Here is a 72,089-nt window from a genome sequence, read left to right on the forward strand (position 1 = left end):
TCTATTGGGTTGTCTCTCATACAGTTTTCAAAAATCATACCATTTAGTTCATATTTGCTTTTACTTTTGGTGTCTTCCATTTCTTTGGCTCTAGTGTCACACTCTCTGGTTATTGCTATTTTGTTTCTTCCAGTTTCGTTTGTTGATTATTTTTTTATAAAATTAGCAAGTATTTGTGCTTGTTTGTGAATTTTAGTTCCCAAAGGAACAAGGGAAGCAAACTCTTGAGTGGTAAAAGGCAAGAGTGTGTGAGTGCCAAAAGAGGGTAAGAGCCTGAAATTTGTGCGAAAGCACTTGAGCTAAACACTTGAGAGGGTGAGCTATTTCTACTAACTTCATTTTCTTGCATCCAATTCATGTCTCAATTCCAAGAGACAAGTGGTAGTAGTGGAGGTAATGAAGAAAAAAGGGAGTTTCTTGATGATCGAGTTTTTAAAGAATCCGTAGCACAAAGCTTTGAAAGGATGAATTTGCAAATGAATGACTTTAGAGATGAATTGGATGTATTGAGGGGAATGAGAAATGAGATGACCAGGTTTATGGAAGAGATGAGAAGGGACAGAGAAGATAGAAATAGGAGGAATGATGGGGGAGCAAATGTGGGAAATCAGAATAGAAATGAAGGTAGATTTCAAGCAAAACATAGGAATGAAGGGTATGAAGAAGCTGAATGGAATGATGATGAGTATGATGAAGCTTATGACTATGGCAACTACCATTATGGTGGAAGAGGGTATAGACCACCTAGGGGTAGAGGGCCTAGGGGAAGAAGGGGTGGCAGAAATTTTAGGTTCGGTGATCATTGGGATAGAGATGGGAATGAGGAGAGAGTTGATGGGAATTTAGCTAGTATAAAAATGCAAATTCCACCTTTTCATGGGAAGGATAATCCAGATGTTTATTTGGAGTGGGAGAGACAGGTGGAGTTGATTTTTGAGTGCCATCATTATTCTGAAGAGAAGAAAGTGAAGTTAGCAGCTGTAGAATTCAAAGAGTATGCAATTGTATGGTGGGATCAGTTGTTAAGTAGGAGGAGGAGAAATGGGCAACAAACCGTGGAAACATGGGACGAAATGAAGGGAATCTTGAGAAATAGGTTTATTCCACCTTACTACCATAGAGAGCTGCTTCAAAGGTTACAAAAACTCACTCAAGGTACTAAAAGTGTCGAAGAATACTACAAGGCCATGGAGATAGCTTTGATTAGAGCTGATGTTGAGGAGGATCGGGAAGCTACAATGGTTCACTTTTTGAATGGGTTAAATCCTGAAATTGCTAATATTGTGGAGCTGCAACCTTGTGTGCAGGTGGAGGATATGCTACAAATGGCACTGAAAGTGGAGAAACAACTAAAAAGGAAGAATGTGGCTAGATATGCACCAGCCAATCATTCGGCTCCTAGGAGTAATTGAAAGTCGAATTAGTCTACTCCTTCAAGGGTGGAGAAAGAAGTTCCCAAATTCAAGAAAGAAGAATGGAAAGGAAAGGAGAAAGTAGAGGAGAAGAACAAGGGAGTTCCTACTAGGACTAAAGAATTGAAGTGTTTTAAGTGTTTGAGAAATGGACATTATGCCTCACAATGTCCAAATAAAAGAGTGATGGTTGTTAGGGAAAATGGAGAGTTAGAAAGTGAAGAGGAAAGGGAGGAAGAATCTCATAATGTTGATGAGCATGAGGATGATTGCTACGATGAGGGAGATCAGCCACCTATGGATGGCAATATCCTTGTTACCATGCGCACACTTAGTGCACAAGTGAGTATGGAGTGTGGTGATGGAATGCAAAGGGAGAACATCTTCCATACTAGGTGCTTGGTGAATGACAAGTTGTGTAGTGTGATTGTAGATGGTGGGAGCTATTGTAATATGGCTAGTTCACTCTTGGTGGACAAGTTGGGTTTGCCGACTACTACACATCCAAAACCATATGGCTTGCAATGGTTGAATGATTGTGGGAAGTTGAGGGCTACAAAACAGGTGATGGTGCCATTCACCATTGGCAAGTATCATGATGAGGTACTTTGTGATGTTGTGCCTATGGTTGTTACGCATCTTTTGTTGGGCCGTCCATGGCAGTATGACAGAAGTGTTGTGCATGATGGTAGGAAGAACAGGTACACGGTCACTAAGGAAGGTCGAACATACTCATTGCTTCCTATGACACCAGCTCAAGTGCATGAAGATCAAATGAGGATTCTTAGATCCATTGAAGAAAAGAAAGAAACTTGGAGAGAAAAACTTAGAGAGGCCGAGCTGGATGAGAGTGAAAAGAAAGAGAAGAGAGAAGAAAAAGAGAGAAAAAGAGAAACAAAAGAAAAGAAAATGAAAGAAAATGAGAAAAAGGAAAGCTCGGGGCAAAAGGAGAGTGGAGAAAAAAGAATGAGTTTGTATGTGAAGGAAAGAGAAGTTAGAGAGGCTTTACATTCAGGAAGACCTCTTTGTGTACTTATGTACAAGGAGGTTAATTTATGTGTTACTGACCTTGATTCACATTTGCCTAGTGATGCTTTGTCTCTTATATAGGAATATGAAGATGTCTTCCCGAATGAGTTGCCACCAGGATTGCCACCTATTAGAGGAATTGAGCACCAGATTGACTTAGTACCTGGAGCACAAATACTGAATAGACCAGCATACAGAACAAATCCTAAAGAAACAAAGGAGTTACAAAGGCAAGTGGAGGAGCTTATGGAGAAGGGCTATGTTAGGGAGAGCATGAGCCCATGTGCTGTACCTATGTTGCTAGTGCCTAAGAAGGATGGGAGTTATCGCATGTGTGTGGATTGCAGGGCCATCAATAAAATCACTGTAAAGTATAGACACCCAATCCCTCGCCTTGATGATATGCTTGATGAGTTGCATGGTGCAAGTGTATTTTCTAAGATAGATTTGAAAAGTGATTACCACTAAATAAGAACAAAAATTGGTGATGAGTGGAAAACTGCTTTCAAAACTAAATATGGGTTGTATGAATGGATGGTGATGCCATTTGGGCTCACAAATGCTCCTAGCACTATTATGCGTTTGATATGTGTTGAGGAATTTCATTGGAAAATTTGTTGTTGTGTATTTTGATGACATTTTGATTTACAGCAGTAACATAGACGAGCATTTGCATCACTTGAGACTTATTTTTGATGTGTTGAGAAATGAGAAATTGTATGCGAATGCGAAAAAGTGTTCATTTTGCTTGGATAAGGTTGTTTTTCTTAGTTTTGTTGTAAGTAGTAAAGGTGTACAGGTTGATGAAGAGAAAATCAAAGCCATTAGAGATTGGTCAATTCGTAAAAATGTGTCTGAGGTTAGGAGTTTCCATAGATTGGCTAGTTTCTATAGGCGATTTGTGCCTAATTTTAGTACAATTGCTGCTCCTTTGAATGAATTGGTGAAAAAGAATGTTGCATTTGAGTGGAAAAAGAAACATGAACATGCATTTTCTGAACTTAAAGATAGATTGTGTTCTGCACCCTTGTTGAGTTTGCCAGATTTTGATAAGACTTTTCAGATTGAATGTGACACAAGTGGTGTAGGAATTGGTGTTGTTCTCATGCAAGAGAAACGACCAATAGCATATTTTAGCGAGAAATTGCATGGAGCTGCCTTGAATTACTCTACTTATGATAAGGAGATGTATGCATTACTTAGGGCCTTGGAAACTTGGCAACATTATTTGTGGCCTAAAGAGTTTGTCATACATTCAGATCATGAATCATTGAAGCATATTAAGAGTCAAAATAAGTTGAGTAGAAGGCATGTTAAGTGGATTGAATTTTTGGAGTCATTTCCATATGTGATTAAATACAAGCAAGGAAAAGAGAATGTTGTAGCTGATGCACTTTCTAGGAGACATGCACTTTTGTCTACACTTGATGCTAAATTGCTTGGTTTTGAGTTCATGAAAGAATTGTATGTTGATGATACAGAGTTTTGTAATGTATATGCTGCTTGTGAGAAAAGTGCATTTCAGAAATTTTATAGGCATGATGGATACTTGTTTAAGGAGAATAAATTTTGTGTGCCTAAATGCTCTATGCGAGACTTGCTTGTTTTGGAGTCACATAGTGGTAGTTTGATGGGACATTTTGGTGTTGCTAAGACTTTAAACATATTGCAAGAACATTTCTTTTGGCCACATATGAGGAAAGATGTTGATTGAATGTGTTCTAGGTGTGTTGAATGTAAGAAAGCAAAGTCTAGAGTAATGCCAAATGGTCTTTACACACCCTTGCCTGTTCCTAAGGAACCTTGGACTGATATTTCTATGGATTTTATTTTGGGTTTGCCTAGGTCTAGGAGAGGTCATGATTCTATATTTGTGATTGTTGATAGATTTTCTAAGATGGCACACTTCATACCGTGTCACAAAACAGATGATGCCACATACATAGCTAATTTGTTCTTTAAGGAGATAGTCAGGTTACATGGTATACCTAGGACTATAGTGAGTGATAGAGATGTTAAGTTCCTAAGTCACTTTTGGAGGGTGTTGTGGGGTAAGTTAGGTACTAAACTGTTGTTCTCAACTACTTGTCATCCCCAGACTAATGACCAAACAGAAGTAGTGAATAGAAACTTAACTACTTTATTGTGTGTGATGGTTAAACAAAACTTGAAATCTTGGGAAGATTGCATTCCTTTTGTTGAGTTTGATTATAACAGAGTAGTGCATGCTTCTACCGGATTTTCACCATTTCAGATTGTGTATGGATTTAATCCATTGACACCATTAGACTTGTTGCCTTTACCTGTTGATCATATTAATAGTCTTGATGGTAAAAAGAAAGCAATTTGGTTAGGAAATTGCATGAGCAAGCTAGGTTACAAATTGAAAAGAAAAATGCATAATATGCTACTCATGCTAATAAAGGCCGAAAGCCTCTTATGTTTGAACGAGGTGACTTTATTTGGGTGCATTTAAGGAAAGACCGATTTCCAAACCTAAGAAAGTCAAAATTACAGCCAAAGTGTGATGGTCTATTCAAAGTGCTAGAAAGGATCAACAATAATGCATACAAGATTGATTTACCTGGTAAGTATGGTGTTAGCAATTCTTTTAACATTACTGATCTTTCCCCTTGCATTGATGCAGGACCAAATTCGAGGACGAATTCTTTCAAAGGAGGAGGGGATGATGAAGAAGCACCAGTGCCTATGCCATTATTTAGAGGACCCATCACTAGAGCCAGAGCTAGAGAGCTGCAAGCATTGGTGTTGGAGCATTGTGAGCACAAGGGGGATCAAAATTGCCGTGTTGGACTTTCTTGCATATTGTTGGAATCTAGGTGGATCGTTCTCACACAAGTTGGCATGGGAGACTTGACAAGTGGCGCCACATCAACGTGACTTTGCCACATCAGCATGACTTGGCACAAGACCATTCGGCCAAGTGGATTGGAGGAGCTTCTTATGCTTATTTGGATTTGCCATGTGCTGACACCTTTTATTGGTCCCCACTACATTAAAAAAAGGTTGCTGCCACCTTATGGTCCTCACTACATAAAGGGCTGCCATAAAGCAAGTGGTCCCAAATGGTCCCCCCCCCCTATGGAGACGCCCATCTAATTAAGGAGCCTTGTATTTTTATCTTTTTAGCCATGTTGGCACACTTTTAGGGTTTTGGCACACTTTTAGGGTTTTAGAGATACTATATATAACCCAAGATATTCAAATTGTATGGGGCAGCCTTCATTTTTTCTAGTTTTAGTGTGAGCATTAGGGAGAGAACTCCATTGCTGGAGCTTGAGTTTCTTCTATGTTACTTGAAAGAACTTTGATTCTAGCAGCATGAACCCCTTGTTAGTCTTATTTTGATGATCAATATGCTTTAGCTTGTTACTATTTGTATATAGACACTTGGGTTTTCAATATGAAATTCTGCCTTATTTGGATGATTAAAGATCTTGGTTCCAATCTTTAGATGTTGTGTTTCTTAGCATCCTAGGAGTGCTCATCACTAATGTTAGATTTAGTGGAACAAATTTTTGGTGGAAAAAAAAATTTTGTTACAATAAATTTATCACAATAATATATGAATTGTTGTATATTACTAACACAAAATTATGGTCATGGATATTTTACAACAAAATTATAGTTACTGCAAAAAAATAAAATTATTAACAGCCACAATTATTGTTGCAAATTTGCAATGATGACAATAATTGTTTACCTTATATTTTTCATGTACCATTAACAAAAATTGTTTATATCATTGTGGTATATTAGTTTATAGGCAGCAAAATTAATGTTAAGTAACGTTTGTATTTTTGAGATTTGATTCAAAACTTTTTGACTTGTTTATAGATACCCATAAGATCTAATCTTAATATTACTATTTCCACCAGCTCCTTTGAAATTTCATTTTGATACTTATATATGGGACATCAAATAGTGACCAAATTTGATAGTAGTGAAAAAAGAGCTAACCATTTAATTTGATCAAATAGATAAGAATTTCAATGTACCACATATATCAAAATGAAGCTTTCAAAGAGCTAATGCTGGTAAATTGCATTAGTTGAAAAATAAAGTTAAAGAATCAATTGACAAAAAAGAGTGTAAAATTACAATAATCATTTGATGTAAAAAAATTATATAAAAATTTAACCTTTAGAAATGTGGCCTATTCTGCAATATTAAAAGTTCTAAATTACATCATAAAAACATAGAAACATTTAGATTGATTTTGTTACTAAACCTTGTTAATTTCATTACTTCATAACCAATGAAGGCGTTAATGATGTTCCACTATTGACTTAGTCTTTTATTTAATGAAAGTCCTAGCTCACAATAATGCAGCCTACCCAAAAAAAAAAAAAATTTACATTATGAATTGAATAAAAATATTTTGAATTTTAATTCGTAACCTTAAAGATAAAGACATATAACCAATGAGTCGCTAGAAAACAGACAAAGAAACCACCCCAAAGCCGAAGTTGCATAGCATAAGTAAAGAATTGTATCCAAAAGCTGTGATTATAACAGGAATTTTTGTATATTATCTCTTAGATTAGTTGCAATAATAAAGCTTATCTCCAAGCTAGAGTAAGAAACTAAAGAAATTCAATATTCTAGAGAGAGGAAGGGAAAAAAATGGAAGGAAGCAAAGCCAAATCATCAAAAGCTGCCTTATCCCACCTCACACAACATTAATAATTACAAGATAAACGGGGAAAAGGACAACTTGGCACTATCAATTATTGTACTCTTTTAGAGCATGAGCTAAGAAGTAGGTTTTTGGTCGGAGCCAAAGAAAATGACATTCCAGAAATTCACAACCATTCACATAAATACCATCATATGAATACATACAGGCCACCTAACTTAAGATGGGCTCATCACCCATGGCCCACCTTCCTTCCCTTCCACAAATAAAAAGGAAGGTAGAAGAAGGCTCTTTGACAAGGAAAACATAGTGCTATTATTACAGCGTGCTCATATGGTTAAAAGTACACAGTAATGAAACAGATAAACAAGCTAACAAACTGTGCTTGATCTTGGTCTTGATTGTGAAAACAAGAAATGGCCATAAACATTTGCATCATGATCACTTCTTGAAAGGGATGGCTCTGATCACAACTTGGTGGTATAGAGCTGCAAGTGCTGCTCCAATGAATGGACCCACCCAGAAAATCCACTGAACATGCACCAGAAGGCAAACCCAATGTAGAAGTAAATAATGGGCCGTGCACTAGTAAAGAATTTGAGAAAGAAAGTATTGAGAAGTTTAATGACTTACGTGATCATCCCAGCCCTTGTCCTTGTTGAAGATGATTGCTGCACCAAGACTACGAGCTGGGTTGATACCAGTTCCTGTAATTGGGATGGTAGCCAAGTGCACCAAGAACACAGCGAACCCAATTGGCAAAGGTGCCAAAATCTGACCATAAATTTCCAACATGAACATTAAATTATTGTTTTACCATTTATTTTGATAGAGAGATTAATTCAAGAGGAAGGGCTATAGACTATAGCTTACAGGAACATGGGAGTCTCTGGCATTACGTTTGGCATCAGTAGCAGAGAAGACAGTGTAGACAAGAACAAAGGTGCCAACAATTTCAGCACCAAGCCCATCACCTTTGGTGTAACCTGGGTTCACACTATTGGCACCACCACCCAACAAAGTATACTGGTGACGCCCTTCAAATCCTTTCACTACACCAGCACCACATATGGCTCCAAGGCACTGCATCACCATGTAGTACAAAGCCCTTGTCAAGGACAGTTTCCTTGCCAAAAACAGCCCAAACGTCACCGCCGGGTTTATGTGACCTCCTGCACCACCAACAACATAGTATCTTGCTATTAGTTTCAAGAATGAAAAAAAGAAAGGAAAAAAAAGGTTTAAAGATGAAAATACAATTTCCGAACCTGAAATGCCAGCAGTACAATAGACAAGAGCGAAGATCATGCCACCAAAGGACCAAGCTATCCCCTGAATCCCAACAGTCGAACACTTGGTGGGTGCCTTAACTACACCCATGACAGTCAAAACAGAGATGTATAAGAACAAGAAAGTGGCTATGAACTCTGCAATACCAGCCCTGTAAAAGGACCAAGAAGTGAGCTCCGTTGGCTCGAACAGCGGCGCTGCTGGTGGTTCAGTGTAGTCCTTGTCATCTTGGCTCTGAGCTGACGTACCAATGGGCTGCGTCTCCCTATATTTGTTAGCTCCCAATCTAACATCTTCTTCCTTGCCCTCCATAGCTGTTTAGCTCCAAAAAGACCAAAGCCAATACACTGAAATTGATGATCAGACGCTTGTTAATGGCCGTTTGATTTTGATAAGTGGAGACTGATTATGTGGTGATGTGTTTTATAGGGGAAGAGGTGGGGCCTAGTCAGCGTATTTAATTGACAATTTTAAGTTATTTTATGACCGACCAATCAATTGTTTTTTTTTTTCCTTAATTGACCAATTTATTTGTATTAAAATTATTTATTTTTAATACAATTTTAATATTTTTATATTAATATAACATATTAAAAATTGTATTTAAAAGATTTAAATATTTTTCAATAAAATAAAATTCCTATTAATATAAAAATACTACCAATTAACTTGATTGAATTTTGTGATTTTTATTAAAAGGAACGAAAGTGGCCTAGGAAATGTTAGGTGAAAACGACATTGCATACTGTGTTTCACAGTTGGCAAAAAGGTGGCCACATGTTAGTATACATATATGACGATGTTGAAGAACCCACCGTCCATTTTTCAATAATGCAGATGGAGAAGTTGAAGAACAAGACACAGCAGGTGAAATGAAGATGAGGGTGTCGAATTAGATTTTTTTTTTTATAAGAAAGATAAATAAAAATGGTTTTTAATATTAAAATATTATCTAAATTTTTGCTTCAAATTAATTCATTGTTATTTTTGTAATTTTTAAAAAAAATAAAATTACAGTATGAAATAAGTTATTATAAGAAAATGAATTTTCATTTTTATTGATTAATTTTAGATTTTATTTCTTTTGAAATATTTTTTTTAAATATGAAATAAAATAAATTAAGTGCCCTCTAATTACAATAGTTAATTTCTTTTTTTTTTTAATGAAAAAAATATCCGAAAGAAAATTCCAGATTGAGTTATAGGCTTGGAGCTAGCTCCTAGGACCATCGTTGCCTGTTCTCGTCTCAGCAATCTGCTGCATCAAGTCACATGTGACTCGTGCTTATTAGTCGACACGTGGCTGACATAAATTGCACCGTTGTCTGAACCACAGAATTACTGCCACGTAAGTGCTTTATGACAAAATTGAGCACGTTTTCCCAAATGATTTAATTTCACTGCAATGGAATGATTGCACATGAAATATGCTTAATTGGGAATTAGTTAATTATTTACATATCAAAATATTTTATTATTTTATTTTTTAAAAAAGAAAAAATATTATTATTTTACTAATTATAAAACATATTTTTGCAATATTTTTATAAATTAAAATTTATTAATTATTTTAATGTCAGGAGCTTTTATGGTACAGCAATTCAGGAATAAATTATGGAGAAAGAAAATGGAATGACATCAGCAGCTTATCCCAACAAAGGCGCATTATGATTTACTTTTATATGGGGGGAAAGTTTTATTTAATTTATATTTTTAATCAAATTAATTATTTAATTTTATATTTTAAAAAAATATATATTATTTTATTATTATATCTTTAGTGGTTACATCAAATTTTATTATTTAATTATTATATTATGTTAAAATTTTTGGACATCACGTCAACTTTTCACTTAATCAATTGATTTTATTGCAAATCAAATTATAATTTTATTTGTAAATTTTAATAAAATTAATTAATAAATTTATATATTTAAAAAATTTTTTATTTAATTTTTTATTTTATAAAAATTAATTAATTCCCTTTGTATTTTAAAAAATAAAATATTTTGAATCACATACTATTTAATAAAAATGAAAATTTTATTATATAAAGACAATTTGAAGTTTTTTTTTTAAATTTTCAACTATTTTTATCTAATTTTCTAGACCTCACTTTTATATTTTTTTATTTGAAAATAATTTTCTTGAATCATTATTTTAATTATTTAGAGATTTAGGAGAATTGATTAATTTTTTATATATATAGTTTGTAATATTTTTTATTAAAAAATAAAAAATAAAGAGAAATGAGAGAAATAAACTTGAGGAGAGTAAATAAGTGAGTAAAAGAAAAATAAAAGGAGCAAACCAGAATAATTTGGGTATAAAAAGATGACTGAATGGACTAAAAGTTAAGAAATTAAATTATAAAAATTAATTAATATATTTTTTAAAATATAAAAATTAACTAATTAATATAACTTTTTAAAAATAAAAATTAACTAATTAATTTTATTAAAGCAAATAGATTAAATAGTAATTTAATTAGACTAACAATAAATTTATGTAAGAATTAAATAGTTTAATAAATTAAAAATTAAATAATTGAATAGTATATTTTTAAAAATATTAAAATAAAAAATTAATTTAATAAAATAGAGAAACTATACATTAAATTTTCTAAATTAAACTTTTAATGGTCTAACTTTTTAAAATATTACAAAGGATCACTAACACTATGTTTGGATATAAGGAAAAGGAGAAAGAAAAAAAAAATAAGGGAAAATAAATTGGGATTAGCACTTTTAGAAATGAAGGAAAAATAAAGACACGAGGGAAAATAACCCATATTTTTTTCTTGTTATTTTTTCTATAATTTTAAGAGAAAATGACAAAAGTATGAAATTATTATATTTTTATTTTTTCTCTTTATTTTTCTCCTTTTTATCCCAACAAGAGTACAGACAATAATAAAAGAAAAATATTTTTTATTTTTTACTCTTTATTTTCTTTCTCTTTGCTTGATGAATGAATGACGAGTATTTTAGTACCTATTTTTAAAAAGAATGGATACATACAGAATTGCTCAAACTATAGGTAAATTAAACTCATGAGCCATACTATAAAGTTGTGGGAGAGAGTTGTGGAGCATCGACTACGTCATGATACTTCTATCTCTCCTAATCAATTTGGCTTCATGCCCGATCGTTCAACCATAAAAGCGATATTTCTCATTAGAAGCTTGATAGAGAAATATAGAGATGTGAAAAAGATCTACACATGGTTTTTATTGATTTAGAGAAGGCTTATGATAGTGTTCCAAGAGATATCTTATAGAGAGTGTTATAACAAAAGAGAGTATATATTAGGTACATATAAGTATTGAAAGATATGTATGAAAGAGCAATTACTATTGTGCGCACAGTGAGAGGGGACACAAGAGATTTTTCAATCTTAGTTGGATTACACCAATGATCAGCTATTAGCCATTACTTTGTTACATTAGTTTTAGATGAATTGACAGAACATATACAAGAGAGTATCCCTTGGTGTATAATGTTTGTAGATGATATTGTTCTGATAGATGAGAGGCGAGAATGAGTCAATAGAAAGTTAGAGCTTTGGAGAAGTACTATAGCGTTAAAGGACTTTAAGTTAAGTAGAACAAAAATAAAATATATGCATTGCAAGTTCAGTGAAGGCCAAACTGGTGATAGGAAAGGAGTTAGTTTGGATTGAGTGGTATTGTCCCAAAATAATCACTTTAAATATCGCAGCTTAGTCCTTCAAGTAGATGGGGAATGTGAGGAGGATGTTAGTCATAATATTAAAGCCGGATGGTTGAAGTGGAGACGTGCTACGGGAGTTTTATATGATCACAAGATTCTCAATAAGTTGAAAGGAAAATTTTACTGTACAATTATACGACCGGCCATGTTATATGGTAGTGAGTGTTGGGTACTGAAGGTGTCGTATGCGTCTAAAATAAGAGTTGCAGATATGAGAATGTTAAGGTGGATGAGTGACCATACTAGATTAGATAAAGTCTGTAACGAGAGTATTAAAGAAAAGGTAGGAGTGATGCCAATTGAGGATAAGTTGAGAGAACGGAGATTGAGGTAAATTGGTTATGTGAAGCATAGACATACGGAGGCTCCAGTTACACAAGTATAGCACATTAGGTTTAAGGATAGAAAGAAAAGAAGTGATAGACCTAAACTGACTTGGAAGAGAGTATTACAATATGGCATAGAAATATTACACATTTTTTAAGATTTAACACAAAATCGTTTAGAGTGGAGAAAGCGAATCCATATACCCAATCTCAAATTTTTAAGATAAAAACTTAGTTGAATTGAGTTAAGTTGAGTATTTTCTTTCTCTTCTAAAAAATTTTTCAAAATGAGTGTAAAGCAAAAAAAAAAAAAAAAAAAAAAAAAAAAAAAATATATATATATATATATATATATATATATATATATATTTGTGAATTTTTTAATTTTTATGTGAATAATATAATATATGGCACCATAAGGGAAATGGCGGAGGAAATCATGCAGTCAAATAATTTTTATAAAATTATATTTTTTACGAAATAATCAAATTCTTAATATAAATATAAAATGTAAAATGAAAATAAATAAATAAATAAATAAAAGCTTTGTCTCAAAATCGAAGAGTCAAAAAAGTAAAGCACACGTTATTGTCTAATTAAATGGAAATCAGGGAATCTAAGAACTAAGGTGTAGTCAACATCTCACACATACAAAGATGGGAAAGGCAAAGCCTCCGAGCAACCAGTTTTTTCTTAACCGCTTGTTTGGATACGTGAAAAAGAGAGAGAAGAAAAATAAATTTAAAAATATATTTTTTTAAATAAAAAAAAGTAAAAGAAATTATCATATTTTTCTTTAATTATTTTTTTTTAATTTAAAAAAATTACTCTAAAAGGTATTTTTTTATTTTTTTTTATTTTTTATCTTATATTTTTTACTTAATCAAAATACAAGGGTAAAAAATAAAATGATAATTTTTTTTTCCTTTAATAATCAATCCAAATAGGGTGTAAATTTAAATTAATTTTTTTTCTAAATTTGAATTGTACTTTATTCTTAAATTTAAACCTTCACTTAAATCATTGATTATAGCACTCCCAGCAGATTATGTGGGGGCTGCTACAAAGGAGTTAAAACCCCTTTTTTTCCTTTCTTTGTGGATTGACTGTAACTTTATTGTATAGTATTGCATTGTATAATATAATTTTTATTATTCACATATTTTAAAAAATAATATAATATAATATAAAATAATATAATATTTTTTATTTTATTATATGGTATGGATAGTAAAATAAAAATAAAAATTATTAAAAATATTTATTTAAATAAAAATATTAATTTGTAAATAATATTATTATAATAATAATTAAAGTCATATTTTATTTTTTAAATTAATCACCATTAAAACTATATAATTATAATTTTACATATTGATGATTTAAAAAATTTTGATAAAATGATGTCAAACCATCATTTTATAATTTCAAACCAACATTTTGTATAAACAATATTCTTAAATACGTAAAATAATTATATCATATAATATGAAAGTATCTCAAACAATGATTCAAATTAAAAAAAATTGAGAGAGTAAAAATTTAAACTTATCACTTATCATACAAATAATATAATCATATAAATAATATATCTTTAATTATTGAATTAAATTAGACCCACTTATTCTTATTAATCTAATGTTTATATGACTTATATATATATATATAGAGAGAGAGAGAGAGAGATTCAATCGTTAAACAATTATTCTAATGACCAATTCAGGATGATTACAAAAGCTTAATTATAATTAAAAGTCCGCATGTGAGACAACAACTTTTGGTACTAACTACTAATCTAATGTGTCATTATCTTTTTTCTTTTTTAAATAGAAAATAAAAAATTAAAGGGCTGCTGTGACACAAGAACAATGAAGAAGTGAAATTTTATATGAAAAATGAGTAGCTAAATGGATGACACTTGTCCCATACACAATTTTTTCCAATTTAAACAAAAGAAACTATTAATTTAGACTAGTAATAGTGTGCTAAGCAACCGCCCATTGCATTAAGGCCATTTATTTTTTTGTTTGACATTTATATTTTGTCCAATGCTATTCTTGATGAGGTCTTTGATTATGACCCTCTCAACCAAATCTGTGTAGATTTAGCTAGGGTTTGATTCCGACTTATATCTAATTTAAAATTTAAATTAAAATCAAAATCAACCTAAGATTTTTAGGGGTGTGCAGTTTTCGGTTTAAACCGAAAAACCGAACCGAACCGATTAATTCGGTTCAATCGGTTCGGTTTTAAAATTTAATCGGTTCGGTTCGGTTTATAATTTTGATAATTTCGGTTAAATCGGTTCGGTTATTTTCATAAAAAAATAAAAAAAACCGAACCGAACCGAAATTATTAATATATATAGGAAATCAAAAAAATCGAATCAAATTGAATCGAACCGAATCGAAATCAAAGGAAACCGAACCGAACCTAAAGATTTTTGAGTTTTGATTTCTAATTTTTTTTGTTTTTTTGTTTTTATTATTTAGATTTAATGTTAAAAATATGAAATTTTATAAATTTCGGTTTGATCGGTTTAAAACAGAACCGAACCGAAATTTATCGGTTAGATTCGATTCGATTTTCTCCTATCAATCGGTTCGGTTCGGTTTTTAAAATTTTTGATTTTCGGTTTTCGATTTTATTGGTTCGGTTCGGTTCGGAACCGAACCGACCGTTTGCACACCCCTAAAGATTTTATCTCAAATTCCTTGAACCTTTGAATCTTTTATCTAAAATTAAATTTCAATAATTTTTATAAAAATACTTATAAATTAAGTGAAATATTACAGTACTCAGCCATAAAAGATCTCCTCTTGTGAGTCGATCTCAATTTACACACTAAACATATTGGATCGAAGCACCCAGTCTAGCCTCTAGCGTCTCCCTCAGTGCGGCTGCCTCTGCCATCCAAGCAGACTGAATCCCACGAATACACACCTGAAGTTGCCGCAACCCCACAACAAACGAGCCATGTTCATCTCGACGATTGCCTTTGAAATGACCTTAACGATTTGAAAATTACTCAAGCTGCTAATGTAAATTGATATGGTCAATGCTCAGTCTGATGTTCTAAGTGGGTTAATGGATTGGAGGAGTTGCTGCACCTTCGAACCAACCCAGCCCATTCAGTATAGTACTAAATGGGCTACTTAACCATCATCCAATTTGTATTCCAAACGAGGCCCATTTTTGTTTTTTCATAAAAGCCCATTTTGGGCCCTATGTTTTCTTTTTTCAAAAAAAAAAAAAGTTACATCATTTAATTACGTGGTAAGTCTTATTTAACGGTAAATATAAAAATATATATTTATATAGAGTTAAAACCTCTAATTTTTACAAGTTCTGTCTATTTAAATTTTATAATTTTTTTAATAATAATAATAATAATGTTACAGTAAAGAAGTAATTTTCTTTCACAAATAGTTATATAATATTTATAATAAAATCATTTCTTCAATTTAGTAAATTAAAAAATATTTTATCATATTACTAACAAATATAATTTAATTCTGCCTCAAAATTGTGGCATATTTTAATCATGAAAATATTGCAATAATATTGTATTTTTTATTAAGTAGAAATTTTTATCATTATTATTGAAACTATAGCCTTTTGAGAATTAAAATTCATGTACTATAATTAATATATTTAAAAAATTGTATGGAATTGTATTACTTAAATAAATATCATAATTGATTTATCTTTTAAATATTAAAAATTTTGATAATAAGGAAAAAAAACTTTTACTTAAAAAAGGAAAAAAATCTTATTAATTTTGCCAACTAAAATTTCATAAAAATTTAATCCAATTAATTTCTTTTTATAATTTTATATTTGAAAATAAAAATTTTAATTTTTTTATTTTAAAAATTCATTTTACTAATAAGTAAAAATTAAATATAATTATATTAGAATTAATTAAATTATTTTTTTTATAAATAATTTATTTAAAAAATTAAAATAATAATAAAAAAAGAAATCATGTAAAATATATTAATTATTAAAAAAAATAAGAAAAATAAGTCAACCACCGATAAAGATGGTGTTTGATCTAACTTATGAAAATTATATTATAAATACCTATTGTTTATAAGCTAATTTTAGCTTGTAAGCATTTAAAATTGTAAGTAATTATGTGTTTATAAGTGATCGATAAATAGATAAATAGTTGATGTCTTTGATAAAAAATAAGTTATAAACATATTTATTATTAAAATGTTATAAATAATATTAAATGAGATTTTTTATAAATTTTTAAAAATTAAATGAAGACAATATAATAAAATACTTTATTAAACCAATTTATAAATATAAAACTTATAAGCATCAAAATTAAAATTTGGGTCACTCAAGCTTTTTTTTTTATATATATAAATTTGACTTACAAATTCAAATATTATTATAAATATATTGTCACAACCCAACCTATGGGCCGGACCGGCATTAGGACCTGGGCCAACCTAAAGCCCCCGAGGCCCGTAGTAAGCATAACTATTCATTAATTCAACTCTAAGGCCCATTTGGGCCCAATATCAAGAAATCAAACGGACAGAGTCCGGCCATAAAATGGACTTTCCAACGGGGAGTTTTCGACTCACCCGACCTGTAAACATAATAAATACTCAATTGGGGAGCTCAGCTCACCCTCCACATACTCATATCCTCATAAAAATAAATGGGAGCTCAGCTCCCTCATCCAATCCATCAAACATGCATATCATTATACGTTTACAGGTCCAACATGATAATAATATTACAGACCATAATCAAATAAATACTTCTAACACATGCGAAAATTCTAGGAGTAAACAAAATTACACAAATATGGATAAACAACCTGCGAAGGATAAAAGCAGGTTAACCACAATAAAATCCTCCTGTAGCCTGAAAAAAATATTGAACAGGAGTGAGCGTTCGACTCAGAGAGTAAAATATCAATTCCAACCATAATCTCTATAACTATCTGAAACTAATGCACCCTGTAGAGTGAAATGCAACATCAACAACAATTTTCACATCATAACATCAAAAAGTAATTTGGAGCACTCACGCACCCTGTAACAACAATCATAACATATGGGAGCTGATCCCCTATACAGCTCTCTTAAATCCAACCTGGTGCCAGCGAAGAACTCAAGCCGGACTTTCGCTTAATAAACCAAATCGAGGGTCCCAGCGAAGAACTCAAGTCGTGACTACCCCTCGAAGGATCGGGTCCCAGCAAAGAACTCAAGCCGTGACTACCCGTCCTATTCATAGTCCACACCACATCACACGCACGCCAACGCACGCACACTGCTCCAAATTACCGCGACAACATTCATGGCACTTTAACAGTTATCAATGCAACATAAATCGTGCCTAGAGTTTAACTACATAATTATATGCATATAAGTGATGCATGGGCATGCTCGAACATATAATAATAGTGAAATTACAATTAAAATTAATATTTTACTCACAGACTTGACGGTGGTCACTGAGGCGGCTGGGCGGAGGAAGAGGGCTGTCCCGGCTCACCTGACAATTACATTACATTTATTTAATACAAATGACCCAATACAAATCAAGAAAAGACCAAATACGTCCTAAGTTGTGCCGAAAATCCGACAGAGTCTCCCCTATACCTAGGACCTACCCAACCTGCAAAAGGGCTCAAAACACACTTCTATATCCACAATCCATATATCCATAACTCAATCACATCACACAGCCCCTCTTGGGCCCATCAAATCAATCATCCATCACAATATGTAAAATTTCAATTTAGTCCTTATAATTGATCATTTTTGCAAAAACTGCTCAAATAAGCTCTAAAATTTATAAAACTCTGCCCCGCGGTCCTTAGAAATATTACTAAGCTATTGCAAAAAGAATCGTAATTTTCTAAGCTACCATGAATATTTTATGGATTTTTAATCCTATTTAAGTACTAAAAAATTACGAAAAAGCAAGGTTCGGGTTTACCTTTGCCGATTCCGACTTCGGGAACGCGCTCGGGACATCTGACAATGGTGGGGTAGCCAAAACCTCGATCCAATTCGGAGACTTTTTCAGTAGCTGGTCTGTCTGGACGGAAATTCACAGATCGGGACAACTGTCGAACTTCCGCGAATTGAAGATACCTACACGAAGCTCAATAATAATATATAAAAAATCAGGGGTGTTACATTCTTCCCCCCTTACAGAAAATTCGCCCTCGAATTTTACACAAGGCAGAATAAAGTACATGATCACACATTGAACAGATAAGGGTACTTGCTACGCATGTCCCGTTCTGACTCCCAGGTGCACTCTTCCACTGACTGACTCCTCCACAAAACCTTAACCATAGGGATCTGTTTTGATCTTAGCTGTCTCACTTGGTAGTCCACTATGGCTACAGGTTGCTCCTCAAAGGTCAAGTTCTCTTTTAGCTCTATTACATCCTGCCGTAGTACATGAGAAGGATCTGGAATGTATTTCCTGAGCATGGAGATGTGAAACACGGGATAAACGTGAGAAAGGTTGGGTGGTAGCTCCAACCGGTAGGCAACTGCTCCAACTCTATCCGTAACCTCAAAAGGTCCAATATACCGAGGTGCCAACTTGCCCTTCTTTCCAAATCTCATGACTCCCTTCATTGGAGAAACCTTCAGGAATACATAGTCGCCCACTGCAAACTCCACATCCCTCCGTCTGGGTCCGTGCATAACTCTTCTCGCCTCTTGAAAGCTGATCGTTCCCTGATTAAAGGAACTACCTCTGAAGTGTACTGCACTAGGTCTACATCATGCACCTTCGCTTCTCCCATTTCTGTCCAACACAGAGGAGACCTACACTTTCTTCCATATAGTGCCTCATAGGGTGCCATCCCTATGCTGGAGTGATAACTGTTGTTGTAGGCAAACTCCACCAAAGCTAGCTGCTCATCCCATCGACCTCCAAAATCCAAAACACTCATGCGAAGCATGTCTTCCAGTGTTTGGATTGTCCTTTCGGACTGTCCGCATGCGAGGGTGGAAAGCCGTACTGAAGTTCAACTGTGTGCCAAGTGCCTCCTGCAACTTTCTCCAAAACCGAGAAGTGAACTGGGGCCCTGTGTCAGATATTATGGAAGCTGGAACTCCATGCAATCTGATGATTTCTCGAATGTAGAGTCGGGCGTACTGTGCAACAAAATATGTAGTTTTTACAGGTAAGAAGTGAGCTGATTTGGTTAAGCGGTCTACAATTACCCATATCGAATCATACCCTCGCGTGGTACGAGGCAACCCAGTCACAAAATCCATAGTGATCATTTCCCACTTCCATTCTGGGATAGGGAGCTCTTGCAGCTTCCCTGACGGTCTCTGATGTTCAAACTTCACCTTCTGACAAGTCAAGCACTTGGACACAAAGTCTGCTATGTCTCTCTTCATGCCATTCCACCAGTAGCTATCTTTCACATCATGGTACATCTTGGTGGAACCTGGGTGGACATTGTACAGTGTATAGTGTGCCTCTCGCATGATTTCATCTCTGAGATTGTCCACACCGGGCACACATATCCTAGAACCTTGCACTAGGGCACCATCATTGGCAAATCCAAACTCACCAACTTCACCTTGCTGTACTCTTTCTATGATCTTCATTAATTGTTGGTCTCTGTACTGGGAAACTCTAACTCTGTCCTGCAAGTCTGGCCTCACTGAAGAATGAGCCAACAATACCCCCTCATCTGAAAGATCTAGGATTAAACCTTGATCCATCAACTCATGTACTTCCTGAATCAACGGTCTTTTCTCTGCTGAAATGTGCGCCAAACCGCGTAAGATTTTCTGCCTAAAGCATCTGCTACTACATTGGCCTTCCCAGGGTGGTACTGGATGGTGCAATCATAGTCTTCCAGAAGCTCCATCCATCTCCTCTGTCTCAAGTTTAAATCCCTCTGTTGGAAGATGTACTTCAAACTCTTATGGTCGGTGTATATTTCGCACACTTCACCATACAGGTAGTGTCTCCAGATTTTTAGTGCAAAGACTACAACCGCCATTTCCAAATCATGGGTGGGATAGTTACGCTCATGCCTCTTCACCGCCTTGAAGCATAAGCCACTACTTTTCCATTCCGCATCAAATCACACCCTAGGCCAACTCGAGGCGCCACAAAGACACCTGTATCCTTCACCGCTCATAGGTAGTGTTAACACAGGGGCAGTGGTTAGACACTCCTTATCCTCGTCATTATAACTGACTCTATCGAGCTCTCTTCCTGTCCTTTGCATCTTATCCACTTCCCTTTTCCTATTTTTGGTATTGTTGGTATCTTTTCAACCTGCTGTACTTATTCCTTAATTTTAGTCATATCTCATCCTTACACCTTTTCCTTCAAAGACGTCTATCACATCATCAACTTTAACTTTCTTTTTATTTCTTAGTCTTATCTTGATTACTAGTTCCATTACTTCGAAAATTCTAACCTTACGGCTTACTCCGCCAAAGACATTCTTCACCTTTTGTAACACTTATAATTAACCATAGAAAATTCGTTTTTGTAACCCCTTTCCCAACTTAACTATCAGAACATTATCATTCCCTACCAGCCTTAGTAGGAAATTGCTCATCCTGGATGGATATGAACCCCATAAACTATAAGTTCCATCTGAACTAACATGGCTGTAGGAAATATGTGTCATGCCTTAATTCCAAATAAGATACTTCACGTGTTCATTCTCCTTAATATAATCATATATACTGCCCATAGCTTTCTAAACTTCAACCTCAAATTACCCATCAGCAACAATTTCATCTATTGAATCTCATCCATAAATAGTACTTCCTCCAGCTCATAGTTTAAAACAGTTGCAAGCCTTAGTAGCTAACTCAATTTAACTCCTATCATTACTCTGTTCGTCATTTCATACTTAATACTAGGTATGCACTTACTATCATTCTCATATCAGGAAATTATGTATGAATTTGTGCCTACTAAACTCTCAATAAATAGGTCTCCTTGACTCAGTTTCTGTTCCTTATATAACCTTCTAGAACCAAAAGCACAAGCTAAACTTGAAAAGAAAGAAAATATCCTCTTATATTCAACTACACCCGATTGTCATATTATAACGTTTCACCTAAGTTTCTTGGTCTTCCTCTCCAAATTTCATCATCTCCTAGCATAATTATGCTCTACCTATAAGGTATCATCTGCATGAACCCTTTACCGTACCATTTTCCTTCTTGACATAATATTTTATAATTTATTAACTTTACTTATACTCGACCTATGATTCATATCTATCATCGTTTTTATTGTGCCCTTAACTTTTGTTGATTCCTGAAAGATTTCTCTCACTAATAAATTCTTCCAACACTAATTCCACCCTTATCTAGGGTCATTAATTTGATCCTTGAACTTTCTAGTAATTTATAACCATCCAGACTTATCACTTTTCGTTCTACCCCTACTATTGTCCTGTCATTATTGCTTCACTACAAAGTGATTCTGTTGATCACACTAAAAATGTTTGCCTGACATTCATAACGAACCTCTAACTACCTTCTCACTATCTCAAAAGTCTAACCTAAAACCTATGTGTCATTATCTATCATTCTTTTCCTCTCATCATACCTATTTGATCCCTTAGACTGACTTTTATTCAACTTACTGCTTACTAACTTCTCTTTCTCTACCTATTTAGGTAGTCCGCAATACCATCGCACACCTTCTAACATTTACTCATTATTATTGTATTCCATACCTCCATCACTTTTCTCACTAATGTGGTCCCATTTTGGGTTTTCCATCCTTGTCATTCTCCTTGCCAAGAATAACACTTAGCCTATCCTATATCTTAACTTTGTTCCTTTTATTATGCGCTCTTTAGGTTGTCATTTCATTTATTTCCTTTGTCTTACCCAAAATAGAACTTGACTATTCTATCCTGGTTCCATTCTTCTTCCTAACATAATAATTTGTACTTGCTAACTATATCTTTCAGAGTCTCTATCGCGTTATCATATGTCTGTGCTACTCAGATTTGGTCCTTTGACCACTCTAGCTAGTACTTCCACTAGCATTTAGATTATATTGCATCTGCAATCAATTGCCCAAACTTTCATTCTGCACTTTCTTTATCCATTGGCCTTCTGTGATTTATCTTCGCTAATTTATTACTCTTAACACTATTATAATTAGATTATACTATTGTTTTGAATAATTTGAAATTAGAAAGGAACTCGAGAAATTACTGATCATACTTTTATTGTATGATCTCTATTCTTATCCTTTAGCTTACATAATACCCTTACTACCTCGAGAACTAATTTTGCAGTAATTTTATTATTATTATTATTATTATTATTATTATTTTCCATGTTTACTCAACTAGCCAAAACTTAAGATTCCGGGCACACAAACCTGTCATCCAATTCAAAGGATTTACATCCATCATGATCTGATTATATATGATTCCTATAATGGAACTTGTATCCTCTCCAGGATACCCGAGCCAACTACTCTCTACCACACTCTACAGTCCCATCTGGGACACTATTCCATAAGTCATCATTATCAGTAATAACCTTCGATCCATTCTGAAAAGATAGGACTATATCCTAACTTGCTGCAACAAAGGTACTACATCTACCACCTTGCCAGAACCATGTCAAGTTAATGACTCTTTTATCATATCATAGCTCTATAAATCATCAATTCATAGTTTCGACCTTCTCTAGGTAGTAGAGTTGTACTTTATTCCATACTGATACACACAAGGTATACTATTCTCACTCTATAAGTGTCACCTTTACTTTGCAACTAGTCCGAAACCTGCAGTGCGATGGCAACTCTTGATGTAACTCTAGCTCATCTTTGAGTAATCGAGTCACGACTCTAGTTATCACCCAAGCTGTAACCTTTCAATATTCTAACTCTAGACTCTTAACCAAGAGTTCCCAACTCCTCTCTGCAAATCTGAACTCGCATTACGGCATAAGCTATACCAAAGCGAAGCCATCTCAAACACCCTCATTATGGAGCACCATGGGGATGCACGCAGCTCTACACAATAATCTCATGTCGGTCATCAGAATCTGCAGCTTACAGAGCAGACATCGAGAACATTGTATAGTTACTACGATACGTCCTGACAGACTAGGTCTCTTGATTTCTTATCTCTCATGAATCTTCTATTATCACAAACTTATTACATTGGGTCATCTACCGATGACCGCCGAGTGGTATCCTCATCCTTATCTAGGCAACATTGTACTTTTAAGACTCACTTTTATGTACTCGTGCCTTACACGAAATGGGCACACCATTTAAACCCATACTGACAAAAATATAACATTTCTTGGAGTACGTATCCTCATGATAGACCTCACATGTCTACTAACTCTATTTCACATTTCTGTGTACTCCACGAAAATCAAGACACTAACTAAGGTAATCTTATATTTCCCGAGGTATAACGTAGAATCTAGAAACAAAGAATTATAGGAAAAGACGAAACAGAATCCTATACTCCGCATGTGACTCCTAGTAGACTCTTCCCAACACTTAGATAATTTTTCCCTATGAATCTGGAGCCTAAGCTCTGATACCACATTTGTCACGACCCAACCTATGGGCCGGACCAGACTAGGACACAGGCCACCTAAAGCCTCCGAGGCCCGTAGTAAGCCTAACTATTCATTAATCCAACTCTAAGGCCCATTTGGGCCCAATATCAAGAAATCAAACGGACAGAGTCTGGCCATAAAATGGACTTTCCAACGGGGAGTTTTCGACTCACCCGACCTGTAAACATAATAAATACTCAATTGGGGAGCTCAGCTCACCCTCCACATACTCATATCCTCATAAAAATAAATGGGAGCTCAGCTCCCTCATCCAATCCATCAAACATGCATATCATTATACGTTTACAGGTCCAACATGATAATAATATTACAGACCATAATCAAATAAATACTTCTAACACATGCGGAAATTCTAGGAGTAAACAAAATTACACAAATATGGATAAACAACCTGCGAAGGATAAAAGCAGGTTAACCATAATAAAATCCTCCTGTAGCCTGAAAAAAATATTGAACAGGAGTGAGCTTTCGACTCAGAGAGTAAAATATCAATTCCAACCATAATCTCTATAACTATCTGAAACTAATGCACCCTGTAGAGTGAAATGCAACATCAACAACAATTTTCACATCATAACATCAAAAAGTAATTTGGAGCACTCACGCATCCTGTAACAACAATCATAACATATGGGAGCTGATCCCCTGTACAGCTCTCTTAAATCCAACCTGGTGCCAGCGAAGAACTCAAGCCGGACTTTCGCTTAATAAACCAAATCGAGGGTCCCAGCGAAGAACTCAAGCCGTGACTACCCCTCGAAGGATCGGGTCCCAGCGAAGAACTCAAGCCGTGACTACCCGTCCTATTCATAGTCCACACCACATCACACGCACGCCAACGCACGCACACTGCTCCAAATTACCGCGACAACATTCATGGCACTTTAACAGTTATCAATGCAACATAAATCGTGCCTAGAGTTTAACTACATAATTATATGCATATAAGTGATGCATGGGCATGCTCGAACATATAATAATAGTGAAATTACAATTAAAATTAATATTTTACTCATAGACTTGACGGTGGTCAACGAGTAGTGAGCGGAGGAAGAGAGGCATCGCTCACACGACAATTACATTACATTTATTTAATACAAATGACCCAATACAAATCAAGAAAAGACCAAATCGTCCTAAGTTGTCAGAAAATCCGTGAGTCTCCCCTATACCTAGGACCTACCCAACCTGCAAAAGGGCTCAAAACACACTTCTATATCCACAATCCATATATCCACAACTCAATCACATCACACAGCCCCTCTTGGGCCCATCAAATCAATCATCCATCATAATATGTAAAATTTCAATTTAGTCCTTATAATTGATCATTTTTGCAAAAACTGCTCAAATAAGCTCTAAAATTTATAAAACTCTGCCCCGCGGTCCTTAGAAATATTACTAAGCTATTGCAAAAAGAATCGTAATTTTCTAAGCTACCATTAATATTTTATGGATTTTTAATCCTATTTAAGCACTAAAAAATTACGAAAAAGCAAGGTTCGGGTTTACCTTTGCCGATTCCGACTTCGGAAACGCGCTCGGGACGTCTGACAATGGTGGGGTAGCCAAAACCTTGATCCAATTCGGAGACTTTTTCAGTAGCTGGTCTGTCTAGACGGAAATTCACAGATCCGGACAACTGTCGAATTTCCGCGAATTGAAGATACCTACACGAATCCCAATAATAATATATAAAAAATCAGGGGTGTTACATATATAGGTCAATTTATTTTTAGACCTTACCAGTTTATAAATTAAGATAAACACTCTTTCATAACTTTGTTTAGAAGCGGATATTTTAAAGTAATGAGAGATTTTTCAATATTTAAAACTCTTAAATTTTTGTTTGAGAGAGTAAAAGGTTTTTAAAGTATGATTTTTGAAACCTCCAAAAATCTTATTTTTTAATTCGCCAAAATTTAAATTATATTTTTTTTATTAATTTTATTGTGATTAATAGCATTTTTCAATTTTTAAAATAACTTGGTTTATAACTGAATTTATTTTTACTACACCAAAGTCTTCATCAAGAAATTAACAATTATCAATTCATTTATAAAAATGAAAAATTTCACAAAAATAATATAATTTATGAAAATGAAAGATACCATACCACGCCATTGAATTTCCATGAATATTTCACAAAAATAATATAATTATAAAATGATAGATACCATACCATACCATATCATTGAATTTCCTTGAATATCAATATTTTTAATTATTTAATAAATAAATTATTATTTAGTCTTTATATTTCATAAAATTAACTATTCGATCTATATATTTTAAAAAATAAATTATTTAATTTTTGTAAATTACTCCCATTAAACTGTTTAGTCTCTTCATCAATTTTTTCATTAATTAATACTAATCAAACTACTATTTAATCATCTATTTTAATAAAACTAATTAGTTAGTCTTATATTTTAAAAAAATACATTAGTTAGTTCTTATAATTTGATTACATCAACTATTTAGTTGTATAATTATTTTTAAATATTTAAATTATCATAATTTTTTTTCATTTATTTCTTTATCTCTATATTTATTTTTCTATATATCTTTCTATACATAGCGCTCTTATTCTCTTTATTTTCTTTTTATTTTCATCTGTTGATAAAAATAATATAAATTATTTACATAAAAAAGCAAATTAATTTTAAGTAACGAAAAAAATTATTTTTTAATAAAGTGAATATAAAAAAAATGTCTAAGAAATTAAAAATAAAAAAAATGTAATTCAGTTTATATACAGTAAAACTTTTTTTTTTATTTAATAATATATTTTTTAAATATATATATTTATTAATTAATTTCATCTAAATAGAAAGATTGAGTAATATTATTTTTTAAAATATAAAAATTAATTTTTTTAAGATATAAAAATTAAATAATAATTTAAATAATATGAATAATAAAAAAATTAATAAAAAAATAAATATTTTAATTAAAAAAATATATTTTTCTTAAAATATAAAGCGTTATTAAAATACTGTTTATTAATCGACAGTCTAACATATGAGACGTGTGGATCCCACACAGACGCCTCTAAAGTCGTATCTGATAATGAAAATTTCCCAACGGTTCAACGACGAATTATTAAACTAATTAATTTGTTTATTTTTTTTATAAAATATTTATATTTTGTTATTTGAAATTTAAGGTTTGTTTGTTTTATAAAAATATTTTTCTAAAAAATAATTTTTTTATATTTAAAATATTTATTAAAATAAATTAATAAAAATATTTTTATAATTAAAAATATTAATTTATTTTTAAAAAATACAAACTATTAATTTAATTTTATAATATATATATATATATATATATATATTTTAGAAATAAAAAGAGTTTATATTTTATTATTCTTTAGATATATTTTGTTATTTTTTTAAATAAAATTACGATAGAAACATGTCAATGAGGTAAGGACGGACGTAACCGTGTCTACCCCTAACCAATCCGCTATCGAAACGTGTCCGGGACTTTCCATTTTTGTTCCCTCCGTTTCGCTCTTCACTCAAGCTCCTCATTTCCTCCCTGAACCGCACACCACCGGGCACCGGCGAGGAAGGACGTGAAACGGAGCATGAGGTGAATGATTTGTTGTTCTATTGTCTTTCTTAAATCGTCTGCTGTCTCGTTTCCGGACTGGATCGGCTTGTCGCTGAGTTGATTGCTTGTAGCAAAGAAGAAGCAACACTGGCTGTGATGAGAGGAAGCCTCTTGGTTAACCGTCGCGGGATGCAGAGATTTCGGCAACTCGCGATCACTGCCGCTGGATCGATTAAGATTAAGCTCTTACTCTGCTGTTGCATAGCTTTTACGCTGCTCGCGCTCGCTGGACGCGCATCGGATTTCATGAGATGGACCAAACACGTTGTTTGTGCTGATCAGCTCTCTGTTCCTGGGTGATTATTTGATTAATCAGTGCTTAACATAATTATATTGTTTCCGTTTCTGGAAATTATTGCCTTTTTACTTCTGTTTGATTTTGTTTGATTCGGATTTGTTAAACTAATCCATTTGCTTTTATTTCTTCAATGAAATAGGAATTTTCTTTCCTTAATTTTTTTTTTTAATTTCTTATCTGATGCAATTTAGTAAACGAAGCCATCGATTTTATCCATTTAATTGGTGGATGAATATCTTGATTTCGTTTTAGTTGAAAAATTTTCCGCATTGGAATTGAAGATGGGAAGTGAAGAATTTAAAAGAATTTTGTGCTCAAATTATTGCAACTTGAACATCACTCAGGAGGAAAAAAAAAGGGGAAAAATATTGACCAAGATAATTGTTTACATAATGCTTTTCGACCGCTTCAATACCTAACGTTTGGATTTTGAAATGCTGGAGTTTGAAATGGGGCACTTGTAGGTGTCAATTGTTCATATTTATGGAAATAGGAATTATTCGTGATAAAACTGAATTCATGGAAAAAGAGTCATTTTAAACTTTCAATACTCAGGAATGAAATGAGTAGTGTCTTGGTAATTGTTCTACTAGTATATTACTTCATTAATGTGATTTGTTGCCCAAACAATGGAGGCAATGTTTCTTCATTTTTGTGTTTGCGTTTATGCATACCTTAGAGATGATTTGTAGATATTTAATGGATAGGTAGAACATTAAGTGAATATGCATGTGATTCTGTGCTTTTAAATGCATAATTGTGTAGCATTTTATGGACTAAGCACTTGTGAGTAGAATTTTTTTCTCTGCCCTTATATAATCATTGAATGATGCTATTGAATGTATGTTTGAAACTGTGTTATTGACATCCGTAATGCCATGCATACATGTAAGAGCATGTTGATCCTTATGTTATTGTGTTGGATTTGAAATTTTTGTACAGGAAAGGTTATGCTGTGTTAATTAACACTTGTGAGTAGAATTTTTTTCTCTGCCCTTATATAATCATTGAATGATGCTATTGAATGTATGTTTGAAACTGTGTTATTGACATCCTTAATGCCATGCATACATGTAAGAGCATGTTGATCCTTATGTTATTGTGTTGGATTTGAAATTTTTGTACAGGAAAGGTTATGCTGTGTTAATTAACACATGGAAGAGATATGATCTTTTGAAGCAGTCAATTTCCCACTATTCATCTTGTGCTGGGCTTGATTCTATACATATAGTGTGGAGTGAGCCCAATCCTCCATCAGAATCTCTTGTTAGTTATCTAAATCACGTTCTACAATCAAAATCTAAAGGTGCTAGGCAGGCAGAATTGAAATTTGATATCAACAAGGAAGACAGTTTGAATAATAGATTCAAAGAAATTAAGGATTTGAAGACTGATGCTGTTTTCTCAATTGATGATGATGTTATATTTCCTTGCTCTTCAGTGGAATTTGCTTTCAACGTTTGGCAGAGTGCCCCAGATACAATGGTGGGCTTTGTGGCCCGTGCCCATTGGGTTGATCGATTGGTATGGTGTGTTTTATCATTATAGTTGCTGCAGCATAATTTCTTTTGCATCCTTTTCTTGTTTGTGTTAAAATGTCAAAAAAAATTTCCAATAAGCTTTGTATATTTCTTCATGTGCCTAATTTAAGAGGAAAACAATGTGTAAAACTTGTGAGCATTAATCAAAGTGAATTTTTGACCTGCTGTTATGTCTGGATCATGCACTGTGCAAGGCCATCTAAATTGTAGATTAAGATTCTAAATGAAATACTTGCCCATTTGAATCAAACTTTTGTGGTCTTTTTCCATGGAAACACATTAAAAAAAATAGCAGTAACAGATGCAAAGTTCATCAATCAATGTGAAGAAAAGCATTGAGTGGTGAATGAAATGGTACTGTTTGCCTCATGCTAGCTATACCTGTTTATTTGTATCTGAAAGTATAACTGTAAGTGTTGGTTCACTATGGGTGTTTAAGGAATTTGTGCAGTCTAGATAAACTTGTCATTTGAAATGTGAATATGCCAATTTCAGCTAGGTGCTAAATTCTTCACATGAGTTGTATTTATGTCTATTGGCATTGATTAGGAATCAGACAGCCACCTTTATGGAGGATATCTGGATTTGCCTTAGTAGGATATCTGGATTTGCCTTAGTCCTTTTGTTTTGCTCATTTCAATGCAGGAAGGTAAAAAAGATTATTACATATATGGTGGATGGTGGTCTGTTTGGTGGACTGGTACATATAGCATGGTACTCTCTAAGGCAGCCTTTTTTCACAAAAAGTATCTCAGCTTATATACAAATGAGATGCCAGCATCAATCAGAGAATACATAACCAAGAATAGGTGCCTTTTCTATTTAACATGACTTGTGCTTGTCCTTTTACCCTCTTCAGCTCTAATGTCTACATGCTTAACCATTTCTTTTAATTTGGAATTCATTCGCCAGGAATTGTGAAGATATTGCAATGTCCTTTCTCATTGCAAATTCAACTGGAGCTCCACCTATTTGGGTGAAAGGTAGATGATTTATCTGATATAAGTCAAAAGTTGTTAATGGTTTATTCACTCAGTTCATTTTTCTTATATTCTTAATGACTTTTTATTTAATAATTTAAACCTTAGTAGGGTCATTTCTTATGCAAAGCTCCTATCAAATAGGTAAACTGAGTGTAAAGAAGGTGGAAATTATATAGCTAATGTATGATAAAATCTATGCACTGAAAGTGCCAAAAAAATGTCACAACTACTGGTTGTGTTCTTAGTTCATTCATGTGTCATCTTGCCTTCTCTAATGGTCAACTTGATGCAATTAGCTCTTCCTCCTCGTCCTTATAGCACCTTGAAATATAATAAGTTTGTGTCGTTTTGATGCAATTGATATTTTCCTCCTTTTCCTTGTAGCTTAGCTATTTCACATCTCTCTTACATGGGACAGATTATTTATTCATTTGTTTATTTATATAGGAAAAGCAAATCTTTAAATTGAGGTAATAAGAGCGAGGTCTTATGAGATAGAGAAAGGGTGAATAAGGAAAAGAGAATGAATGTTAGGCAATGATCACAATCCCTTTGTTATAGGAATGAAACCTGAGAACTTATATCATGAGGTGGATAAATGGAGCCTATCCCTTGATTTGCAAACATTTGGTGACAATTTGTGATTTATTGGTGCAAAGACCCTATTATGTTGACCTATTTTGAGAGATTACTCAAGAATATTGCTTAGATATTCATGCCAAGTCTGTGGAATATACTATGGGTGCTGTCACTCTCTTTGTCTCTCTATCCCCATTGGCTCAAGGTTGGCAGGTGTGAGTATTTAATAATCAAGCTAACTGCTTTTATAAATATGATGCTACTTGAAAAAGTTGTGTTTATGGGTTGCATGTCTGATATGCTTCATTAAATCCTAGATAAATTGGTTCACTGTACAACCATAAAAAATCTTGTTGAAGAATGGAAGAGAAATTGATTTGATGGTTAAGGAGAATTCACCCACACTCATTGAGTGTCATAGTAATAGCCCATCAAAACAGTGTTTTGAATATATAGGTATACTTCTCTTCCTTCAAATATTTAACCTTAGCACTAGTTGCATGCTTTGGTGGAGCACTTAATTGGTTTATATGGGTACTGGTGAAGGAACAGACTATTTAGTGAAAGAACAACTCTTCGCTTCTTGATGCTGTGGCATGTGATTTATGCTTTCATGATCCTTGTTTTGCCTCAAATCTAGGAATTTGGGTTTTCTCATTTTGTCTTTGAGCGATTATGTTTTCTCCTCTTAAATGAAGTTCTGTAGAAAAGTTATCTTAATTGAAGTTTTCAGTATAGAGAGAGAGAGAGAGAGAGAGAGAGAGAGAGAGAGAGTACATGCTTGGGATGGGGGTTAACTTCAAATTAAAAGTAGGGAAAACTGAAGGACAGTGCATGCTTTGTGCTTCCTGGATCTAAAATAACAAAATATCAAGGGATCAGCAAAGTAGTAAACCTTATAGCAAAACTAAGATTAGTCTTGGCATGATGAAATATGTATTTGGAGGATTATTTTAATATTGTTCCTTTTTCTATGTGCCCTGCCTTTTCTCTCTGTCTTGTGTGTTTGGTTAAGATTAGAGAATCCGTGTGTGATCTCAATAAACAACAGGTGGTTGAATTTTTTTTCTTTTGTTTGTTTATTTATGTTGACAATGCTGACAAATGAAAATAAGAACATGAAAAACAGAATGTGTACCAATGAGCGGTGAAAAATGGAACCTTAGTTTTTCTAGTATTATTATAACATATTAGATTGAATATGGTGTACTAGTGCAAAGGTCCTATCAAGGAGACATGCTATAGAAAATGACTCAAAACTCTTGTGCATCTATTCATGTTTTACGTTTAGAATATAGAATAGTTGGTCTCTCTTCCTAGACCCTTTGAATACCAAATCACCAAGGTTAGGGGTTAGCAAAAATCAGCTAGCCAAAATCAGTTATAACCAAAAAACTGAATAGAACCATTTTACTTTGTTTCTTTGGGTTCCGTTCAGTTCGGTTCGCTTTTTTAAGAAAGTTTGGTCTTTGATTCATTTCGGCTATGTTCGTCAGAAAAAAAAAAAAAGGCCGAATCTACCGATTTTCCAATTTATGACTTTTTTTCTAAAAACAATTATGGGCATTCATGTCATATAATGTGTAATTTATGGAATTTATAGTAGGTCCAAAGAATACAAATATAGAAATTATAAAGGCCAAAACTAATAAATCGAACCGAACTGAATTCGGTTCAGTTAAACCACTACAGTTCAGTTATTGTTATTCCTTAGCTCTTTTTTTTTTGTTATTTCGGTTTTGTTCGATTCTGAATCGAATTGGCCGATTGCACAGCCTTAACCAAGGTTACTTGTTGGTGCAAATATGTCGCTTATTAAATATTTACTAGGTGAGAGATGGATGTCAGATGCGATTCATCAAATCCCTGACTACTTTCTATATTTCATGATGTTTGTGTTGAGATGTTAAGTTTTTTATGTGACCTGCCATAATAGGATGGATGTCAGTAGCAGTGTTCTACTGGAGTACTGCAATTTTGGTTGATCCCTTTGAAACCTTTGAGCATTGTTTCACTATGGGTAGTACATGGAAAATTATGATACGTGTCCATGCCTCAATGGCTAGCACTGCTAGGTTTAATTTCCTTATCATCACATGCAAGGCATAGCTTCTTCTTCTTCTTTAATTGTACATACAAGGCATAGTTACTAGATTGTGTTTGTGTCATATTTGGAGCTTTTCAAATTTCATTCTTGGTAGTTTCCATGCCTTTTGCAGAGTTTCTTACTGCTCTTTATTTTCATAGCTTCTTCTTCTTCTTTAATTGTACATACATGGCATAGTTACTAGATTGTGTTTTTGTCATATTTGGAGCTTTTCACATTTCATTCTTGGTAGTTTCCATGCCTTCTGCTGGAGTTTCTTACTGCTCTTTATTTTCATTCACTGCAAAAATTAATGTATTTTGTATTCTCTTTCTGATTTTGCCACTGCAGGCAATATATATGAGATTGGATCGACTGGAATTAGTAGCTTGGGAGGTCATAGCGAGAGAAGAACTACATGCGTTAACAGATTTGTTGCGGAGTATGGACGAATGCCTCTGGTATATTCATCAGTTAAGGCTGTTGATAGCCGCCACGCCTGGTTTTGGTGATGCTGGACGTTCCACTATTTTTGAATTGCTGAATTTCCGCTTCTTTTTGGGTAATCATTTGAGCAAATCAATTCTTTTTGATCTGTATAATAGTTTAGATTCTGCATTATTTGTCTTTTTGAGATAGAAGCTAATTTAATATTCTTCCTTAGATTGATTACTTACTAGTAGTCTCACCATGTAACTAGAAGATAGTTGCCACTAGTAGTAGTAATGTAAAATGCAATTTACCTCTTGACTATTACTCCTTTGATGGATAAATCTAACCTTTCAAATATGGGATAAATTTTATCATAGCTTTTTAGAAATGCAACAGTTTAGATGCTGGCGAAAAAAATTGTTCAACCGCTTCGATGTTTCTTGTGACTTAAACTGTCAAATTTAAGGTATTTTTTTTTTAACTACTATTCTAACGATAACAATGTCAAATAAAACCATAGTGGATTGAATTTCCCCTTGAAAGAAAAGTAACAAATGTATTTTTATTAGGAAACTTACAATTTGATTCCTAGATTGTGCTTTATATTACATTTTAGTCTCTAGATTTTAAAAATTTAATTATTAGTTTTTGAGTTTTACATTATGTTACATTTTAATTTTTAAGAAATTAAATATTTAGTATTTGAGTTTTGCACTGTATTATATTTTTAGTCATTGTAATTTTAATATATAGAATAATTTAGCCTTTTAAGTAATGAAATTATTATAAATATTATAATTATGGGGATTAAATTATTTTGTACGTTAAAATTTTAGGGACTAAATAATAAATTTTTTAAAATTCAAAAATTAAAATATAATATAGGCTAAAATTTTGTAATTGATTAATTAATTTCATAAAATTTAGATACTAAAGTGTAATAATATAGAGCAAAATATATGAATCAAATTGTAAATTTTCTTTTTAATGTTATCTCGTTGCAAGAAAATTTGTAATCCATATTAAAAGTATGAGATTTCAATAGTGATTATATGTGAACTTGAGTTCTCTAACTTCAATGGCTAGCTTTTAAGGGTGTGATTGTCATAAGTTGGTATCAATTTGCTCGTCATTTATGATTTATTTTAGTCCACAATTTCTTCCAAAATGTGATTTTCAAAATTTTGACAAGTTGGAGCTATCAGATAAAAATTCATCAATCATCCAAACATTTTCTTCCAAAGAGCTTTGGATTGCCAATATAGCTATGGTTAGAGAATATCGTAATACAAGTTAAATAAGTCTGATCATCCTTCCTGCTTCGCCATTCTTCCAATATCATTTCCTACAAGGTATAATTCTTGCAATTCATTGAATTGAAAAAAGGCTTAGGTTCTGTTTGATATTATTATTATTATTATTATTAAAATTGAATTTAATATATTTTAATTATAATAATTTCAAAGAACGTAATACCTTTTTTAACATTTAAAAATAATATTTTTAAAAAATAACCATAACCACAAAGTTCTGTTATTCACTAAAATAGTGGAAGGAAATTAAGACCACAAGAACATGCAGTGGCGGCGGTTTTTTTTTTTTTTTTCTAATTTTATTTTATAAACAGTGGCGGCGGATCTTGGGGAAGCAGCAAACATTTTTAAAAATTATCATTTATCTATTTATTATTATTATTATTATTATTATTATTATTATTATTATTATTATTCGTTCTTAAATTATTTTTATATATTTCATGTTACCTCTAAAACTAAAAAATATATTTTTTTATTTAAAAATTAAAATTTAATTGAGATAATGAAAATTTTAGTTAAATTTCTTTACAAATTAATTAAAAAAATATTATTAGTTAATTAAATTAGATAAGACTTGCTTTAAAAAAAATTATGGGTTTCAGTTTTTTTGAGTAAAAAGTAGCTTCTATCGTTTTGGAAAATGCTTTAACTTACGCATCATATATCTCACATGGAATACAAAAGAGATCTTCTCCATCTTCACTGAAAAAATAGAAAATTTCGTATGCAAAGAGTTCTCCCCAATTGCAGAGGCATAGATCCACCACTACGAACATGGGAGCTTGTAAGGCTGCAATCAACCCATTCCCACTGGCAACAATCTTCAGAGTAGCTTCCTGATATATTGCCAGTGGACAAGGAAATTCCATTGCGAGCTCCAGGTCTACTGCCAAGAATCAAGTAGTGGTAGGTTCTATCACCATCTCCTGTGGCGTGCACTAGTTACCAATACACTCATCTTCATCGGATTCGGACGACTAACCAGCTGTTACATATCAGTTGACTAGAAAAGGAGACGTTTCTCATGAACTGTGTGGTAATGGCAGCCATTTAGAAGAACCATCCGAGCAATTTCAGATGAATAAAAATCATAGAATATGTATATTAGTCTAACTTCAGATTTTCTATGAGATAGCTTCCTTATTTGTTCATCTTCCTATCAGAATTAAGTAAGTTGACAGGCATTTTTGTCTGGCTATGTCAATATTTTATAATCAGTTCCCATCTACTATTCCATATATATATATTCATTTAACTCTTCCTAGAATTTAAACTCAAGGTATTACTTAATTAAAGTATTGATTACCAGTTTACATATTTTATAATCTTATTCGGTCTTTTAACTAAGATATCGAAAAATTTTTATTTAAACTTAATATTTCATAGATTTAAGACACATCACTTATTTAAGATTCATATATTTATGTATTAAATTCGTGATAGATTAAGTTCAGATAAGACAACCCTAATTTTAGTAAAATTGACTCATTTAATGATAAGATCAGAGGGCCTAGAATAAGATTTACTTATGGTATGCTTTTAGTTAGTGGAAAATTTTTGCCTAAACTCGATCTATCATTCACGCAAGACACTAATATATGAAACCCATGTATTTAACAGGTGTACCTACTATATGTCTTGAATCTATGGTGAATCAAGTCTAAATAACAAAAACCCTTAGCTACATATATATATTTTTGGAAGAAGGCTACATTCTGGTTCAAGTTTGGAATAAGATCGATCTAATTCGGATTCAAAAGGGATGAATCAATTTTCAATTATACTAAACATATTAGTCTGGTTTAGTTTCGAATCAGAATTGAATTTTATTTTATTTTATTTAAAAAAAAAATAACTAAATTGATTAAAATCAACCAAATTAGAACCAAATCAAACTAAGAATTAAACCTGACCAGAGGCCATCCCTAAGATAGGCCATCATGTTATGAACTATGAAACAATTAGATATGGAAAATAGGAAGCAATTTTCATTATGATAGTTCAAGAATAGATTTGCAGATTCATGCATATGATTTTTTGCATAACTCCTTGGTAATATCTTAACGAGCATACATAGCCAGGCTAATAAACACCAAGTAGAGAAGAAAATACAGAAGTTAAAGCTAAAATCAGGCTAAATTTTCCTGATGGGTGTGCAAATTTGCGCACACGCACATGTATATAATTTTTTTCTTTTTTTTTTTTATTAGATGGAAGGAGGAAGGAGGGGATGAGCAGCACCATATTGATATTAACCATCTCTGTTTCAAATTACATAACCTTATCATAATAATTACCAAGAGGAAAACAAGTGTCTTCTCCTCCTGTTCTCCAAAGGAAATTAGCATATTTTGAAGCATAATAATGGCTGTTGGGTGCTGCTGCCACTGCTTGCTGGTATACTTCTTCTGCAGTCCACAAATCCTTCCTTACTAGCCACAAGAAATCTGCATATTGACTGAAAGTCTCTGCGTCCGGTGGTCCTGACATTATCGCTTGCTTGAAGCACTCCTCGGCCCTGTAAAGTTCACAAGCATTTAGAAGAAAGAAATATATAATCAGAAACCCATCTGATAAGGAAGATTTGATTACAGAAAGTGAATGAAAGATAATTCACCTGTCATAGTCATGGCGAACGACGTATAGGAACTGAGCATAATTAGAGAGCAGAAGAGGGTTATTAGGATCTTCAGCTACACCCATCTGATAAAGAAGATCTGTTCTATGAAACTCCACATAATCCTCTGGTTCAATCTCCACAGATATGGATGAAACAAGATGTTTCATTGTCTCTTGATCAAGAACAGGATATCTTGATTCTTCTCGCATTATTGCAGCTTCTTCCACCAGTAAGTTCCACAACTTCATCTCTTCTTCCTCAATCATTTCTTCATATTCAGGCAATGAAGTTGATAATACGTCTTCACTAATTTGTTCTAAACTCATTCCCTGTGTAGTTAGCAACTTATCATATAATCTTCGAGATGGTGAAGTTGTCATATTTCCAATCATCGAATGCACTGTGAAATTAGCTAAAAGAAGCATCACATAGACCATGAGATTGGGAGTTCGAGAGAAGACTTGTTGAAAGAGCCATACAAAGGAAGCATTCATTTCCTTCTGAAACTTATTCACAACTGCTTGTAAATCTTCGCTGTAAAGTCTTCCCCTTATAGACAAAGCATAATTTTGAAGTTCTCGAATTATAAACACCATTGAAGAAAATGCTTTCTTCACAGAACAGTATGCAAAATCTCCTGCATCTGCAAAACCCTCTTGCCATTTTTGCTTCCTGCCTATCATTCTCAGTGACAAAGGGATTTCAACACTGTTTGCTTTGCGAACAATGCTCAACTTTACAATCTCATCTCTCTCTGGCCACTCTGGAGGTTCTGGTTTGATTCCAAGAAAATTAGGCTCAAGAAACTCAAACTTTGAGGGCAAAAACGACGTGGAAGAATCAGTTTTTTCTCTGCTCTTCTCGCCATCCTTACATGATGAATTTTTAGAAATCTCTGAAACTGCTAAAGATGCAGTATCATTATCATCGTTGTCATCTTTATCATCTGTAACATCAAACTTCATTGAGAAATCTTCAGTCTGATTCGTAAACTCTTCATTTAAAAACTCGTTAGAATCAGCACTGCAAGATCGTTTTAGACCAGGAGTTCTAAGATTACCACAAGAACCAAAAAGGGTAGATGGACGACCTAATGGATAGGCCAACGAGGGATTGTTTAGGCTACGAAATGAGGATAGAGAGTATGATCTTGGACAAACAGGTTTCCTACAAGAAGGTGGTGAATGAGGAACTAGAAGATGTAAATTTTGCAGGCTTCGAAGACCCTCTAATCCCATTTATTATAGAGGCCAAAGATGTGCTAAAACAAATACAGCAATGAACAAGATTTGATTCTTCTTTCAAGGCTAGAAGAAGAAGAAAGAAGATGCAGAAATGGAGGTATAGGTATGTTTAACAAGTCAAAAGTCTCAAGAAGCCCATGAACAAGCTTGCCTTTTTAAAGACAATCAAGAAAGAGAGAGAGGAATTCTAGAAGTTGCTCTTGCTTCTTAATTCAATCCTACCTGAAATTTTGGATAAAAGCAACCCATTAGTCAAAAAATCAAATCTCCTTTGTATGAAAATTTCTATCAACTTTCACCATTTGAAATCAATCTCACTTAACGTAACATAATAATTAAAAACTAAAACATAAAAAAAAGAAAATAAAATCTTTCTTTATCCATACCATAATTCCAAGAATTCAAAATAATGCAGAGTTCATTATGGGTTATATTTCTTGATGAACACAACAGAAAAATAAGAGAAATCAAGAACTCAATATATATATTGATTTATTAGAGGTAAAAGAAACAAATAGTTATACCAAAAAATTCATGATTCAGATGTGAACAGCAAGCAGAATGGTTCTTTTTTTGAGTTCTTTCATCCAAAGAAAAAGAAGAGAGAGACAGACACAGAGAACTGAATTATATTTGTTTCATTAATTTTTGGAAAAAAAATAGTAAACCTTTTTACTGATGTCTGTTTCGGTAGTTACAGAAGGGGAAGATTTTTAGGGGTTTTTACGTTGAATAGAGGAATACGACACGTGGCGGCAATGAAATTTTTTATTATTTTTGTGTTATGTTATTTGTGGTTTGGAGGGATGACGTGGATGCTAGAGATTGGTGAGAAGGATACGTGGAGCGAGGCGGTTGTACCGAGTCAAGTGCCCTTGGGATAGGGTCATTAACTCCGAAAAAAAGCTTCACGTGTGATCTGTACAGCTGTTTGATTGTAATTTTTCTTTGGATTTCTAATTGGGCCCAAATGGGCTTTTCTCGAGAACACAACTCCTCAATTTATTTTATATTATTTAATAATATTTTATTTAACTAAGTTCTAATGCTCATCATAAAATTTAGTTTTATTTTTTAATTTATCAGTGCTTTAATCTTTATATTCATTTGATGGTCTGTAAAATATTAATTATTTTGAAATTTGGGACTTTCTCTTCACATTCTCTGAAAATTAAACCTAATTTCTTCTTTTGAAGTATAATAAGACTTACCAATGCGTTTAACATTTATTGGTCAAGTGAGTAAATCCCCCCTCCCATTTCACGTAACCGTAGCCTTCCTTCTCTCTGACTCTCTCTCATCTCTGTCCTCCTAGACTCCTTACATTCTCTCTTCTTCTTTGTCCAGTGTCCACAAATAGACCCACCCCTCCATGCATTTCTTGTGCAGTTAGATTTTCTTGTTTTTGCTCCAAACGATAGACAGATAAATACCATATTATCTCTTGATCATTGGGCTTGCATATGAATTCTTGTGCATGTCGGTGTGTGTGTGTTTTTTTTTTTTAATTTAAAATTTACCCCTTTTCTCTTTTTGGGAATGAATGGCGCTCTTATTCTACTTCAAAACCTGTAAAGGTGGCTCTTATAAATCCATAATCAGTTCAATCTTGTAGCAGAACTTTGGGTTGATCATGCAAAAAATAAATACCTTATGTCTGAGCCCGGGTTCGAACCGGGGACCTCTAGTGTGTGAGACTAGCGTGATAACCAACTACACCACCCAGACGGTTTGTTTGCAAATACCTCCAACCTAAATAGATAGATTATTTTTCTCAGCCATATAGTTGACTATGGTCAGCATCACTGTGGTTTTCTCCTAGCCCTAGAGTTTCTGAGTTGTTGGGCCTTTGAGCTTTGTTGTTTTTGGGCTAGGATTGGCTGAAATTATTATCTTTGGCATAAAATAATAATAATAATTCTGAATGAATGAAGATTTCTACAAATGTTGTAACTTTAACCTATCATATATTTTCATCTCATTATTAATCACATATCTCTAAATATCAGCTGCAACTTGTGTGGATGTTGGCTTGTGCAATGAGGAAATCTCACAATCTTTTTCGTTTCCAGAACAAATTGCAAGACGACTCACAGATAGTAGGCATCGCTTGGAGCGAGATGGCAACCTCCTCCGCCGTGATTGTATAAAATTAATACTGATACCGCATGGGTCATTCCAAATCATGAAGGCAAGGTTTTATGGCGTCGGCACTCATCTTTTTCCCTCCCGCATTCCGGTGGATGATGCTGAAATGGAGGCTGCTATACTTTTGCTTGTCCATAGCTTTATTGATTTGGGTTTCAAGAATATTATTCTGGAAACAGACAGATTCTCAATTGGCAGTCTCTCTAGCTAATTCCAATTTGGAAATGTTCTCCTATTTGGGTACCAGAGTGCTTCAGTTGAAGTTGGCGGCCGAAAAGTTGCCCATAACTTCGCAAAGCTTGCTTTTTCCTTTCAAGATGAATTAAATATAATTTTAAAAATATTAATATATTTTCAATAATAAAATTTTAAAATAATTAAATATTTTTAATTTATTTTTAAAATAATATTAAAAAAAACACGTGAACGCGATATATATACAAAGATTTTTCCGCTAGGCTATATGCACATAAAAGTCGAGGAAATTGCTTTGTATGCATTAAAATGTTACAATAAATAAATAGATAGAAAAAATTTTACAATATCCAATATTGTTCGTACAAATAATAAAAAGAAATTTTGTCTATTTCTACAGCAGCGACTGAGTCCGTCAAAACCGAGTCTTACAAATAAGCACTACTTCTTTGAGTACTTTCTTCGATTCCGTTTCTCCAACGCACTGTGTTCATGACTCCAAAACTCGCCCAGAAACGTCTTGGCCGCATCCAAACTCGGGAAATAAGTCGGTTCCAGGAACAGCTGAGTCAGCGAGTCGCAAGTGTCTGGACTCACCAAGACCCGATTCCCTTTAGCTTCCAAGCTCCCCATAACCACAGCCAGCAACTGCTTATACCCATAGAAAAACCTCTTCAACGCTGCCTCTGTCGCCTGCAACCCTTGAAGTAAACTAATCTTCTCGAAATCCCTCTTCTCTTTGTACAGTCTCATCGCCGCCTCCTGGATTCTCGGCCCACCCTTGGGGTCCACCTCCACGCCTAGAATCTCCGGAACCTTGTGCTTCAATTCCTTACACGATTTCGTTATCTCCACCAGCGCTCTCGATCGGAAACAGAACGCCTCCGATTCGTCCAGCGATCGCATGAGCAACTGGTTTTTGAGCTTCAAGAAATCGTCTGGATCCATTAACAGATGCAAATCTTCTATTTCGGATAGAAGCTTCCAAATTCTCTCGAGCAAATAGCAATCGCCTGACGCCTTATCGAATTTCTTGCTTTCAATTCTTTCAATTACGCGTCTAACAAGCTGTTTAGCTACTTGGATCCATGACTCCAGAATCTGGTTTGTGGTGTACAGCGTTTGGTTCTCGTGGTTCTCTATGTGATCGTACGGATTCTTCTTCAGACTGTGAACGTCGCTTGGCTTGCAAACGGCGTCGTAGTCGAGGTTAGGTTTGCCGGCGAGGTTCGGCTCTCCGATACCTAGAGTGTACGGACACCGCCTCATCTCGCATTCGATGGAATAGAAGATTTTCTGCGCCATGTCCTCAGATTTCTGCCACGTGGAGAGGAGAGGGAGGAGGCTGGCCTCGCTGGTCTTGTTGACCACAGTGGTTTCAGGTGACACCTTCCATACCTCAGTGCAGCTCCCATCCCGACCCAAAATGCCTTTAGATGAGCACATATCAACAACCGGCGCTTTGCCACGTGTGTCTCCATCTTCGTCGTCTTCACACAGAATAGCAATAAGCTCGATCTGCGCAGTAGCAAGCGACTCGATCCTCCGTTTCCATTCTCTACGGTTCGCGTACGGTCTCGGGTCCAATAAAACCGTAGAAATGAGCCGAAACGTGATCTCTATAGCCTGTAAAGCCGGTTTAAAAATGGACTCGTTTTTCCAATCGGGAAACTCCTTACAAGTCCACAATTTCCTCAACTCAGGTAACCGAAGGTAGTGCTCGTAAGCCGTACAAGAAGAGTCGGAAGCAGAAACCGGCGAGATATTGGTAACCCCACGAAACGGCGTCGTTGAAGGGATCATAACATTAAGCTTGTTAGAGAGTTTAGGGGACTTGTTTGGGAGATCAGAAGAGACCATCTTAGCTTTCCAATCTAGATCAAGCATGTTTGCATGAAACGGAAACCAAACAAAAAATAAAAAAGGATAAAAATGAACGTTTAGGATTTTGAAATTTCGAAAATTGTGTTTGTGCTGTCCACAGAGACAACGGAGAAAGGAAGAGGTAGAGGAGTTATATATAGGGAGAAGGAAAGGCGTGTGGAAGGATAAGAAGGAAGGTGCATGGACAAAAGGATGAGAGAATTTTGAAATTTGAAAGTCAGTGGAAAATAGAAAATTAATTAACGCTTTGTTTGGTAATAAAAAAATTAGGGAGTGGGGGGGGAAGAGGTAAACTGTAGAAAATGGAAATATCGACAGAGAAGCTTATCTCTATCGGCTGGCAAGCGTCGTGGAAGGTGTCTTGGCGTTGGTATCGTAACATAGGTAACGGCCCACGTTGGAATCTTGTAAACGGTGGTGCAGGTGGAATTGTTCCAACTTGGACCTTGGTCTTTTCTTCCTTTTTTATGTACATTTGTCAATTAAGTCTGCTCAAGGACGCTGATTTATCTAATTCCAAGTCTTTCATTATGCTTCTACAGTTACTAGTGAACAGTGATTCTTGCGTGAAAGCAAATCTAGTTTGGATTTGGAAGGCTGTCGAGTTACCTTTAAAAGAATAACAAAAATAATAAAAAAAAAAATTATTCCATAGCAAATTGGTGCTGCTAATTACTTTTGAAGGCTGTACCATCTCCATAAATGATTCCAAAGAAAAAAAAAAAAGAGTTATTAATTTAAGCCCTTGTGTGGATAAAATGTGGTTGTAGAAATAAATAACATGATTAAATGATGATATATTTGAAATTTATTATCTCTTATCTACCATGTTGATTTCTCATTCTCATTTCCATTTGATGCAGCACTGAAGTTGAATCTTAAATTTTCTCACCCAGCTGTCATAAATGGAGCAGAGTAGCAGTCACTCGTAGCTTCTGGAAAATTACAGGTAAGTGTCGAATTTTCGGATAATAAAAATCATCTATTATTTATTTAAATTTAAGTACTAATTTACTAGAGAAGGTATAATCCTAATAAATATATGGCTAATATGGTTGAGAGGCTAAAATGGCGTAGTTTCCACCCTTCTTTTCTTGGCAATTTATTACACATGAAATTCATGGAACTCACCAATCCAAAATAATATTCTCTGCAATAGATGATAGACATGTGTCGGTTTTTATAAAAATAATATTTATTGTTGTTTGAAAACTGCCTGAACAACTGCACCCAACTGCCACTTCATTACAAACCCAAACATCAATATTAATTGCAAAAAATCTATTAAAAAAAATTCTCCTCCTAATCAAGACTCAGATTTAAAATGAAATTTAATTTTTAATAATTTATATAATTATCTAGCTTAAAATTTTAGTGACTTATCAATACATATATAAATAAAAAATATTAATAAAATATAATTTAAAAATATCACAATCATCTTAAAAAAAAAGGTAATTCATCATATACAGATAAATAGTTGGATAAGTCTAATGCTTTTCTTTTTCTTTCTTGATTTGTTCTCTTCGCATTTCCATTGTCCTTTTAATCTTTGAAACGTTGGTTTGGCTAAAGAACCTTCGCCTACGTGGACTCATTCTCCGCGTTTACCGCCACCAAGTGGAAAAGCCAAAAGAAACTCCACCGCCTACGATTGGCACACCTGTGGTCCGCCCGATTACTCTCCTAAAGCAGACTAGGCGTGGTGATTAACAACTCAGCACCGCTTTTTTCATGCCAACTAATCACATGGCCAACCACGTGAGTGTGAACACCCCTACGCTCAACACGTAGCGGGGAAGGTACTTGAGCCCGAGGGAAAATAATACGTAAAAAAATTTTAAAAAATAATGATAATGTGTGTTTTTTTTTTTAATTTTTAAAACAATTTCACGTGTTAATATTTTAATGGCCTACCATATTAATTATGAATCCTAATTAATAAAATTTGGTCATTGTATAATTTCTCAAGCCCGAGCAACGTGCGCCCACCGTGTTTACTCCCCACCTATAAAGTCTACGCGGACTCATAAGAGAAATTATACTGTACAATGGAGATTCATTAAAAAAGAAGTTTAATTGCCTTTTTTTTTTAATTTTTAAAATGGATTGAGTAAATAATTTTGAGTTTTAATTATTTATTTATTTTAAAATTAAGTATTTTTTATTTATATTAAATAAAAAAAAAGTTTTAGAGAGCAGAGGTTTCGTAGCAAGAAAGCATGTTCAGCGGCTTACGACGAGGCATTATTTCTGAAAGGCTTATAGATGAGAAATTTTAAAGGAAAGTGAGTTCCATTATTGGTTTTTGTTCTTTTTCTATTATTGAATTAATGGCAGTTATTTAATTATCATATTATTAATATAACAATTATAATATATATATTTCACGCAAATGTGAAGATTTTTTTTTTCTATTGATATCGATCTCACATAATATAAATTAAGAGAGTAAATTAAGAAAGTATGAATTTAAATATTACATTATAATTTTGATTTTATAAGATAATTAATTAAATTGTATTATATAACCTTCTGTTAAATTTTGCTTTAGTTTGATTTGATAGTGCTATAATAAATAGATATTTTTTAGAAGATGTTTAATTTAATTTATAAATTAATTAAATTTATTTATAAGTATAAAATTATAAATAAATTAGTATTCAATTTGACTTATAAATTAAAAAAATATATTTAAAATAAATTAAAAATTATAAATAATGTATCATTATTTATAACTTATTTATTTATTTTAAAATTACTCTTTAACTAATTAAAAGTTAATATTATCCTAATAATTATTAAAAACATCAATACTGTTCTTATCTTGATGACCATAACACTCAATGATATGTATTGTTTGATTATTTTGACAAATTAAGTTCCTTTTAAATACATTTTAATCAAATATTTAAATAATTTAAAAATTAATTTTAAAAAATTTTATCAAATAATTAGTTACTTATAATAAATATCTCACTCAATAGATAAATTTGATAGATATGCTTTTTTTTATTTTATAAGGGAATTTTTTTTATAGAGAACACATATAATTTTTATAGAGATAGCATATAACTTTTAATAAAATAATAATAATTTTACCAAGAAATGCTAAGTTATATATCATTTAGATACATTCTTTATAAGCGATGTAGGATCTTAAAACATCAACTTTAAATTTTAGGATCTTAAAACATCAACTTTAAATTTCAAGACGTTCGAAAGATAGCACGCGACACTACATCACACAAGCATAATTTTACATCACACAAACATAATTTTAGCTTTTTTAAATAGAGAACACACATAATTATTAAAGAATATTGTATTTTTTTTTTAATTACAACAATTATAATAGAAAGCTCTATTAAAAAAAAAGATGCTAACATATTGAAATAATTTAGAATTCTAAGAAATTTTATCTCATTTTATAAGGTTAAATTATATTAATATTATTAATTGTAAATATTATATGAGTAACTATTTTATTGATTGAACAATATTTTTATTTTAAAAACGTTATCATAAACATCAAATGCCATTAATAATTATTTTTAACATTAAATATTTAATGATGTTGAAATTAATATTTTAGATTTCACAATAAAAAATAAAAATTTGAGAAATGATGTCTTCGTTCAAGTGAAATATGTATTCACTATTTGCGGACAGATCAAATTAAATATTTTATTAATACGATCATATTTTTTAAATTAAAATGATTATTATTATTTATATAAACAATTTATATATATTAAACTTATAAAAAAAATTATAGTAATACAATAATTTATATTTAATTTTTAATTAATGAAATATCTTTTTACGTTTTAAAAAATAGGATACTACATGTCTTAAAAAAAATTTCCTATAAACTTGTGATTTAAAAATAAGAAAAATGAAATTTTAGATTCGAAAAATATAATTCAATTTATATATTTATTTAGTAGAAATAAAAATTATAATATTAAATAGAATTTATTATAATTTTAAATAATATATTAATTATTAATTAAATATTTTTGTGTAAAGAGGGAGTATGGGGATTTCGTGTTTCCAACTCCTCCAATAATCTCTTTATTGCTTCAAAGGCTCCTCGCCTTCACATCAACTCTTTATCACGCTTTTTCTTTTGGCTTATTCTGTTTTACATGATTTCTTTTCTTTTCCTTTATTAAATTAATAAATGCTGTTTTTTTTTTAAAAAAGCCAAATTGATAATATTCCTTCACAATATTCAAATCTCATTTGTTGTTAATTAAAATTTAGGACCACTTAAATTTATGATTTCAGCTCTCTATAAAATTGTATAATTGACTCAACTCAACTAAATATTTATTCTAAAAATTTTGGACCGATTATATGAGTTCTCTTTCTTCACTCTAAATGATTTTAGGTTAAATTCTAAAATATGTGCAATATTTCTAAGTTATGTTGTACTATTATCCTCCAAGTTAGTTTAGGTCTACCCCTTCTTTTCTCTCCATCTTCTAACCTAATGTGCTCTACTTGTCTAACTAGAATTTCCGTATGTTTATGCTTCATATGACCAAACCACCTCAATTTCTCTTCTCTCAACTTATCCTCAATTGGCACTACTCCTACATTTTCTCTAATACTCTCGTTACAGATTTTATCTAGTCTAGTATGACCACTCATCTACCTTAACATTCTCATATTCGCAACTCTTATTTTAGATACATATGACTTTTTCAGTATCCAATACTTACTACCATATAATATGGTCGGTCGTATGACTGTACGGTAAAATTTTTGGGATAATTGAATTCGTATTAAATTAAAAATATAAATTTATTGTCAAATGACGATTATGTAATCGCGTTTGAGTGGGAAGTGTAAGGATTATAACTTCCATACCAAGAAAGTCAAAATATAAAAGGATAAATATAAGTTTTTAAATTGCAATACTGATTTAGCTAATTATTTTGATGTGTAAAATAATCTAATAACTTATATAAGTTTAAATTAAAATAAATTAAATTGTAATTTCATTAATATTCTCTTCAAATTTAACATTTATTAAGTTTTAATAATTCCCACTAAAAATATAAAGCTAGACGTCTTTGATATTATCACTTAACTCATAATTAAATAATTTTAAAAAATTAATTTTTATCAAATATATGATTAGTCCATTTATACACTCATTTTTATTTAAAAAATTTTTTTATTAAATTTTAACCATTAAAACTTATATTTAAGATAATTAAGCAATCATAACAATTTAATTAACATTTTTATCTAGTCATTATTGACTTTAATTCCCACTAAAAAATAATACCCATCTTCATATTTGATTAGTTTCCTTAATTATTGAGAAACCAAAGAGCAAGAACTTATCAAGTAGCACAATGGTTTCCCTCTGCCCCACTCAATGGAGAATCCTGTGGATTCCTTTCTTGCTTTATCGCACCACGGCGAGGACACAAAAAGAAAGCTAAACTTGGCTTTGCTTGGAGTAAAGAATTTTTGTTGTCAGAATTGCCTGACCACTCTTGCGTCATTACTTTTAAACCCTTACTAAATTATGAAAATCAGCTAATGCTTATTATAGTAGTTGGTATTTATAAATTAATTTAAATTTATAAATATTTAAAATTTTAAGTAAATTATATTTTTTTAAAATATTTTTCTTATTTGAACTTAATTTATCATGAATTTAAAATATAAAATATATAATGGGACTCACTTTTTAAATAAATTAATTTAAATTTATAAATATTTAAAATTTTAAGTAAATTATATTTTTTTAAAATATTTTTCTTATTTGGACTTAATTTATCATAAATTTAAAATATAAAATATATAATGGGACTCACTTTTTAAATAGATGAGTCTCACATATTTATTCATTGAGTTTATGATGAAGTAAGTCTAGAGAAAAATTCTCTTTATTAAAATACTTATAAATAATTGATAAATAGTTGACATATTTAATTAAAAAAACTTATAATTAAGTATATTTATAGTTAAAATTGTTAAAAAGATATTAAATGAAATAAATAGTAAAGTTTTAAAATTAAATAAGAATAATATAAAAATATATTTGAAAAAATTAGTTTATAAGTATAGTGTTTATATATACAAAATAAAAAGTTGATTTTTTTTTTTAATTTATAAACTCAAAAAATACTATAAATAAATGGATACTTATAAATTAAGACAAAGTCTTGAAATAGAAATATAAATCAAAATCTTCAAGTCTTTATACCCCACAATAAAATTAAAAAAAAATTATAAAGAAAAACAGGTAAAAGGGAGATATAATAATTAATAAGATTAGTCTGCCTCTCTTTGTCCTTACATGATCCTACAATGGATAGACATTACATGAGAGGGATGAGACCATTTGCCTCCTTATTGCAAGTCAATAAGTCATGAGTTGTTTATCAAACCATGGGATTTACAAGACATGGGAAACCAGTTTTTTTCAAACGCAAGAATGGAGGCTCCATGCTTTTATTTGTTTCTTGTGCTTTGATGCTTATCTTTTCCATTAATTGTATCATGTTTATCTTTAATTTTAGTGCTTTTTAGATTAGATTTTATTTTGTTTAATATTTCCTTTTTATTTGGTTGGTATAACTATTGTGTTAATGAATTTGGAGTTGTTAATTTTTAATTTTTTTATTTAAATAATAGCACAATTATTTAAATTGTTAAATTTTAATTTAAATAATTTGAATTAAAACATATGAACCATATAATTTTCTAATTATTAGAATAAACTATTAATAGAAGCCACAAAAAATGAATGGTCCAAATTTCTTTAACTTGTTTTATATAAAAAGGAGGAGATAATAAAATTTGAACCTCTGTCAAAGTTATCGAGAAAATGAATCGGGTTTAATTTTATTCTAAAAGTTAGCTCAAATCTTATATATATTGCTCAAATACCTTATTTCAAACTAACATACCTTTTTATATCTGACATAAATATTTAAAATATAAAATTTAGAGGTAAACATAACTATGGATACCCCAATATTAAAATAGAGTATGCTCTAATAATATATTGCAAAGTGAGAAATAATTTCATTAAAGAGAAAAATAATTAATAAAAAGCTAGCATAGAATTATTTGACACAATCAATTAGATTGAAAAAAAGAAATAATTAATTATTATTGAGACTATTTGGTATCACAATTAATAATTTTTGGATGAAAATTAACAATTTGCACTTTTAGTATTATTAATTGAAAAAAAAATAAAAGAATATAAATCATAGACAATAATCTTTGATTCTTGGTTGAGTTATTGCATACCTCTACTTTTGCCAAGTACAATGTGAAATAGAGAAATTATTGATGGGTACAAGCATTTCAGAATCAGCATGCTAGTAAAGTGTGTGGCATCTTAATCTGCTGCAAAGATTGCACCATTTAGCTATTGGGATAAATGGGATAACACCAGAAATTAAACAGTCTGCACCATTAGTTCACCATCACCTTATATGGATAACAAACCTCAGTTAGGGATGAGTCCAAATCCCCTAAGAGGTATAGCCCGATTGATTTTTTCCGCACCTTAAAGGTGGAGAAATTGAGAAGAATTTTAATTTCAGTCTCTTTTAAAAATTATTTTCTTTTATAATGAGAAAGAAGAATGCATACCTTCCATTGTATAGTCTATTAATTATTTCTCTTTTCATCATAAAAATAAATTATCTTAAAATAGATAGTTGAATAAACTCTAACTCAAAATCTCTCTATTCTCTATAATTTAAAACCAATGAAACTATTCCTGATTGGCTTCAAATGTTGAAGTTTTGCAAGCACATAAGGACTTTCCTTAGATTATAATATGTCTTGATAAATAAGTGAATTATTATATGAAATGTCAAGATTTATTTTGGTTTTTTTTTTATAGATAAATGAGTTTTCTCATAATTAGGAGAATCAAATTAAGATTCTGCACATCTGATAATAATAAATCTAGGTGGATACAAAGACCTAACTCGATTGCAACCTTTGATTATCTATTTCAACCATTGTATAGTACCCTCAAGGCCTAACAATTTTGGTGGGATTTAACCCATCTTTGTCATTATCTCTTGGCTGCACAAGTCAATGGCCTCTTAACAGGAAAACTGTCACATGAATTGCAGACAAATGGGTTTAAGACACAAGCATCCTTCTTTGTTGTTGTTTTGGACTCCCAAGGGAACCCTAATAAGCCATTATGAGAGTGAGACTACTGTTTTTGATGCAATTATGAGGGCAGTGATGTGCTGCCTTGTGCACCACTTGATATAAGGAGAATGGGTCTAAAATTATCTTATTTTATCCAAGTGGGATATATGGATGATGATGATCAAAAGTTGAAAAGAACAAAAAATTGTAGACATGAAAACAATTATTGTTGGAAGATAGATGCTCTAGGATGATGTTCATGAAGATAAATGAACAAGTGGGATTATCTTAGCCATTCATGAATATATATATATATATATATATATATATATAAAATTATATCCACACAAAATTAAAACACAAAATTTAACGTGATTCGGCGTAAATCTATTCCATCAACAAATTCACTATTAAGGAAAAATAATTATAATCATTAATTATTTTTTTCACCATCAAAATTACTCAAACAAAACTCACGGAATTCAACACACCTATCCATTTTGCGGGCTCTCAGCAATATATTTCATATAATGACCAACCAACTATTTATACATATAGGCCACTAAAATTTAGTCATTTTAAAACTCTAATTATTAAATTTCATAATTTAAATTCTATTAAATTTCATAAATTGATATACTTCTTAAATTAATTATACTTTCTAATTTCAATTAGACTTAAACTCTAATATATATATATATATATATAATGGAATTTTTTTATTACACTTTGAATAATACTTTAAATAAACAAGTGATTATCATCTTCTATGAGTACAAAATATTTAGAGATACATATTATTTGTTCATTGATGAAATATAAAATATTTTTAATAAGTGACAATCATTCATTTGTTTTATATGCTTATAAGTTACATACATAATTCCAAAAAATTTATATATGTAAATTAAATAATATTTACATTTTTTATAATTTATATATTTTTTAAATTACACGTTGAATTTATATAAAAATTTAAGTTTGTGATAAAAATTTTAAAAAATATTTTATATTCTTAACACACTTTTACATTCAAATATCTTGAAGTTTAATATATATAAACTTATCTCATTTCATACTAAATTTTTTAATTAATAAATAGAGAAAAAACTTTTATTTTATTATTTATTTTGAAATAAATTAAATTGCATGCTAAGAAGCCAACATTAGATAAATAACAAACAAGAAAAGCATGAAGCACACACACAAAAAAAAAAGTACTTAATTTATATGTCAAATATATAATATTGTTACTATTTGATATATACTATTTTTTTTTATTTAAATACAGTCTATCATAAACTCAAAATATAAAATATATGATGAAACTCATATATTAAATATATAAATCTGACATATTTATATCTTAAATTTTTAATAAATTGAGTCTAGACAAAAATTTTTTGTGACTCTACATGAATAAGAAGTGAAATATAAGATTGAATCATAATAAAGGATAAGGAAACATTAATTAATAACTTAGAAAAGTCTTGGACTAACATATCATGGCAAATGTCAATAAGAATACTTAGATTGATTGATTTTCCTTCACCTTTAAAATATAGAGAGTGATGGGGTTTTGAATTCGAGTCATGAACAAGAAATCAAACAAAGAACAAGAAATCTTATCCCGAGCTGGATTCTTTTATCTGTTTGATCATTTCAACCTACAGAAACTCATGAACTTAATTATTGTTAAGACCAACTAATCCCTTGATATTTTTATCAGAATTAGAGTTGGCAAATTTTATTTAAACTATAGCTTTTATTCTAACTCTTTTAACTCAAGACAATTTATAATTCATTTCAATTTAATAAAATATATAATTAATAATTTAAATATAAATGACCCATAAAATTAAAAATTTAAATAAGGATCAATTTGATAACTCATACAACTAAAGTTAAATTTACTTGAATTGATTCAATAAATTTAAATTTTAATTCCACCGATTGAAATTTTAATTTAACAAATAAATAAATTTTATTTATTAAAATTTAATATTATATTCCGAAGATGACATCTAATTCGAAGAATTAATTTAAAATTCTTTTTTATAATATAATTTAATAAATAATTGAAATCAACATAAAAATTAAATTAATTTAATTTTTTTAAAACAAATTAACTAGGATTTCATTAATCAAATTCAAATTAATACAAATAGTACAAGAGGAAGGACAAGAATTCTCTCTTGAAGACTAAATAAAAAAACAAACAAATTACCCATTAATTGAGTTTCGAATTTCTTAATTGTAAGATAAGCTAATAACATTTTAATCAATAATGGGAATTGTGAATTAATAACGAACACTATATGACTTTTAAACCCTTAATTAGTATAAATATTGATTTAAGCTAATTAAAAATTTTTGTGGGATAGCTCCAAGATTGAAATCTTTGTAAGATAAAAGTTGAAGATCATTTGCCACCACCAAATCAAAACAAATTGTAGAGAGAAATGGGAATTGTGGGTATTGTTAAACTGAAAATTTACTATTAGGTGTTGGACGTAATGATAAGACTTATTGTGTAGAAGAACTCAAGTTCGATGGAGAACTTAAGTTCGATGCTTGAAAAGGCATTGTTAGAAGAAACTATCACATACTCCAAAGGAATAAGTATTCTTTATGCCATAAAAATGACATAAAAGATATCTGATATTAAAAAAATATATATATTTTTTAATTTTAATTGTTTTGTTATTGAAAGGTCAATGCGCATGTCTTAGAAGAAAGAAAAAAACTAAATTTTAAAGCAATGATATATGACCGACCAGCCAGCCTCCTTCCTTATTATTGTTGGTGGATTGCATTTCGTGCCACTTATTTGACCATTTGCCTACATTTTTTAAAATAATATTATTTTAAATGTTGTTAAACAATAACTAAAAAATTATTTAAATTAAAATATGTTAATTTAATTTTAATTTTTTAAATATATATTTTAAAAAATATTTTTTTCAATACTTGATACATTTGAAGTCCTAAATGAAATGGCTGAGTAAAGCCTTGCAGGGGCAGGTCAAGGCCGCCTCTATAATATTATTTGTACACAACTCTTGCAAAATCTTATTTAATTAACCCATAATTAGTTTTTTCCTATTGCTTCATCTAATGTAATCCGTGACTTTGTATTAATATTTTATTATTTTAATGCCCTACAAATGTTTAAAAAAGAATAGAAGTTCAAAATTTTATTTTTTCCATACTAAGAACAGACAGTACTTATGCCAAAGTATTTAATATTTAAATTGCCATTCTCCTTTCATAAATCCTCTCGTGGATGGCTTCAAAGATCTAAATCACAGTTTTAAGATTGACCTCGCCGGCCGAACCACACTTGGAGTTTGTTTGATTAGAATCACTGATTGATGTTTTCGATCTTGTTTTAATTCAATCCTATAAAAAGAGACCCACCCTTAATCTCGATTTAATCCAATGACCTACCTCCAATTCCCTTGATGGCAGTGCCGATTCACGTACTAAGGAACAATAGCTGTTCATGACCAGAACAGAGCCCATATCCACAATACCCAATTTATCTTCTAGATAAATTTTTTCAGCCCAAAGATCATTTCATTCCTCAAGCTATAAGATGGTTGAAATTTCACCGTTGCTCTATAATTAGAAGATTAAGCTTTCCACGGACATGAAATTAAGCAACCATGCGAGTTAATGTCCATAAATCATGCGTTAAGCTAGCATTGGGCTTAAGGATGTCCTTGATACAAGGTTAAAATTGAGGATTAAGTTTTCTAAAGAGAGTAATTGTAACTTAGCCCCTAAATTCAACCTTGAGAAACTAAGGGGCTAAGTTAACAATTAACCATCTCCTATGGGAGAAAGGCATACCAAAATAGTTTGCCATCAACAATGAACAAGATATGGATTCAATCCAATCAAACATGAGCATAATTGCAAAGAGATGGGTAACATCCTATCAATGTATGTGAAACTTGCTAAATAACACAAAAATAATTGTCCAAAATAACATTAAATCGCCAAAATTATACTAGAAACAGTTCTATAGTAGCAACCTACATGAAACTTAATCAAACAGGCTGAAACCCATGTCGTCATCAGACTCCTCAGCTGGTTCTTCCTTCTTTTCCTCTTCCTTAGTAGCAGCAGCTGGAGCACCACCAGCATCAGCAGCTGCAACTGGAACAACAGCAACAGCGAACTTGCTAGGATCCTGCAATCACACCGATATAAAATCCCATTTACAAAAAAATGACAATCCAAAATAGATTCAAGCTAAAGATGCAACCTAGCTCTGCTGAGTTATGCACAAACCCACCTTCAAGTACTCCTTCACTTTCTCTGCCTGCGGGAAGGAATACTCAGTTGCAACTGCAACTGCTAGGACGTTCTTGTAGGCATTGATGAACATATGTGGTGCAGCTGCCAGAGTTGGGTATGAGATGGCCAATGCCAATGAAGTGACCATGGAGACACCAGTAGCAAACTTCTCAACAAGATCATCTTCTGTCAGATCAAGCACCTCTGGGCTGAAGACAGAACCATTGTCATAAACAGACAGAACAATAAGGCCATAAGAGAATGGCCTTATGCCAAGCTTGGCCAGCAGAGCAGCCTCAGAAGAGCCGACCTTTTCCCCCTTCTTAATAAGCTCCACAGGGGTAATAATTTCCACAGTACCCTTGTTAATCTTGGTGGGAATATTCAGCACCTAAATTAAAAAAAAAAAAAACCGTTAGACTTGATTAAAACAGTAGCAACAAATAGCCAGTACAATTAGCATCATCATATAATTCAGATAATAGACCTGGAAGAAAGAGGTCTGGGACGGGTCGAGCCCAGTATTGCCAGGTGGGACAACGACGTCAATTGGGGCAACTAAACCAACACGAGCAGGAGCTCCAACCTGATCATTCATAACAGAAAACACAATGGAAATTTCAGTTGAAAAAGAAAACGCCTTAAATAGCACAAGTGACAAACACATAGCCATATAATGTGTAATCATACCAGAACAAGGCATATATGTCAACCTAATGTGATTCTCTATCCACAGTAAAATCAAAAGATGGAAAGTTGATATTGGCAACAGTTACTATAAACAAACCGTGGATGAGAAGAGTAATACCTATTCAAAGTACTGGTAGTTGTCTTCTCAAGCCACCAAAACTTAAAGAAACTAACACATTTTCACTAACTCTCGTTCTATTGGTGAATCAAAAGAAGGAATTAAAGGGAACATTTGAACAAGTACGTGTACACATTAACTTAAGTGAATATCATATAGATATAAATAAACCAGACACTTGGCAATGCCATTTAATTACGATATCATGTTACACAAGCAAACGATATCAGCCTTTAACAGCAATTGGGATAATCCATCATCTGTAATTCAATCTAAACATTCCCTATGAAACTTTCTACTAACTTTGAGCTAAAAATTTCAGCAGATAGTCTTCAATCTTGATTTGACGAGAAGATTCTAAATGCAGTATTTTGATTAAAACAAAAAAAAATTAACTCTCCATTAAATGACCCATTGAAGCATAAACAAACAACTTTCAGACAAAATATGCTTTCCCAAAAGTTTCAGACAACGTTACTGCTACACCTGGTCCATAAATGCCACATATGACATAACAGCAAGAATGCATTTCAAAACTTTATAATGTTCTGATTGACTGCCTAGTAAATATGCTAATATTGTCAACAACAAGAACTAAATTTAAGAAAGATTCTAAATTCAAAATTATCCACGGTTCCCAAAGTCGATTTATGCTATTACATAAAATTATTGAGATTTACAATATCAGCAGAATTACTACTGAAGACAATCAAGAAAAATCAACATTCCGACAGCAATAAAATGTCATATGAAGAGAATCAATCAAAAAGAGATCAGTTGCTCCACCTTGTACTTGGCAACCTCTTCGCTCACTTCCTTGAGATCACCTTTGGTGAAAATCAGTCCCACGTTACCCTGATTAAGAAAAAAAAATAACGAAATAAAAAAGCAAGCACTACCAAAATCTTATCGAATTCCTAATTTTTGAGGCGGGTAAGATATCCAAAAACTACATTCTCTGCAACTAGATGCTACCCTAAAAATCCAATCTCAGCAGTATAAGATCAAACAAAACAATCCCGGAAAGCAGAAAACCAAAATGATTAGAATCTAGAGCAATATATACCTGAAGGAGGGGGATGAGGTTAAGGAAAGCGTTGTTGCCAGTCTTCTCAGAATGGACTCTAATGGTCCTCTTCATCATGGTATTCTTTCCCATGAGAACCACAGAGTCACCTCTAAGACCCGTCCTAATGTTCTGGAGCTGGTTCGACCCAACATTATCTGCCGCCACAATCAAGATCTGGCTGTACTCGTCGAGCAACTGGCAGAGCTTAGCATCGTAAGCAATCTTCTTATCAGCTTTGGATGGTTTTCCAGACATTTTATCCTGATTTTGCAAGAACAAAAACACAGAAGATTCTAACTAGGACGAGAGTATGATCCAATAAAACTATAGGGCCAAGACGAAGCTACGGCTTGGTCAAGGCGGACAGCAAGACAGCGCCGTCACTTTAACCTCCGCGTGCAGTGCTACTGAGGAAAAAGAAAAAGGAAGAAAATGAAGGTTTTGTAGAGTTGCATTAGGGTTTCAGTTCGATTATATAGTCGGGCGGCTGGTGTTTGATGTTTAGGTAAGAATCGGATCTTATGACTGTGGGGTCCTTGGGGATTGCTGGGCTGGGCCTTCTAGGTTGGGTTAGTTCTAATGGGCTCTCCAAAAGGTTAAAGCATTTATTGAAAAAATGGATATTTTTTCCCAAGCAAATTATCCTGACAGGCCCAAATTCAAGTCACCATATTCTAATCTTCCTACTAAAAAAAAAATTTTTGTGTAACTTATCATATTTGCATAATTTCAATTATTAAATTAAACATATAAAAAATTAAAAAAATTAATAATTAAATATTATTTTTATAGGTTTTAACTTTTAAAAAGATAATTATTAACTTTGAATGCATGTCATAGCAGAAGGTATTGTTCTGCATACAAGTAAATCTAAACATTCACAATGAAAGAGTAGCTGAAAGCTTATGAAGCTATAGATAAAATTCCCCATGGGTCTTTACTCTTTTTCCAAATGTATTATTATATGGTTATTAATTTTTCAAATTCCACATCTAATTTTATTTGTATTTAATTAATAAATAATCTCATACTCAAAGCAGTGGCTTCAAATACTAAATTGCTAACAAATGGCAATGTTGGTATTTCACACACCATGATCTTGTATGTGTAGAACCTTATTTTGTGATTTATTATGAGTATGTGCATTAAGGCCGTGAGGAACCCGATAATGAAAAAATTATATGACTGTAAGATGTAATTGGAGGCATGGAACAGAATTATTAATTCCGTTGTATGATCTTGAAAAAAAAATATGTTTTTTTGGGAAATTAATTTAATTTAAATAAATTTTTATTTTGTTTAAATTTAATATGGCTAGTTCTTAAATGAACTTAATTGAGTTTAATTGGGCCCCATGGGCCTAAGAAAGTATAGTTAGCAATTTTAAATGGGATCTATTTAATTTATTTTTTGAAAATTAAAACAAGAAAATATCTTTTTCTCTATCCTTCTTCTATACAAACTCTCCTCCCCTTTTGGCCCCACTCTCTTCCTCACTCCTTATTGGTGTCACCCTCTTTCCCTCCCTTCCTATTGGTAGGAACACCTCGTACATATCCCAGTCTCACCCAAATTCCTCAATATCAGTTGTTTAAGTTATCTGAACCTTATCATCCTATGACTCCAAACCCTACCATACCTCTTCCTCACTTCCTATTGGTGTCTTCCCCTTCCCCTTTCTTCCGATTGGTTGAAACATCTCATCTATATCTTAGTCTCACCCAAATTCTGCAATCCTAGTTGTTTAAGTTATCTGAACTTTATCACCCTAGAACTCCAAACCCTATCACCTCTCTCCCAAAATCCTATAAATACCCCACTGATATAAAAAAAAAAAAAAGGAAAGGAGGTGGAGGAAAAGACAAAAAATAAATAAAAAAAGGAAAAAAAAATAAAAAGAGGAATAGCCAAAATTCTTTTAGTTCTTCTTTCTTTCTAGCAATATTTCTTAAAAGTTAATTCTTTTATTTTCTTTTCAAGATCTATGCCATGTAATGTTTAATTCTATGATCCTTGTTTTAATTTATTTTATACGTTCATATAGATCATGTAATCATGTTTAATTAGAGGGGATACACAACTCTGCACATGTTCAGTTTTCTGTCTCACATATTTTTATTATTTTTTGTTATTTTTTGAATCTGTAAAAAATTTGTAAAAATTATATTCACATTCTGCACGAAATTCTATTAGTTTTAGGCTTACGAATCACTAAAAAAGCTGTTGATCTCGTGTAGCTCAAAATGAGCATTGATTTTGATGATAACAAAAGTCAAATAGAATTTATCTAACTCAATCTTAAGTGAGGTGTAGATTCTTTCTCTTATTCATGAAGAATCTTTAAAGTTGCATCTAAGGAGGAAGAGCACTCAATGGCATCTCAAGATGAATCAAAGTTGAGAAAGAACAAGATTATGAAAGCTAAAACTCAAAGTAAAGGTATGAAAGTCATAGAGTTAGGAATTGAGTCTTAAGACTTGTGTAAAAAGAATAGATGAAAGTTTTAGTTAAATGAAGTTCAAAATTTATTTTTCTTTCAATTACTTTATAAAATTTTCTCTCATCATGACCTTGGATATTGCTATTGGAATATATATTTTTCTTAAGGTCTAATTTAGATTTTTAAAGATTACAATTTGAAACAGGCATCTGATAAATTAGTTTGCTAACTTGTTTGCTAAAATTTTAGTTTGCTAATGTGTTTGCTAAAATATTAGTTTGCTAACTAGTTTACTACTGTCACCAAAATTTCATTAGTTTGTTAAATGATCAGAGTTGCTTAACTTCGCACAAAAAGACAAAATAATGGCTATTTTGCCTAGAACAGAGTGTATAACATTTCAAAAAGGTTTCAAACGGTTTAAAATGATTTGGGACTATAAATACACCTTTTTTACTTCATTTTACACTTGATGAAAGCTTACAATTGTACTCCAATCTTAATTTTTTATTTATTACTTTCATTCAAGAGCTTTAAAGTATTTGAGCTACCATTGGCAAATCAACTCATCTATTATTTATAGTTTGATTTGCATTGAGTAAGAGTGAGTATAAGAACATTAAATTGCATTTAAGAGAGGTTGTACAAGTACCTATTGAAACTTGAGGGTGTGAGTGCTTGAGATAGCACTTGTCAAGGGTTCAAGCAACCTTGGTAAAAGCTTGGTGTTGAAAAAGTTGTAAAGGGCTTTTGGTCTCTTGCCTTTAAAAGAGCAAATAGTGGAAAGAAGACTCAAAGAAGGTTCTTTGAGAGAGTAGATGTAGGCTAGTTAAGCCGAACCACTATAAAAATCACTGTGTTTGATCTCTCTAACCTTAATCCCTTTACTTTTGTGAAATATAATTTCTATGCATGATATTGAATATTGATTGAATAGATTGAGTTCACACACTTGAAGATATATTGAGTAGGTTGAGAAATAAGTTGAATATTTTGTGATGCATGTTATGTCAAAAATTGCTATAAATATTGATTGAACTTGACTTGGAAATCAGAGACATATTATTAAAACTCATATCACTTTCACTATATATATAAAAGAGCACCTAGTTGAACAAAGCCATAATTTTTCATTAGGCTACAAGCAATGGTTGAAAAATTGTAAAGTCCAACTCACCCCCCCCCCCCTCCCCTCTTGGACTATTGTTGGGATAACAAATTGGTATCAGAGCCTCTCTCTCTTGCTTAAGGTGTCACAACCTTGGAGTGATCCCTAATGGCTGGTTCATCTAGCAACACTGCCGGTATACCCGCACCACTAGCTGAAGGCTACTCAATTACTAGACCACCACTCTTCAAGGTCACTAATTACTCATTTTGGAAAGTGAGAATGAGAAATTTCATACAATCTGTAGATATTGATGCATGGAGAATTATTAAAAATGGTCCACATGTTCCTCAAAAGAATAGTCAAGGAAATACTAAAGTTCCTAAAAATGAAGATGAATATGAGGACAATGATTGGAAGAAAATTTCTGTAAATGCTAAAGCTATTAATATTTTGAATTGCTCACTTGACCTTAATGAATATAATCGTATTTCAGGATGTCAATCTGTTAAGAAAATTTGGGAAAAGCTTGAGGTCACTTATGAAGAAACGGATGTCGTCAAGGAGTCTAAAGCAAACCTCCTTATCCGAGATTATGAGCTATTCGAAATGAAGCTAGGAGAATCAATTGCGGATATGAGTACAAGGTTTACCGATCTTGTCAATCTTCTCAAAGAACTTGGTAAAAGATTTGAGGAAGCCGAACTTGTGAAGAAAATTCTTAGATCACTTCCAAAATCTTGGGAGGCAAAGACTACAATTATCCAAGATACCAAGGATTTTAAAACATTCACCTATGATGAACTTATTGGATCTCTCATTGCACATGAGATGGTATATAAGAAAGATGAAGTTGAATATGAGCAAAAGAAGAAGAAAAGTATTGCTCTCAAGTCAAATAAGGATGAAGATAAGAAGAAAGGAGTTGTACTTAAAGTTGACTCAAGTGACAACTCAAGTGCTTCAAGTGATGATGATGATGAAATGGCTATGCTTGCAAGAAAATTCAAAAGAGCTTTCAAGAAGGGAGGAAGTAAATACAAGAAATTCTTAAAAAAGTATACTCCTAAGGATAAACGTTTCAAGGATTCAAAAGAAGAAGTTGTATGTTATGAGTGTCACAAACCAGGACATATCAAGCCCAAATGTCTATTGCTCAAAAAGAAGAAAGGAAAAGAAGACAGGAGCAACAAAGCTATGAAATTAGTATGGAGCAACAGTGAAGAATCTTCAAATGTGAATCAAGTGACAAGGAGACTGCTCACCTTTGTATGATGGCATTTGAAGAGAAAGTCGAAAGTTCACAAAAGGAAGAAGAAAGTGATAATGAGGTAAACTCTTCTGAACCTCCTAATGTAAAGGAACTTGAACTTGCATTTGCTAAAGTATATGATGAGTATAGAAACTATAAGAGAAAGTGCACTAAAATGAATTTAGAAATTGAATCATTGAGATCATAAAATATTGCCATGTCCAATGTGTATAAAGAAAATGAATTTTACAAAGGACAAATTGCCTTGTTTAAAGAGCTAGATTTAGAGTTGAAAATCTAAAAAGAAACTTGTGAAAAGCTCATTGAGAAAAATAAGGTTCTTAAAGTTAAAATAGAATCTTTGACAAATGATTTGGCAAAATTTACAAAAGGAAAAGAAACTCTAGGTGTACTTCTTGGAAACTAAAGAATTTCAAATGAAAAATATGGAATTGGTTTTGATGGTTTCATGAACTATAGTAAATACAAAAATCATTTCATTAAAGCATCTACATCCTTCTTGCCTAATGTCATATGTTATTATTGCAATAAAAAAGGTCATATGATTAGTTCTTGTGCACTTAGGAAGGGTCTCCTTAAGGTAAAGAATGTATGGGTGCCAAAGGGAACCTTACCTAAAGTCACTGACCCTCAAGGACCCAAAGTTGCTTGGTTACCTAAAGCTAATTGATTAAATTTCAGGTTTGTTTCAAAGGGATGAAGGAAAGTGAAAAATGGCATATAGATAGTGGTTGTTCAAAGCACATGACCGGTGAAAAGGACAATGTCACGACCCAACCTATGGGCCGGACCGGCACTAGGACCTGGGCCAGCCTAAAGCCCCCGAGGCCCGTAGTAAGCCTAACTGTTCATTAACCCAACTCTAAGGCCCATTTGGGCCCAATATCAAGAAAACAAACGGACAGAGTCCGGCCATAAAATGGACTTACCAACGGGGAGTTTTCGACTCACCCGACCTGTAAACACAATATATAGTCAATTGGGGAGCTCAGCTCACCCTCCACATACTCATCAACATAATAATAAATGGGAGCTCAGCTCCCTCATCCAATCCATCAAACATGCATAGCATATTAAGTTTACAGGTCCCAAAATAATAATTTAGTTTACAGACCAAAATCAAATAACATTTCTAACACATGCGGAAATTCTAAGATTTAACAAGTTTATACAAACAGTAATAATTGACCTGCGAGGGAGAAAAGCAGGTTAACCAAAATAAAATCCTCCTGTAGCTTGAAAAAAATATTGAACAGGAGTGAGCGTTCGACTCAGAGAGTAAAATATCAATTTTAACCATAATCTCTATAACTATCTAGAACTAATGCACCCTGTAGAGGGAAATGCAACATCAACAACATTTTCACATCATAACATCAAAAAGGTAATTTGGAGCACTCACACACCCTGTAGTATCAATCATAACATATGGGAGCTGATCCCCTATCTGACTCTGTTAAATCCAACTGGTGCCGGTAATTACTCAAGCTCGGACTTCCACTTAATAACCAAATCGAGGGTCCCAAATAATTACTCAAGCGTGACTACCCTCGAAGGATCGGGTCCCAATTACTCAAGCCGTGGATCGCCTGGCCCTATCCATAGTCCACACCACATCACACGCACGCCAACGCATACGCTGCTGCTCCAAATTACCACAACAACATTCATGGCACATTATGATTATGAATGCAACATTATTCGTGCATAGAGTTTAACTACATAAATATATGCATATAAGTGATGCATGGGCATCTTGAACATATAATAATATCGAAATTACAATTAAAATTAATATTTTACTCACAAACTTGACGACAAATTCTTGTGGCGGTGGGCGGAGGAAGAAGGTCAGCTCACGACAATTTCATTACATCTATTTAATAAATTTGACTCAATACAAACAAAGAAAAAGATCAAGTACGTCCTAAGTCGTGCCGAAAATCCAGCAGAGTCTCCCCTATACCTAGGACCTACCCAACCTGCAAAAGGGCAAAAAAACGCACTTCTATATTCACAATCCATATATCAACAGTTCAATCATATCACACAGCCCCTCCTGGGCCCATCAAATCAATCATCCATCACAATACGCAAAATTTCAATTTAGTCCTTATTATTGATCATTTTTGCAAAAACTGCCCAAACAAGCTCTAAAAATTATAAAACTTTGCCCCGCGGTCCTTAGCAATATTACTAAGCTATTGCAAAAAGAATCGTAATTTTCTAAGCTACCACAAATATTTTATGGATTTTTAATCCTATTTAAGCACTAGAAAATTACGAAAAAACAAGGTTCGGGTTTACCTTTGCCGATTCCGACTTCGGGAACGCGCTCGGGACGTCTGAAAATGGGGGGCTAGCCAAAACCTCGGTCCAATTCGGAGACTTTTCCGATAACGGGTCTGTCTGGCCCGAAATTTGCAGACCCGGTCAACTGTCGAATTTCCACGAATCGAGGATACCTACACGAAGCCCATAACACGAGGGTTAGTACATAAATTTTTTCAGAATTTTCTAAGCTCATTAACTGCTCGGAAAAACATTGCGAAGTTCCGTGGGACCCACCGAAAAACGGTGTTGGAAAAATTCGAATTTTATGTCGTTGCGAAGCTCTCGACGAATGGAGCGTGCTGGTGGCCTCGGTTTTCTCGTGGGATTCACGGTTTTCGAGAAATCTAGCCCAAAAGTCGAAATGGGCTAAAATCTTCCCGAGCAAAAATCGGACAATCCGCTCGATGGATTTCGGCGTTCTTGGTGTCTATGGAAAGCTCTCGCCGAGTAGATGATTTTGGACACAAGACCCGGTCCAATTGGTGGCCGGATCGGCCGGATTTGGCCGGGGAAGCCAAAACGCCGCGCGCGCGAGGAAGGGAGATCGCGCGCGTTTTCCGGCCGCTCAAGGCCTGGTGGGGACAGTGGAGGCGGCCCGGCGGAGGACGAGGGAGGCGGCTGCAGGGGAGGGGAGGAGAGAGAAACGAGAGAGAAAAGGGAGAGGGACGATGCGCGCGGGGAAGAAAAAGGGAAGAAGGAAAAAGGCCGATCCGATTCGACCGGTCCGATCCGGTCCGGTTCGATTCGGCCGGTTCGATTCAGAATGCAAAATTTTGAATTTTTACTCTGCCTCGGGACCGAAAATGAGGTCCAAAAATTCCGAAAAAAATTCCAGAAAACTCAGAAAAATACGTAGACTCCAAATATATTTTTAGTTTTACCACGTGGTCTTTAAATTAATTTTAAAAATCATCAAAGTTTATATTTTCGAAAAATCGAACCCGATTTTTAAAATCCGAAAAATCTCAAAAAAATTTCTAAAATTTAAATAAAATTAAAATACCAAAATGCTCATAAAAATTAAAATTTCGGGGTGTTACAGACAAGTTTTCAAAAATTACGATGGTAGATGGAGGACATGTGAAATTTGGAGATAAAGGAAAAAGAAAAATAATTGGAAATGGCACAATTGGAACCAAACCTTGCATTAAAGATGTTTCACTTGTTGAAGGTTTGAAATACAACTTATTAAGGTGATAAAGGTTTTGAGGGTAAAGTTCACTTCTTCTCTTTATACAATTAATAACTTAGATGATGACACATTGTTCATTGCCAATAGATCTAATAATGTTTACTTGCTTGACATGAATAACTTTAAAACTAATCATGGTACATGTCTAGTATCTTTTGATAATTCTAGTTATTTATGGCATAGAAGATTAGAACATGCAAGCATGCATACACTCTCAAAATTGTCTAAGAAAGAACTTGTTAAAGGTCTTCCTAAGATTAACTATGAAAATGAATTTCAATGTAGGGCATGTGCACTAGGAAAGCATACTAGAGCATCTTTTAAATCTAAAAATATTGTTTCTACTACTAGGCCATTAGAATTGCTTCATCTTGATTTGTTTGGACCCATGTCTCCTGCTAGTCTTGGTGGAAAGACATGTGCCTTAATTATTGTTAATGACTATTCAAGATATACATGGACATTCTTCCTTGCTCACAAAGATGAAATTTTTGAGAAATTCACATCTTTTAGTAAAATAGTTCAAAATGAAAAAGGTTTTTGCATCACATCTATAAGGAGTGATCATGGAACGGAATTTGAAAATCATTTATTTGAGAAATATTGTAATAAACATGGAATCAATCATATTTTTCAGCTCCTAGAACACCACAACAAAATGGGGTTATAGAAAGGAAAAATAGGACTTTGCAAGAAATGACTAGAACCATGTTGAATGAAAATAATTTGCCAAAGTATTTTTGGGCTGAAGCTATTAATACTTCTTGCTATGTATTGAATAGAATTTTGATTAGACCAATTTTGAAAAAGACCCCCTATGAGCTTTGGAAAGGAAAAAAACCAAATATTTCATATTTTAGAGCATTTGGATGTAAGTGCTATATCTTAAATAACAAGAAGGATAACTTAAAGAAATTTGATGCTAAATACGATGAAGGAATCTTTCTTGGGTATTCAACAAAGAGTAAAGCGTATAGGATGTTTAATAGAAGAACGTTAGTTATTGAGGAAATTATTCATGTTTTGTTTGATGAGGCTAACCCTTCTATTAGAAGGAAAGATGTTTTTGATGATAATAATGAGTAGGTGTTTGGAAAAGATAATGTAGAATCAAGTCAAGAAATGGAACAACTTGATGACAAAGATAAAGAAACTCAAGGAGATACCACAATAAATGTCCATAATGCCAACAATGATCAAATCAATGAAGAAATGCCAAATTTGAAAGAATTACAAGTGAATGAACCCCAACATAAAGATTTACCTAAAGAATGGAGATTCCATAGAAATCATCCCCAAGAAGACATCATTGATGATCCATCTCAAAGAATGATGACCAGAGCACAATTGAGAAAATATTTTGGTAATGTTGCTTTTGTTTCACAAATTGAACCTAAATGTTTTGAAGAAGCTCAAAATAATGAAAGTTGGATTCTTGCCATGCAAGAAGAACTCAATCAATTTGAGAGAAATAAAGTTTGGAATTTGGTACCTAAACCTAAAAATCATTCAATTATTGGTACTAAATGGGTTTTTAGAAACAAAATGGATGAAAAAAGCAATGTTGTTAGAAACAAAGCTAGACTAGTAGCTCAAGGCTACAACCAAGAGGAAGGTATTGATTTTGATGAAACTTTTACTCTAGTTGCTAGAATTGAAGCTATTAGAATGTTGTGTGCCTTTGCATGTTATAAGGATTTTATGCTTTATCAAATGGATGTCAAGAGTGCATTTTTAAATGGTTATATTGATGAGAAAGTGTATGTTGCACAACCTCTGGGCTTTGAAAATCATAAGCATCTAAATCATGTTTATAAACTTACTAAAGTTTTATATGGTTTAAAACAAGCTCCTTGAGCATGGTATGAAAGGCTTAGTAAATTCCTTTTACAAAATAATTTCCAAAGAGGCAAAGTGGACACAACACTTTTTGTTAAGAAGCATCATAATGATATGCTCATTGTGCAAATATATGTTAATGATATAATTTTTGGTGCTACTAAAGAATCTCTTTGCAAGAAATTTTCTAAGATTATGCAGAATGAATTTGAGATGAGCATGATGGGAGAGCTCACATTTTTCCTTGGACTTCAAATTAAGCAAATGAAAGATGGCATCTTCAAAAATCAATCAAAGTACATCAAGAATATGTTGAAGAAATTTAAAATGGAAGATTTGAAGAGCATGGGCACTCCTATGAGTTTAACAATTAAATTGGACAATGATGAAAAAGGTAAAGAAGTAGATACAAAGCTTTATAGAGATATGATTGGCTCACTTTTGTATCTTACTGCATCTAGACCAGACATACATTTCAGTGTTTGCTTATGTGCAAGATTTCAATCATGTCCAAAAGAATCCCATCTAAGTGCAGTTAAAAGAATCTTCAAATACCTCATTGGCACACACTCAATTGGTTTATGGTATCCAAAATGTGAATCATTTAATTTTGTTGGTTATAGTGATTCAGATTTTACTGGAAGTAGATTGGATAGAAAAAGTACTTCAGGTACTTGTCAATTTCTTGGTCTTACACTAGTTTCTTGGCACAGTAAGAAACAAACTTCAGTGGCTCTGTCTACAGCTAAGGCCGAATATATAGCTGCTGGTAGTTGTGTTGCTCAAATTTTGTGGATGAAACAACAATTGGAAGATTTTGATTTAAAATATAATCTTGTTCCAATTAGGTGTGACAACACAAGTTCCATAAACTTGATAAAAAATCCAGTCCAACATTCAAAAACAAAACATATTGAGATTAAACATCATTTTATTAGAGATCATGTTCAAAATGGAGATATCAAAATTGAATTTGTTACTTCTGAAAATCAGCTTGCAGATATTTTTACAAAATCACTCAATGAGGAAACTTTCTGCAAAATTAGAAGGGAAATTGGCATGAGTGAACTATTTGCTTGAAATTCAATTCATATAGATTTGATATATCTGTATATTATCTCATGTGTGAGTAATTTGTTGTGATATTAGTTTACTAAGAAAACTCTAAATAACATTACCAAACTTATTTTTGTACTTGTGAAATTAGTTTACTAAGTTGTATGCTAATGCTGCGTGCCTAAAATTAGTTTACTGTATCGTATACTATTCAAATTCCAAACCAAAAAGTGATTGTGCTTTGAACTTTCTGCGCGCCAATCAATGTTCTTACCCATTCACATTTTCTTTGCTGTGTCATATATATATATATATAGATACATTTGAAATAAAAATAAAATTCAAATAAGGTACACTAGAAGAGGAAAAGAGCGGGACTCAAGAAATCTTACCCATTGCTATACGAAATCGTCACCCATCACCACTCTATTTTTTTTCTCTCACCATACCTGACTCTCTCTCTCCTCTGCATTGGTTTATGGTATTACTATTACCAATTTTCTTGTCATTAACACTGACCCATATTCATTAGAGCACCTATCTCACTCTCAAATCATCAATTAAAACTCTAATCCCTCATTCATTCCTCACTGCACCAGAAGCCATTTTAAAATTCCCAATTCTTCATTGCCTCTGATTCCTTATCTATGGCTTGCACCAAACGAAAAACCCCTGCTGCTGCTGCCTCGCCGTCCTCGTCTTCATCTGAAGAACTCCCTGTTGCCGCATTAAAGAAGAAATTGAAGGAAAAGAAGAAAACACTAGAAACTGAATCCACCAGTGTATCCTTCGACCCATCTAAGGAAGTCGAACCTGCTGTGACGACACTGGAAAAGAAAAAGAGGAGGAAAATGATTGGGACTGATACTCAACGCAAAAAGGGTGCTGCAAAATCATTGGGCTCTGTTGTTGACAAAGCGCTTCTCGATTGTAAGTTCATTAAATGGGATAATTTTGATCAGGTAAATTTTCAATTTAAGGAACTCTTTGAATTTCAAGAATGGATAAATGTTTGTGAATGCACTGATGTTTAATATCCTAGACTAGTCCAAGAATTTTATAGAAATTTAAAAATAGTTGATGAAGAAGATAGATTTGAGGTCTCTTTGAATAACAGAGCATATGACATTTCTGTTGAGTTGATTGCTAAAGCCTTAAAATTGCCGAATGATAGAAATAAAATCTCTACTCATAGAGATGTTGCTAGAGTTCCAGGCTTTAACTTGGCTGAATTTGAAAATGAAGTTTTTTCTGCCAACACTGCCACTAGTGAAAAGTCTACTAGCACAAAAGCTTTTCAGCACATTAAGATTATTCACAGCATGGTGAATTATATATTTTGTCTTAAATCTGGCAGCTATGGATATTTGAGTTACTTGGATATGTGCATCATGTGGCATATTATTAACAGAGTAAGAATGAATTTGGCATATCTGATTTTCAAAAATATGTGCAAAGCTTATGGGATTGGTAAATTACCCTATGCACACCTCTTAACTGCCTTGTTTAGAGAATTGGAGATAAATGTCTCTAAGGAGAGTTCTAGGGCAGATTTAATTATGCTTAGAGAAATTCATTCTAATACTGATGGAAGAAAGAAACATTTTGAAAAAGGTGGATCTTCTAAAGCTAAAGTTGATTCAAATTCTCAAAATGAGATTATGAGTGAGCTTCAAGGACTAAAAGCTTTCATTAATGAGAAATTCAGTACAACAAATCAGTCTATTGAACTTCTGAGAAAATTTGTGGATTTTGTTGATTACAAAGTAAGTCATTTGCTTACTCAAAATGAGGAGTTAAAGAAACAGATTGCAGATCTTAAGCAGGCACAGGAAACTGGTTTCACAACCAAAGTTGAGACTGATGTACCTGCAGGTGACCCTTCTACTCATGATGATTTTGTCTTTGATCATGGTAATGTTGAGTGTGGAGGTACTGGGCTTGGTGAGTCTACTACTGCTGTAGAACATGAGAGTGAACAGGTTGTAGAACCTGTAGTTGAACCTGTTGTTGAGCATGTTAGTGAACAGGTTGTGGAACCTGTAGTTGAGCCAACTGTAGAACCTGTAGTTGAGTCTCCACAGAAGAAGGAAGACTCTCTAAAGGATCAGCAGGAGAGTGCTCAACCTAAACCTTCTGCACCTGCAGCATCTCAGGCCAAGAAGAGTAGGAAAAGAGTTAAGTCTACGGTGTCCAATCCATACCAGACTCTGGCTGCTGCCCTTCAAACCCCATATGATGAGGATGAGCCACAGGAGCATGAGCCTTTGGCTGACCAAGTTTCTCAGCCACCTACTGCTAAACCCTCTAGGAAGAAGATGGTGCCTTCCAAAGCTATTAGAAGGAGCAAAAGACTTAATGATTAGAAACTGATCTGCAATTTTAGTTTACTAATATGTTCACTACTGTTGTTGAATGCTTTTCCAGTTTGCCACTGTTTATCTTACTGATTTTCAGTTTGTGCTTACTTGGTTCTTTTTGGATTAATATCTCCTGTTTTCTTTTTGGCTGATGACAAAAAGGGGGAGAATGGATGTGTGCTTTTGTTTGGGGAGAATGGATGTGTGCTTAGAAGTATGCTTATGTTTTAGAAGTGTGTATGCAAGCTATTGTGGCTTATGTGTGCAAACTATTAAGTTTAACATTTTGCATATTGAAATTGTGAATATCTTATGAACATGTTTTGTAGCATAAATTCAGAGGGAGTTTTGTATAGATGATTATACTTTTATTTTTTTTAACTTATGTGCATACATTTAGGGGGAGTATTTCCTCATACTAACATGCTTGGTTATGCATAAACTTACGCACACTTTTATTTATTTTTGATTGATGATTCAATTGAGTTTTGTCATCATCAAAAAGCGGGAGATTGTTGACCCCGTGTAGCTCAAAATAAGTATTAATTTTGATGATAACAAAACTCAAATAGAATTTATCAAACTCAATCTTAAGTGATGTGTAGATTCTTTTTCTTATTCATGAAGAATCTTTGAAGTTGCATCTAAGAAGGAAGAGCACTCAATGGCATCTCAAGATGAATCAAAGTTGAGAAAGAACAAGATTATGAAAGCTAATACTCAAAGTAAAGGTATGAAAGTCATAGAATTAGGAATTGAGTCTTAGGACTTTTGTAAAAAGAATAGAAGAAAGTTTTAGTGAAATGGAGCTCAAAATTTATTTTTCTTTCAATTACTTTATAAAATTTTCTCTCATAATGACATTGGATATTGCTATTGGAATATATATTTTTCTTAAGGTCTACATTAGATTTTTAAAGATTACAATTTGAAACAGGCATATGATAAATTAGTTTGCTAACTTATTTGATAAAATTTTAGTTTGCTAATGTGTTTGCTAAAACATTAGTTTGCTAACTAGTTTACTACTGTCACCAAAATTTTTTTAGTTTGCTAAATGATTAGAGTTGCTTAACTTCACAAAAAAAGATAAAATATTGGTTTTTTTTGCCTAGAACAGAGTGTATAACATTCCAAAAAGGTT

General features: G+C 32.7%; 6 protein-coding genes and 1 non-coding gene across 7 annotated transcripts; 2 read left to right on the forward strand and 5 right to left on the reverse strand.

The window, feature by feature from the left end:
- The first annotated feature begins 356 nt into the window (after positions 1-356).
- LOC110653932 (uncharacterized) lies at positions 357-6,309 on the forward strand. Its single transcript, XM_058134712.1, has 5 exons — positions 357-1,404; positions 1,627-2,171; positions 2,523-2,729; positions 3,241-3,749; positions 6,300-6,309. The coding sequence occupies exons 1-5, from the start codon at positions 357-359 to the stop codon at positions 6,307-6,309; spliced, it is 2,319 nt and encodes a 772-aa protein (XP_057990695.1).
- Positions 6,310-7,257: 948 nt separating this feature from the next.
- Positions 7,258-8,796, reverse strand: LOC110640957 (aquaporin PIP1-2). Its single transcript, XM_021792523.2, has 4 exons — positions 8,370-8,796; positions 7,975-8,273; positions 7,735-7,875; positions 7,258-7,632 (listed from the first exon to the last, which is right to left on the reverse strand). Exons 1-4 carry the CDS (start codon positions 8,701-8,703, stop codon positions 7,543-7,545), a joined length of 864 nt encoding a protein of 287 aa, XP_021648215.1. The 5' UTR covers positions 8,704-8,796; the 3' UTR covers positions 7,258-7,542.
- Positions 8,797-27,504: 18,708 nt separating this feature from the next.
- LOC110653816 (glycosylinositol phosphorylceramide mannosyl transferase 1) lies at positions 27,505-33,957 on the forward strand. Its single transcript, XM_021809604.2, has 5 exons — positions 27,505-27,977; positions 29,107-29,503; positions 30,166-30,329; positions 30,433-30,503; positions 33,520-33,957. The coding sequence occupies exons 1-5, from the start codon at positions 27,778-27,780 to the stop codon at positions 33,678-33,680; spliced, it is 993 nt and encodes a 330-aa protein (XP_021665296.1). The 5' UTR covers positions 27,505-27,777; the 3' UTR covers positions 33,681-33,957.
- Positions 33,958-36,882: 2,925 nt separating this feature from the next.
- LOC110653817 (uncharacterized) lies at positions 36,883-39,397 on the reverse strand. Its single transcript, XM_021809605.2, has 3 exons — positions 39,305-39,397; positions 37,534-39,002; positions 36,883-37,434 (listed from the first exon to the last, which is right to left on the reverse strand). The coding sequence occupies exons 2-3, from the start codon at positions 38,772-38,774 to the stop codon at positions 37,188-37,190; spliced, it is 1,488 nt and encodes a 495-aa protein (XP_021665297.2). The 5' UTR covers positions 38,775-39,002; positions 39,305-39,397; the 3' UTR covers positions 36,883-37,187.
- A 1,037-nt stretch (positions 39,398-40,434) lies between these two features.
- On the reverse strand, positions 40,435-40,508 carry TRNAV-CAC (transfer RNA valine (anticodon CAC)). Its single transcript has one exon. It is a non-coding gene; the product is annotated as a tRNA-Val (tRNA).
- Positions 40,509-41,404: 896 nt separating this feature from the next.
- On the reverse strand, positions 41,405-43,130 carry LOC110653818 (nematode resistance protein-like HSPRO2). The gene has a single exon (XM_021809606.2). The coding sequence runs from the start codon at positions 43,008-43,010 to the stop codon at positions 41,565-41,567; it is 1,446 nt and encodes a 481-aa protein (XP_021665298.2). The 5' UTR covers positions 43,011-43,130; the 3' UTR covers positions 41,405-41,564.
- Positions 43,131-55,053: 11,923 nt separating this feature from the next.
- On the reverse strand, positions 55,054-57,821 carry LOC110653819 (60S acidic ribosomal protein P0). The gene is made up of 5 exons (XM_021809607.2): positions 57,341-57,821; positions 57,061-57,129; positions 55,954-56,052; positions 55,465-55,857; positions 55,054-55,359 (listed from the first exon to the last, which is right to left on the reverse strand). Exons 1-5 carry the CDS (start codon positions 57,596-57,598, stop codon positions 55,213-55,215), a joined length of 966 nt encoding a protein of 321 aa, XP_021665299.1. The 5' UTR covers positions 57,599-57,821; the 3' UTR covers positions 55,054-55,212.
- Positions 57,822-72,089: the final 14,268 nt, after the last annotated feature.

Source organism: Hevea brasiliensis, chromosome 14 (assembly GCF_030052815.1).
Source record: "Hevea brasiliensis isolate MT/VB/25A 57/8 chromosome 14, ASM3005281v1, whole genome shotgun sequence".
NCBI classification, from domain to species: Eukaryota; Viridiplantae; Streptophyta; class Magnoliopsida; order Malpighiales; family Euphorbiaceae; genus Hevea; species Hevea brasiliensis.

Coding starts and splice junctions, on each gene's coding strand:
- LOC110653932 (XM_058134712.1), top strand. CDS start 357: ATGTCTCAATTCCAAGAGACAAGTGGTAGTAGTGGAGGTAATGAAGAA. Junction 2,172..2,522: donor TTCCTATGACACCAGCTCAA/GTGCATGAAGAT, acceptor TCTCTTATATAG/GAATATGAAGATGTCTTCCC. Junction 2,730..3,240: donor AGAGCATGAGCCCATGTGCT/GTACCTATGTTG, acceptor AAAGGTGTACAG/GTTGATGAAGAGAAAATCAA.
- LOC110640957 (XM_021792523.2), bottom strand. CDS start 8,703: ATGGAGGGCAAGGAAGAAGATGTTAGATTGGGAGCTAACAAATATAGG. Junction 7,876..7,974: donor CCAGAGACTCCCATGTTCCT/GTAAGCTATAGT, acceptor ATTTATGGTCAG/ATTTTGGCACCTTTGCCAAT. Junction 7,633..7,734: donor ACAAGGGCTGGGATGATCAC/GTAAGTCATTAA, acceptor GTGCATGTTCAG/TGGATTTTCTGGGTGGGTCC.
- LOC110653816 (XM_021809604.2), top strand. CDS start 27,778: ATGAGAGGAAGCCTCTTGGTTAACCGTCGCGGGATGCAGAGATTTCGG. Junction 29,504..30,165: donor CCCATTGGGTTGATCGATTG/GTATGGTGTGTT, acceptor ATTTCAATGCAG/GAAGGTAAAAAAGATTATTA. Junction 30,330..30,432: donor GAATACATAACCAAGAATAG/GTGCCTTTTCTA, acceptor TTCATTCGCCAG/GAATTGTGAAGATATTGCAA.
- LOC110653817 (XM_021809605.2), bottom strand. CDS start 38,774: ATGGGATTAGAGGGTCTTCGAAGCCTGCAAAATTTACATCTTCTAGTT. Junction 37,435..37,533: donor GTTCGCCATGACTATGACAG/GTGAATTATCTT, acceptor TGAACTTTACAG/GGCCGAGGAGTGCTTCAAGC.
- LOC110653818 (XM_021809606.2), bottom strand. CDS start 43,010: ATGCTTGATCTAGATTGGAAAGCTAAGATGGTCTCTTCTGATCTCCCA.
- LOC110653819 (XM_021809607.2), bottom strand. CDS start 57,598: ATGTCTGGAAAACCATCCAAAGCTGATAAGAAGATTGCTTACGATGCT. Junction 57,130..57,340: donor ACCTCATCCCCCTCCTTCAG/GTATATATTGCT, acceptor TTTCTTAATCAG/GGTAACGTGGGACTGATTTT. Junction 56,053..57,060: donor AAGAGGTTGCCAAGTACAAG/GTGGAGCAACTG, acceptor ATGAATGATCAG/GTTGGAGCTCCTGCTCGTGT.